This window comes from Impatiens glandulifera, chromosome 7 (assembly GCF_907164915.1).
Source record: "Impatiens glandulifera chromosome 7, dImpGla2.1, whole genome shotgun sequence".
Lineage (NCBI taxonomy): Eukaryota > Viridiplantae > Streptophyta > Magnoliopsida > Ericales > Balsaminaceae > Impatiens > Impatiens glandulifera.
Genome location: NC_061868.1, coordinates 1,613,242 through 1,677,619, shown reverse-complemented (window position 1 = coordinate 1,677,619; position 64,378 = coordinate 1,613,242). Strand labels below are relative to the sequence as shown.

Genomic DNA, 64,378 nt, shown 5'->3' with positions numbered 1-64,378 from the left:
TTGATGTTATTCTTGTTATTTTGAGAATTTTGCTTTATTATTATGTTTGTTTCATCGATGATTATGCTTCGTTTGCTGTTCAGGATGTGAAAATTATATGCTGATATATGTAGGTAGATCTGAATGAATAATGTTGGATTTATTAGAAGTTTCAGATAGATGAACATAGTTTTTCTGCTGCGTTTTTAGATGATGATGTATGTTGTTTGGATCGACCGACGGTTACCTTACTTGGCTGACATAGTTTTAGATAGATGAATAATTTAGTTAATACATGCTTTTCTCTATATATACAGATCTACCGGAAAAGAGATTGTAATCCGATCGTTTTCTGTAGATCTGAACTTTGTTTACGATCTGATCTTTCTTCTACTGGTAGAATTAGGTCTGAATCTGAATCTCCTTCATCTGCACGTTGTATCTCTAGCTGGTAGTGTTAGGTTGGATTATAGCCTCAGTCAGTTTAGTCTGGATTAGAATTAGAACTAGGATGAAGGTGATCACGATCTCAGCTCGCCTGGAGAATTCCTTCAATCCGGCTTTACTCGAAATTCCGCCTGTGTCACTTCTTGATCCAGTCTTGATCTGATCTCCCATCTTTCTCTTTGGATATTCTTGTTTCATTATCTTCCATCAAGAACCATAATAGGCTCATACTTGTTCTCAAAGGATAAAGAATCAGAAAGGAAAGCTTGTTTGTTTGCAAGCGCACTCTTGAAGAGCATGGTCTTCTTCTGAAGATGAAAACTGCTAATGAAACTGACACTTTCTGCTGCTGAAAGAAAGAGTGAGAAAGAAAGTTCATTTCTGTTTTCTGGTTTAATAAGTTCCCGCCTAAGCCTTTTATATTTTTATAATTTCGAATTAATTATATCCATATTTTTATTTTATTTAAGTTTGATCTCAAATTTAAAAAATCCGGTTTGTTTTCAGATTTTATCAAACGATACTTAGGATGATTCAAGCGTCGCTTAAACTCAAAGCGATTTTAGATGAAATAGAACTCGTGACCATTTGGTCTCTTAAGCCGACTCTTACCACTCGACTACATTGGTGGGATAAATATGATTCCACAGTGAAACAAATAGATTATTCCCCCAATCTCCCTCAGGTAAAACTCATCATATTCCCCGGTTAAACTCTTTTTTGTGTAATTATTTTGTAATATTGTTGTTAAGTTTATTTTGTAAGTTGATATGTTTATCTTTATTTTGGTTTTTAGATGAATAATTATCAGAATTCGAGAAGGCCTATGACAAATAATCAGAACCGGAGACATATGACTAACAAAAACCAATTTTCTAAGTCTCTACAAACTCTTTGGCGACCATCACCGTCCCCACCACCGCTGCCTTACAATTGGGTTCCTCCTCATAATTATATTTATAATTGAAATTCATGGTGTTATCCCCCTCGAGGAAACATGAATATTCCTTTTGTACCAAATCAGACACCACGATCACCACCATTTAGTAAGGCTTTATTATAAATTAATGAAAGACCATTTATAAACCCTGAATATGAGTTGCATAGTGAAACAAATAAATTATTATTTCAGATATTATATATATTTCTTAATCATATCTGTTTTTTATAACTAAATGATATTGTGTTGATTTTTTATTATTCTACAGGACAATTTGTCAAAAGACATGCACATGATAAGCAAAATGGATAATGAAGGTTGGGTACGGGTGTATGTAATAGCTGATTTTCCTTTAGTAAGTTATATATATTTTTTAAAGCATTTAAATGCATGTATTTCTATTTTGATAATAATAATATTGTTCTTTGTGACTTGTAGATTAAGGGAAATGAACATACAAAATTATATCGACGGCTTTAATACATTCAAGTGATGTTGAAATAAAGGTAGTAAATATAATGTTTTTAATATAAATTAAATTATTTTAATGTGTTATAGTAAATATTATGTTTTTGATATATATTAAATTATTTTAACCGAATATTTTAAATATTGTGTTAATTATTGAATCAATTGTAGGAGAGTAAAATCCGAAGAAGAGACGAGTAAGAAAAATATGTACGCGAGAATCTATTAATGGTTAGATAAGAAGAAAAAATGTATAAAAACTATGTTGAATATGGTTTAGATTTTAACATTAAGCATTGTCTTAGTATGTCATGTTTAGTATTGTGTTGTTTTGCTGTGTGATGCCATTTTACTGTTTATTAATGATTTTTTCTCTCAACATTTGTTTTTATGCTTTTTGGTTAATGAAATTCATATCCATTTGCAAAATAATTAAAGAAAAATATTTAATTATTTAATATTTTTTTTTTATATTCATATCCATTTTCTCTCAACTAATCTATTTCTTAGTTCTATTTATATAGTTATTTTGTTTTATAGTTTTTTTTAGTATTTAACTTGGAATTAGAATTTACTTTTCAATCAAACCCTTAAAATCTTATGTAATTTAATATTTATATATTTTATAGGTGGATAAAATCTATTTTGGTTTATAGTATGGTATTTTTATCTATATTGAATATGTGATATATATATATATATATATATATATATATGAATATAAAATTAATTTAAAAAATATATAAAACAAATAGAAACTATTTTTTTAGAAGTTACTAAACAAATTAATGTTTTTTATTATTTAGAATCTCTCCTAATATACTGTAGCCGAAAATATAATTTAAATTAATATATATTATTATTTAACTATTTTTCATAAATAAAATTTTACCTATTCAAATCTGTTTAAATTTAAATTCATTTTATTCATTTTTAATTAATTTATTATTCTTTCATTAATTAGATTTACCTTATATAAATGATTTAAAAGTATATATATTATATTTATTAATATACATATATATATATATATATAATTTAAAAAGTTAATTAAATAACAATTCATAAATTATTTATATATATTTAGAACTATTTATTAACGGTACTATGTAGAGTTGTAAATGAATCAAATATTTTTGATTCGATTCGGTATTCGTATTCGAATTTTGATATTCATATTTATAATTTTGTGATTCGAATTCGAATAAAAATATTCGATTCGATTCGACTAATAAACGAATACGAATACAAAATCAAGATATTCGATTCGGTATTCGCTAATATTCGATTAAATATTCGATTATATATATATATATATTATATATATACCATTTTATTAATTTTAATTTTATAAATATTATTTATTCAAAAACCCTAGTACATATATATTTCTTCGGTTGAAAACTTGAAACCACATCTAGTCATTCTGCTGCTAATCACTCAAAACCTACCACCACCTCCATCTCATCTCTTCTCTTCTCCGGTCGACATTACTTCGGTCGTCGCCGCCGCCTCCATGTAGTTCTCTTCTCCGCTCGTCGTCTTCTCCACTCGACACTACTCCAGTGATTTCTCCGGTGAGTCATTTTCTTCTCCGGCCATGTATTTCTTGACCAGCTGTAACCCATATTTAATATGACTATTAAATATTGTATATAATTTAGAATATAGATATATTTTTTTAACATTTTAAGCTCTAATTACATATTTGTTATGAAAGGGGGAGAAAACTATGATCGAGATAAATGATGATGAATGTGATGGTGCCTTGCGAATTGAGAATGTGAATGTTGATGGAGAGAAAGATAAGAAAGAAGGTAAAGATGATGAAGTTGAGGAAGAAGGTAAAAATGTGGAAGATGGTAAAGATGATAAAGTTGAGGAAGATAAGGGGCATTTTGAAAGGAAAAAGAGAAAGAAAGTTTTCAAAGCTCATACCGAATTCATTGAAGTGATCGGAAATGATGGAAATTTTAAGTACCAATGTATATATTGCAAAAGTCTTCTTTCTAGGCTAATGAAAGAAAGTTCATGATCCTCTGAAGTCGGATTTTGGATATTTACTTGGAGGAAGGGTTTTTTAGAACTCAAGACGAGGATACAAGTGTACAGTTTGATGCCTTGGCTGGGTGGAAATCTCAAGAATTAAAGTTTAAAATTCTATCCAAGTTAGCTCGTGATGTTCTAGCTATCCCTATTAGTACAGTGGCATCAGAGGCTACATTTAGTGCAGGAACGCGAGTGTTGGATCCTTATCGATCAAGGTTAACATCTGATATGGTACAAGTGTTGATTTGTGGAGCAGATTGGCTTTGTCAGATTAATGGGATCAAGAAACCCCTTATGACATATGTGAGTTCTCTATTTATTTTATAATTTATTTGAGTTATATGCATGTTTTCATAAATAAATAAATTTTTAATTGATTTTTATTTTTGTTTAGGAGCAAGAACAACCGATCAATATCATGTTGCAAACCACTTGATTTGCAAGCCATTAAGGATTCGAATATTGATTTACAAACCACTTTAATGAAATGTTCTTTTGATAACTATTGTTTATGTTATGTTATGCAGAAGTTTTTATTAATGGTTTGCATTGCATTGAATTGGGAGTTGAATATTGAAATTGTAATTTGAATATTATTATTTAATTTTTATTAGGTAATTTTATTGAATATTGTTATATATTATGTAAAAATATTAATTTTCAAATTTTCAAATAAATTGTATAAAATATGTTTTAAAAAAAATCGAATCGAATACTCGAATCAAATCGAATAATAAGAATATCAATTTCAAATCGAATACGAATCACATTAATTATTCGAAAAAATTTCGAATACGAATACGAATATTCGAATAGTTTCACGAATACGAATCGAATACGAATACGAATCGAATACAGTAATATTCGCTTCGATTCGATTCGTTTACAACCCTAGTACATAAACACGTTTTGGAATTGAATTTTGTCATTAAATTTGTTAATATATATATATATATATATATATATATATATATATATATATATATATATATATATATATATATATATATATATAATTGATCAGTTGGTTAAACCACCCATTTTTTAAGTTAAAAATATCCAATCAAAACCGGTGGTCAGATTGGCAATAAATGACAACCAACAAAAACTCAATTAAGAAGATTTTTATGTTTCTCCATTTTTCGATTTTGTTTATCTAGAAGGTTTGTTTAAGTCTCCATTCTCACCTGATTAGATATGATGAAGTATAAAAAATTAAGGATCAAGGTTGTTTGAACATTATCTAAGTTTCTTTAACAAGGTCATTCTTTTGAAATGGTGGAAAATGTTCTCTTTTAGAACATAATAACATTTGGGAGTCGTTAATTATATACAAATGTATGTCAGATTAGTTGTGTGGTTCACTATTTAAGAAGTCTAATCGTCTCGTCTGTTGTAGCATATAAGACAGATTTTTGTTTAGTGGAAAATCGAGTCTATGTTTGTTATGGCTGATGGACCTTCGATCAAATTATAGAGGACACTTAGAAAAAGTCTTATTTGACAAGTTTATTCTCGAGTTGATCACATACATTGCTATATGTAAGGAGACCCCTATATGTGAGATATTTTACATTCGATTCAATAATTTTACTAACTGAATAAGATGTGTTACAAAGTTTACCTTGATGGTGAGCAGTGGAAGATTAGAGTTGAGGTGGACTCAAACTCACCCCGAAAAATATAAAAATATTTACACTAAAAAATGTGACGATTCCTCATTTTTTAAAATTTAATTCAATATTTATTTTTTTAATTCTAAAAATATACCAAAACTAATCTATCCGTTTCATTCATAATTTTGCGAACATAATATCAAGCCCATCCCAATTTCATTTCCTAGAACCGTTCATGATGATGGGTCACTCGACGTTGAGATTGTTGAATTTGTGGAGTAATAATGTGTCCATGGCTCTCGTAGATGAAAGGATATAAATTAGTCTTAGTTAAATTGGGTGAACTTGTAGTATTTTAAAGTTTCGATCAAGATATCCTCTTTGGCCAAAGTACTACCCATCCCTTTTCATCATGGTCTCACACCCTTCTACTAAGTTTCACCTCACCCTAATAAATTCATTTGATCATTTGACGGTTATTGGTAAGCATGTCTTGGGACGGCTAGGGTAGTGTGTTTAAGGAAACATTGAGCTATTACTCTTGTAATCTAATGGTAAATTAATTGGCTGAAAATGAACCGAGAACATTTAACGACAAAATCATCATTTGTGACATATTTGTAGGTCATTATTATGACTTTGGCCGAGGTTAGTATTATGATTCATGTGAACTCGGATGAAAACCTATATTTTTGTTGGAAAATCTCCGAACTTGATGACTTTTAAGTTTGCGTGTTTAGTCTTGACTTTTGCTCCCTTTGTTCAACATATACCACTTTTGTAAGTTTATTGGTCATGTTTATCTCATAAAAGTGAGGTTTTATAATGACTATATTCAACCTAATATCTCATTTTCACGTGCTCATATTCATGAAATATGTATGAATGATTTAAGAAAAAAGTTAATAACATTTATGATGTGTGTAAAATTAAAAATAGAAAGAAAAACAATACATATGCAAATAAAGAAACCTAAAAAATGTATTTTTCTAAAAAAAAACTATTACAAAATAGGGGTAACAGAAAAGCTAATTTAGTTTATATTAAAAAATGTCATTACTTGTGGACGATTTAGTCCATATAAACTCTATTGATTTTACATATTTGCTTTAGAAATTCACATTTCAAACTTTAAAGTATAAAAATGTACACATTTACATAAAGACATCAATGAAAAAAATGTTATTTACATCAATTTGATGTAAATGTCATTATTTGCGGCGGTGAAAATTAGTAAAAATCTAACATTGACATTCTATGTCAACTAGAGCAAAACTTTGATGAAAATCTATCCATCAATTTGATTTACCTCTTCTCCACTAAACATGTTTTACACTTGTTTATACTAACATTTGTATGAACTTTTATTTTTTTTATAAAGATAAACTTTTCATTACATAGAAAAATGTTGTGAATGCGAGAAACATAAAAAGAAAACAATAACTAAAGAAGAAAAGGGAACGAAATTAAGGAAAATTAGATTACAATAAGTTCAAAGAAGTCTCCATCTTTTATTGTTGCGAGGGTAAGGAGAATGAAGTTTTTGATCTTAAAATTAAAGATGGAGAGACTGAATCATACATTTATGAAATTGAGACTATTGGTCAAGCATTTGAAGATATACAGACCAAATGAAAGATTGTTTCATGGAAACAATAAAATCTATTGAAGAAGATAGGCACCTTTCTGTTGGCGTGGAGTCTAACAAATTGGAATTGGCTGATGCAGAGAAGGAACTCAAGTTGTTGAAGTTTTCTTATACATCTTCTGAGAAATAGAGTGAGTTAATAAAAGAAAGACAAATGAAATCCAAATTATGTTGGAGATGGAAAATATGAGATTTGAATAAGAAGATGAAGATATCGACTCTACTCTTGACTTCTTAAGGCCATGAATTCGGAAGAGTTTTGTAACAGCGAAAGAAGAGGACGGCGAGGACGAATGTCGAAAGTTCTTTTATGTTTCCTCTATTTTTTCCGGTTAGTTCAAAAAGGCCCTCGGGCCTTTTATATTTTAAAATTTTTTTGGAATTTTAATTTCGAATTTATTTATTAATTCGAAATTAAAGTGACACAAAAACATTGTTTCTAAAAACAGTGTACGGGTCGAACCTATCATAAAAAATTCTCGTCTCTTACCACGGGAACATGTGAGGAAATAAGACATATATATGGTTGATAATTTAGGATTGCACAAATCGCCCTCAATGACGGGTGATTTTTTAACAAAAAAACACGTGTACAATAGTAAAATAGATAGATTATTATTTCAGGTATTATATATTTCTTAATCTTATGTATTCATTATAACTTGTTGATTTTTTTAGGAATTAAAGGAGAACTAGCATGACACCACACAGTCATGATCTCCCGTTTAAATTCAAAGCATTTCCAGATGGAATCAAACCCGTGACCTTTTAGTCTATTAAGTCAACTCTTAACGAAGACTTAAATAATCAAAATTAGAGAATTTTTGTCGCAAATAACAAGAACCAGTTTTCACATCGGTATCCACAAACTCTTTGGCAACCATTACCAACACCACCGCCTTATAATTGAGTTCCACCTAATAATACCAATTATTATGGTGGACAAATACCATTAGAGAATAATAATAATAATAATAATAATAAATATTATTGGAATTCATGGTGTTACCCTTCAACGAAACATGAACATTCCTTTTGTACCAAATCAATCGACACCAAGATCATACCAAGATCACATGATAGTAAGACTTTATTATAAATTAATTTTTTATCGTAATTTAAATTTGTTATTATCTAATCTTATTTTTCTTTCTAGATGGAAGGCAATTTATAAACCCTAAATATGATTTCATAGTAAAACAGATAGATTATTATTTCAGGTATTATATATATTTCTTAATCTTATATTTTCATTATAACTAGATGTTATTGTTGATTTTTTGTTATTCTGGCAAAAGAGATGTATATGATAAGCACAATGGATAATGAAAGGTTGGGTACCTGTTTCTGTAATTGCTGTTTTTCCTCTAGTAAGTTATATATTTCTTTAAAAACATTTAAAAACATATATTGCTAATTTGAAAATAAGTGAATAATACTATTCTTTGTGATATGTAGTTAAGGGAATGAACTTACAAAATATGGAAATAATATTGTTACTTTAATGCATGTGAAAATAAAGGTAATAAATGTTATGTTTTTGATATAAATTAGATTATTTTAACTTAATATTTGGTGTTAATTATCTATATATATATATATAATAATGATACTTAATTTTGAAAATGTCCGGATTGCCGGGTCGAAAGTTATGATTAATTTGGATATATATGTGAGAGTAAATGGATACTTGAGTCGGATTCTGGGTTAACCTGCCCATAAACTTAAAAGGGTTAAAAATATAAAAAAAAGTGCTATAGGTATGTTTCGAACTTGCAACCTAACAAAACAAGTACAACTCTTTACCAACTAAGCTAATAACACTTTATATTTTAAATTTAATACCAAATTTGATAAAGGCGGGATATTTTTAACTAATTAATATATATATATATATATATATATATATAAATATAATGATGCTTAATTTTGAAAGTGTCCGGATTGCCGGGTCGAGAGTTGTGGTTAATTTGGATATATATGGATACTTGGGTTGAATTCTGAGTTGACCCGCCCATAAACTTAAAACGGTTAAAAATAAAATTAAAAATTCTATAGATATGTTTCGAATTACAACATAACAAAACAAGTACAACTCTCTAATCAACTAGGCTAATAACACATTATATTTTAAATTCAACACCAAATTTGATGAACGTGGGACATTTTTAACTAACTAATATATATATATATATATATACATATATATAATGATGCTTAATTTTGAAAGTGTTCGGATTGCCGGGTCGAGAGTTGTACTTAATTTGGATATATATGTGAGAGTAAATGGATATTTGAGTCGGATTCTGGGTTGACCCGCCCATAAACTTAAAACGGTTAAAAATAAAATAAAAAATGCTATAGGTATGTTTAGAACTCGCAACCTAACAAAACAAATACAACTCTTTAATCAACTAGGCTAATAATATTTTATATTTTAAATTCAACACTAAATTTGATGAACGCGGGACGTTGTAACAATATGTTTTTATCCGTGAATCGTACAAGTGGTGAGTGGGAAAAATATATACGAGCCGAATTCTATTTATTGTTAGATAAAATCTTTCTCGATTAATTCAAGAGAATGGAGGTCAAATTTTGGTCATACTACCATAGCTCCGCTCCAGCCTTTTAATAATTGAATAATAATAAAATTGTATAAACACTAGGTTGAATGCATGTGGTTGGATTTTTGATTTTAACCTTAATTGTTGGATTGTTTTAGTGTGTCATGTAATGGTTTTTTTCTGTCAAAAACATTTTTTGTTATACTTTATTTGTTATGAATAATACTCTCATTCATATCATTTTCTTGAAATTATTAATGAAATATTTTTAAACTAATTTATTTCTTAATTATATTTTAATATAATTATTTTGTTTTATAGTTTCTTTTGAGTATTTAACTTGGAATTAAGATTTACTTTTCACCCAAACACTTCAAATCTTAAGTACTTTAATATGTGATATTTGTATATTTTACTAAACAAATTATAATTTTTTTATTATTTTTAAAACTATCTCTTAACAGATTTTTAACTCTTTGATAGCCGAAAATTGATTAATTAATTAATTTAAATTAATATATATTATTATTTAACTATTTTTATAAATAAAGTTTTATCTATTCAAAACTATTTAAATTTAAATCCATTTTATTAATCTTTAATTATTTTTACTATTAATTATTTTTTCATTAATTTTTTATTAATTAAATTTCCTTTATATAAATGATTTCCCTTTTAATCATGGTCTCACACTCTTCTACTAAGTTTCGACTTTATTTATCTAAGTTATTATTGCATATATTGCATGAACGTGAAATCAGTTAAGCCTAATAGAGCTTTTTGTAGAGTCCAATTGATATTTAATGGGTTATGTTGGGATCGTTTGATGGTTGTAAGCATGTATTGGGACAGCTTGGGTAGTGTATTTAAGAAAATATTGAACTATTATTCTTATAATCTAATATTAAATTAATTGGCTAAAAATGAACTATAGAACGTTTAACAACAAAAGTCATCTTTTTTGACATATTTTTAGCGTCATTATTATGACTTTGGCCGAAGGTTAATATTATGATTCATGTGAACTCGGATGTAAACCTATATTTTTGTTGGAGGACCTCCGAGCTTGATGACTTTTAAGTTTGTGTGTTTAGTCTTTACTTTTGCTACCTTTGTTCAATATACACCATTTTTTGTAAGTTTATTTGTCATGTTTATCTCATAAAAGTCAGGTTTTATAATATGATCATATCCAACCTAATATGTCATTTTCACGTGCTCATTAGGTATGAAACGCATTAAGAAAAAAAGTTAATAATATTTATGATGTGTGTAAAATAAAAAATAGAAAAAAAAACAATACATATGCAAATAACTAGACCTAAAAAAAATCTAAAATAAAACTATTACAAAATAGAGGTAAAAGAAAAGCTAATTTAGTCCATATTACAAAATGCCATTACTTCATGACGATTCAGTCCATATAAACTCTATTGATTTTACATACTTTAGAAATTCACATTTCAAGCTTCTAAGTATAAAAATGTACCCATTTTCATTATGACATCAATTAAAAAAACATATTTTCATCAATTTGATATAAATATCATTATTTGTAGCTGTCAATGTTAGTAAAAATCTAACATTGAAAATCTTTGTCAATTAAAACAAAACTTATGAAAATTTATACCATCAATTTAATTGTACTCTTTTCCACTAAACACGTTTTACACTTGTTTATACTAACATATGTATGGTTTTTTTTTATAAAGGGTAAACTTTTTATTAAAGTGAAAAATGAGATGAATGCGTGAAACAATAAAAAAAGAAATAACCAGAATTGTAAAAGAAAATAGAACAAAATTAAAGAAAATTATTTTCTATAAGTTCAAAGAACTCTCATTGTAAATTCATTTCTTCTTGATTGCTAAGGAGAATGAAATATTTGATCTTAGTAATGTCATACTTTTTCCTTTGAAAGATTCTACGATTCTTTTATTTCAAATATATCACCACATAAATTGGGACGATTGACTTCCAACTTGTACCAATATTGTTTGAAGTAATCTGATCGTGCCATTTTTCCCAACATTCTCCCACAGTTAATGACATTTCCCATTGGAGATTAAAGAGATTTTGGATAAGAGACAGGAGAGATAAGATTGTAATAAAAATATTGTATATTATCATTGAAAGACAATATGCCTATATATACCTAAAATGAAATAATGAAAAGTCTTGTAATAGGAAAAGTCTATAAATATTAAAAGTCTTTAAAATATAAAATGAAAATTTAACCACATATATATTTAATTGTTTTTGTTTAATAACCTCTCACAAATGAAATGGAGTGGTATACACCTTGAGTTTGTTACGTAGTAGAGAAATATGGTTTGACGCAAGTCCTTTAATGAGTATGTCGACAATTTGATCCTTAATAGGTATGTATTGGATGATGAGAAATTTTTGAGCAACACGTTCACAAACTGAACGGACGAAGTAAAAATCAATCTATATATGTTTTGTACGAGCATGGAAGACATGATTGGCGGTGGGGAAGACAACACCAATGTTGTCATACCTGAGAGTGAGAGGTTGAGGAAGGAGACACAAAGTTAATATAATAGAGATTGAAGTCGGATGATTTCAGTAGTGGAATGGGCTAAAGCACAGTATTCATATTTTGTGTTATACCATGCAACATGTTATTTCATGGAATTCCACGCGATAAAGTTATCTTAAAAAATATGCAGTAGTCTATGGTAGAACGACAGTTGGGACAACCAACACAATCAGAACAACCGTTTGGTGTAGCAGGTGACTTAGAGGGATGACTACAATATTAAGTTGGTTTCTGAGAATGAAAAAACAAAACAAGCATAAAATTTACTACTCTGTGAAAAACAAGTATTACCAAGCACTTTCATATTACACTCTGAAACCCTGAAGATGATGATTTCTGACTATGAGGAACAAATGAAAGATTATTTCATGGAAGCAATAAAATCTATTGAAGAAGATAAACATATTGTAGAGAAGGAACTTAAAGTTGTTGAAGTCTGCTTATACATCTTCTGAGAAAGAGAGTGAGTTAATACAACAATAGAGATGAAATCCAAATGATGTTGGAGATGGAAAATATGACATTTGAATTAGAAGGTGAAGATATCAAATCTACCCTTGATTTCTTAAGGAAAAGATTCACCATGAATTCAGAGGAGTTTAGTAACAACGAAGAAGAAGATGGCGAGGAGGACGAATGACGAAAGTTCTTTTTTGTTTTCTCCGGTTGGGTTGGTTATATTGATTGTGAACTTAAATTTCGAATTAATTTATTAATGCAAAATTAAAGTGACCCTGAACTCTTTCCAATTTTTAATTGGATCCCCAAATTTTCATTTTATTTAATTTTGACCCCAAACTTTAAATTTTGAAAATTAAATAATTTTTAAAGTCTTGTTTGTTTTCATATTTTAACAAACGACACTTAAATGATGCTTCAAGCGTCAAACAACTTTTAAATTTCTTCAAATTTTCCCAAAAATTCAAAAAATTTATTTTCTTCAAAATTATTTTTTTTTTGGAATTTTTAGAGCCTATTTGGAAAATATTGAAACTTCAAGTGGCTATAAACTTGAGTTTCATGAGTCCAAAAATCATGAAATTGAAAATATAACTTCTTAAAAGTAATTTAAATGGCGACAAAAATTTTCAAAATTTTTGGATCTGTTTGAAAATACATCAATCTTCGCAGTGTTATACCTGAAGTTCAATAACTCTGAAAATTCCAAACTCGATTCTTATGAGCTTATAAAATATTTTTGAACATTTTGTGATGTTTTGGAAATTTTGGAAAATATTTTTTAAAATGACTCGTTTTAATGTGTTGTAATCAGAGTTTTCTAAACTCCGAAAATTTCAAAAGGGAAACATTCAAGACTTTTGGTGAATTTATTCTTCTTCATTTTTTTTTGGGAAAAACTACTTAGCGTCATTTCATTAAAAATTCCCAAAAATTAAAAAAAAACCACGAGTTTAAGAGATCATTCTAGACAGGTCTAGAATGATTTTAAAGTCGTAACATTCTGAGTAAAAGCTAAAAACGTTAATGAATTATCTGATTACAATGCTTTCAATTCTAGTGAGTTTAAAAACGGTAAATTCTAGTTCCTACAGATATTCCAGTTCTGCTCCGTGCTTGAAATTCTTGTCCACGTTCCCGCGAGGGCGCTGCAATCCGATACAATATCTTTACATAACTCTTCAACGCTCCTGCGGGTTCTGTCATATATCATTGCATTCCGTTCTTGCCAAATGTTATACACCACTGCTCCAAAGCCGCACTTGAACACGCTTGTTGCAAATCTATTTCCCTTGGCTTTGAGTAGTGCTGCATCTTTGATTTCATTCCATTCGCTCGGGAAACCGATCAGCTCCAGGCTTTTATAGAATCTGTCCCAAAGCTCTGAAACAATACAATAACTCCCGAATAGGTGATCTATGGTTTCTTCATTTCCTTTACATAAAAGACAGTTCGTGTCCGAGATGCTCATAAACTTGCTGATACAATCACGAGTGTTGAGTCTTTCCCATAAGGCGAGCCATAGGATGAACTGGTGTCTAGGGATAATCTTCGTTGACCATACAAGAGGAGCCCATTCTACTTTCTGTGCTTTTTCTCGGGTTACCTCCCATATTTTCTTCGATACCAGCTTCCCATTGTCCTCAGCTTTCCATTTATGAATATTCGGTCTGTCGTGTAGTTGTATGTTACTTATATGATCAAGTATCCTCTGTCCTTCTGGATTTCTTCTTAGGAGTGAGTCCCAATTTCTGTCTTTAATGTCTCTGATTTTTGCTTCTGTGTAGTCCCTTCTGATGCGGGTATTTTGAAACTCCTCCTTGTGGATGATAGACTGGTTTTCGAACTAGGGGTCGTGCCAGAATAGAGTGTCTTTTCCGTCCCCTAGCCGAATGTCATAAAGATCTGCAATATCGCTTCTTAGTTTAAGAATCTTTTTTAGAGACCAGCTCATATCTTCATGAATTTTGCAGGTCCAGATGCTGGTTTCGTATTTCATAAACCTCGTATGCACCCATTTGATCCATAGTGACTCCTAATTGCGCTCTAAAGCCCACAAATGCTTGAAGGTGAGATCCTTATTCCACTCGATACAGTTCTTCAAGCCGATGCCTCCCTCGTCCTTCGATTTGCAGAGAGCGGTCCATTTGACTTTTTTTCCTCCTTTTCCGCTACTGCCCCAGATAAAGTTTCTCATCAGTGTATTGAGCTCCTTCATTACCTTCTTCGGAATGACCATTTGCTGTGCCTAGTAGCCAACTATGCCCATGACTACTATTTTGATAAGTTCGATCCTCCATGCATAAGAAAGTTTTTTGCTGCCCAACCAGATATCGTGTTTTTTACCTTTTCAATCAGCGGCTTGTAGTGTGAGATCTCGATCTACTTTGCGGTTAACGGAATTCCTAAACACCTTACGGGAAAACTCCCTTCCTTGATGCACATGATGTTAAAGATGTCCTGCTTCCTTTTGTCATTTATGCCTCCATAAAATGCCACACTTTTGCTTTCATTAATAGTTAAACCTGTAACCTCAGAAAAGAACGTTAGTGCAACCCTAATAGTTTTAATGGAATCAATGTCTGCGTGCGCTAGAATGAACAAATCGTCAGCAAAGCATAAATGGGTTACCTCCTCTACCTCACAGAATGGGTGAAAGATGTATGGACGATTTATTCGGAACATCGTAAAGATGCTCTCAAAGATCGCCATGATAACTACGAAAAGGTAAGAAGAGAGGGGGGGGTCCCCTTGCCTTACCCCGTTTTCACCCTTGAAATAGCCTCCGTGGACTCCATTGACACTAACAACAAAGCAGGATGATGAAACACACTGCATAATCCAATCAATAAAAATCATAGGAAAAACAGAAACAACCAGAAAGTCTCGAATGGCTTCCCATCTAACAGAGTCGAAAACTTTCTTGATATCTATTTTGAAAGCCACTCTCGGGGATATTTTCTTATTCTCATAGCCTTTTAAAAGGGTCTACATGAGAAGAATATTATGAGAGATTGTCCTACCGGGGATGAATGCAGATTGGTTAAGATTTATAATTTTTCCTATGACATTTTTAAATCGTTTAGAAATGATTTTTGAAATTATTTTATAAATCACATTGCAGCAGGAAATTGGTCTAAAATCTTGTACTTTCTTGGGTACCGCAGTTTTGGGGATCAAGGTTAAGACCGCTGTATTCCATTTCTTTAACATCTTTGTGTTTTTGAAAAACTCAAGAACCCCATCAGTAATGTCTTTACCCACAACCGATCAATTGTCTTTGAAGAACTGTGCATTAAACCCATCAGGACCCGGGTTTTTATTCTCATCAATACTAAACAGAGCTTCTTTAACCTCAACCCTCGTGACCACCCTTATCAACTCGCGACTATCTTCTGCAGAAATTTTCCTATCAATAATCTGATACAAGGTATTCAGGTGACTTTGATGCTGCTTTCTTGTACCCATAAACTGCTTATAGAAATCGATAGCCAAATCTTGTACACCCTTTTGAACATGAACATATTCACCATCATCATTCTTCAGCCTGTATACATTGTTTCTCATGTTTCTAGCCTTGCATTTTCTGTAGAAGAAAGTTGTGTTTTTGTCACCCAACGAGAGCCAACTCTATCTTGATTTCTGTCTAATAAAATTCTCTTCAAGAAGACTCAGCTTCCTGAAATTTTCAAGCGCATCCCTTTCTGTTTCATTGAGTTGTTCATCATTTCATCCCTTAATAACATTTTCTGAACTTTTTCCAATTCTTCTCTAGCAGCCAGAACTCTATTGGAGATATTGCTAAAATTCTTCTTGTCAAAGCTTTGGAGATGATTCTTCAAGAGTTTAAGCTTCTTAGAAACCCTGAACATGTTGGATCCCCTGACATCTGTAGACCATACGCTTTCGAGAACCCTTGAATTTGTCGTTTTCCATCCAGAAATTGAAAATTTTAAAGGATCTTTTGAATATTTCTTCCTTTTCTCAGAAAAATTTAATTGGGCAGTGATCAGATATACCCGGATTCAGAACATGAATTTGACTTCTCGGAAATTGGTTAATCCAGTTCTCATTTACCAGACATCTGTCAATTCTACTCCTTTTTAATTTGCTCATTCCCTCTCGTAGAAGACCAAGTGAAGAAATTCCCTCAATTAGTAGGCTCGATGTAACCCATATCTCTGATACAGTCATTAAAGTCAATCATATCCCGAGTTATTTCAGATTCTGGGCTACGATCAGATTCGTTTCTGGTTACGTTGTAATCACCAAGGACAACGCAAGATTTATCACTACCGATCCAGTTTCTAAGACAATTCCAGACACTAACAACAAAGCAGGATGATGAAACACACTGCATAATCCAATCAATAAAAATCATAGGAAAAACAGAAACAACCAGAAAGTCTCGAATGGCTTCCCATCTAACAGAGTCGAAAACTTTCTTGATATCTATTTTGAAAGCCACTCTCGGGGATATTTTCTTATTCTCATAGCATTTTAAAAGGGTCTACATGAGAAGAATATTATGAGAGATTGTCCTACCGGGGATGAATGCAGATTGGTTAAGATTTATAATTTTTCCTATGACATTTTTAAATCGTTTAGAAATGATTTTTGAAATTATTTTATAAATCACATTGCAGCAGGAAATTGGTCTAAAATCTTGTACTTTCTTGGGTACCGCAGTTTTGGGGATCAAGGTTAAGACCGCTGTATTCCATTTCTTTAACATCTTTGTGTTTTTGAAAAACTCAAGAACCCCATCAGTAATGTCTTTACCCACAACCGATCAATTGTCTTTGAAGAACTGTGCATTAAACCCATCAGGACCCGGGTTTTTATTCTCATCAATACTAAACAGAGCTTCTTTAACCTCAACCCTCGTGACCACCCTTATCAACTCGCGACTATCTTCTGCAGAAATTTTCCTATCAATAATCTGATACAAGGTATTCAGGTGACTTTGATGCTGCTTTCTTGTACCCATAAACTGCTTATAGAAATCGATAGCCAAATCTTGTACACCCTTTTGAACATGAACATATTCACCATCATCATTCTTCAGCCTGTATACATTGTTTCTCATGTTTCTAGCCTTGCATTTTCTGTAGAAGAAAGTTGTGTTTTTGTCACCCAACGAGAGCCAACTCTATCTTGATTTCTGTCTAATAAAATTCTCTTCAAGAAGACTCAGCTTCCTGAAATTTTCAAGCGCATCCCTTTCTGTTTCATTGAGTTGTTCATCATTTCATCCCTTAATAACATTTTCTGAACTTTTTCCAATTCTTCTCTAGCAGCCAGAACTCTATTGGAGATATTGCTAAAATTCTTCTTGTCAAAGCTTTGGAGATGATTCTTCAAGAGTTTAAGCTTCTTAGAAACCCTGAACATGTTGGATCCCCTGACATCTGTAGACCATACGCTTTCGAGAACCCTTGAATTTGTCGTTTTCCATCCAGAAATTGAAAATTTTAAAGGATCTTTTGAATATTTCTTCCTTTTCCCAGAAAAATTTAATTGGGCAGTGATCAGATATACCCGGATTCAGAACATGAATTTGACTTCTCGGAAATTGGTTAATCCAGTTCTCATTTACCAGACATCTGTCAATTCTACTCCTTTTTAATTTGCTCATTCCCTCTCGTAGAAGACCAAGTGAAGAAATTCCCTCAATTAGTAGGCTCGATGTAACCCATATCTCTGATACAGTCATTAAAGTCAATCATATCCCGAGTTATTTCAGATTCTGGGCTACGATCAGATTCGTTTCTGGTTACGTTGTAATCACCAAGGACAACGCAAGATTTATCACTACCGATCCAGTTTCTAAGACAATTCCAGACACTAACAACAAAGCAGGATGATGAAACACACTGCATAATCCAATCAATAAAAATCATAGGAAAAACAGAAACAACCAGAAAGTCTCGAATGGCTTCCCATCTAACAGAGTCGAAAACTTTCTTGATATCTATTTTGAAAGCCACTCTCGGGGATATTTTCTTATTCTCATAGCATTTTAAAAGGGTCTACATGAGAAGAATATTATGAGAGATTGTCCTACCGGGGATGAATGCAGATTGGTTAAGATTTATAATTTTTCCTATGACATTTTTAAATCGTTTAGAAATGATTTTTGAAATTATTTTATAAATCACATTGCAGCAGGAAATTGGTCTAAAATCTTGTACTTTCTTGGGTACCGCAGTTTTGGGGATCAAGGTTAAGACCGCTGTATTCCATTTCTTTAACATCTTTGTGTTTTTGAAAAACTCAAGAACCCCATCAGTAATGTCTTTACCCACAACCGATCAATTGTCTTTGAAGAACTGTGCATTAAACCCATCAGGACCCGGGTTTTTATTCTCATCAATACTAAACAGAGCTTCTTTAACCTCAACCCTCGTGACCACCCTTATCAACTCGCGACTATCTTCTGCAGAAATTTTCCTATCAATAATCTGATACAAGGTATTCAGGTGACTTTGATGCTGCTTTCTTGTACCCATAAACTGCTTATAGAAATCGATAGCCAAATCTTGTACACCCTTTTGAACATGAACATATTCACCATCATCATTCTTCAGCCTGTATACATTGTTTCTCATGTTTCTAGCCTTGCATTTTCTGTAGAAGAAAGTTGTGTTTTTGTCACCCAACGAGAGCCAACTCTATCTTGATTTCTGTCTAATAAAATTCTCTTCAAGAAGACTCAGCTTCCTGAAATTTTCAAGCGCATCCCTTTCTGTTTCATTGAGTTGTTCATCATTTCATCCCTTAATAACATTTTCTGAACTTTTTCCAATTCTTCTCTAGCAGCCAGAACTCTATTGGAGATATTGCTAAAATTCTTCTTGTCAAAGCTTTGGAGATGATTCTTCAAGAGTTTAAGCTTCTTAGAAACCCTGAACATGTTGGATCCCCTGACATCTGTAGACCATACGCTTTCGAGAACCCTTGAATTTGTCGTTTTCCATCCAGAAATTGAAAATTTTAAAGGATCTTTTGAATATTTCTTCCTTTTCCCAGAAAAATTTAATTGGGCAGTGATCAGATATACCCGGATTCAGAACATGAATTTGACTTCTCGGAAATTGGTTAATCCAGTTCTCATTTACCAGACATCTGTCAATTCTACTCCTTTTTAATTTGCTCATTCCCTCTCGTAGAAGACCAAGTGAAGAAATTCCCTCAATTAGTAGGCTCGATGTAACCCATATCTCTGATACAGTCATTAAAGTCAATCATATCCCGAGTTATTTCAGATTCTGGGCTACGATCAGATTCGTTTCTGGTTACGTTGTAATCACCAAGGACAACGCAAGATTTATCACTACCGATCCAGTTTCTAAGACAATTCCAGACACTAACAACAAAGCAGGATGATGAAACACACTGCATAATCCAATCAATAAAAATCATAGGAAAAACAGAAACAACCAGAAAGTCTCGAATGGCTTCCCATCTAACAGAGTCGAAAACTTTCTTGATATCTATTTTGAAAGCCACTCTCGGGGATATTTTCTTATTCTCATAGCCTTTTAAAAGGGTCTACATGAGAAGAATATTATGAGAGATTGTCCTACCGGGGATGAATGCAGATTGGTTAAGATTTATAAATTTTCCTATGACATTTTTAAATCGTTTAGAAATGATTTTTGAAATTATTTTATAAATCACATTGCAGCAGGAAATTGGTCTAAAATCTTGTACTTTCTTGGGTACCGCAGTTTTGGGGATCAAGGTTAAGACCGCTGTATTCCATTTCTTTAACATCTTTGTGTTTTTGAAAAACTCAAGAACCCCATCAGTAATGTCTTTACCCACAACCGATCAATTGTCTTTGAAGAACTGTGCATTAAACCCATCAGGACCCGGGTTTTTATTCTCATCAATACTAAACAGAGCTTCTTTAACCTCAACCCTCGTGACCACCCTTATCAACTCGCGACTATCTTCTGCAGAAATTTTCCTATCAATAATCTGATACAAGGTATTCAGGTGACTTTGATGCTGTTTTCTTGTACCCATAAACTGCTTATAGAAATCGATAGCCAAATCTTGTACACCCTTTTGAACATGAACATATTCACCATCATCATTCTTCAGCCTGTATACATTGTTTCTCATGTTTCTAGCCTTGCATTTTCTGTAGAAGAAAGTTGTGTTTTTGTCACCCAACGAGAGCCAACTCTATCTTGATTTATGTCTAATAAAATTCTCTTCAAGAAGACTCAGCTTCCTGAAATTTTCAAGCGCATCCCTTTCTGTTTCATTGAGTTGTTCATCATTTCATCCCTTAATAACCTTTTCTGAACTTTTTCCAATTTTTCTCTAGCAGCCAGAACTCTATTGGAGATATTGCTAAAATTCTTCTTGTCAAAGCTTTGGAGATGATTCTTCAAGAGTTTAAGCTTCTCAGAAACCCTGAACATGTTGGATCCCCTGACATCTGTAGACCATACGCTTTCGAGAACCCTTGAATTTGTCGTTTTCCATCCAGAAATTGAAAATTTTAAAGGATCTTTTGAATATTTCTTCCTTTTCCCAGAAAAATTTAATTGGGCAGTGATCAGATATACCCGGATTCAGAACATGAATTTGACTTCTCGGAAATTGGTTAATCCAGTTCTCATTTACCAGACATCTGTCAATTCTACTCCTTTTTAATTTGCTCATTCCCTCTCGTAGAAGACCAAGTGAAGAAATTCCCTCAATTAGTAGGCTCGATGTAACCCATATCTCTGATACAGTCATTAAAGTCAATCATATCCCGAGTTATTTCAGACTTGGGCTACGATCAGATTCGTTTCTGGTTACGTTGTAATCACCAAGGACAACGCAAGATTTATCACTACCGATCCAGTTTCTAAGACAATTCCAGAGGAGTCTTCTGTCAGTGCTTGAGTTGCTAGCATAAACAATAGCAAGATTAAACAAGATTCATGTGATTCTGTCTTTAACCTCCACCAGGATTGCTTGATCATTCAAAAAGAGAGCCCTGACCTCAACAACTTTGTTATCCCAGATAACCCAAATTTTGCCTGTTTTGTCATTTGAGTTGTGAATGATTTCCCAGCTGCTATCAATACACAGTTTGCCAACCTTCTCAACGTTCCGGCTTTTGACTTTTGTCTCAAGAATACCCATAATAGTGATCTTCTAGTTCTCAATGATCCTCCTGATTTCTTTGCATTTTAGAGGGTCATTGAGTCACCTTATGTTCCATGTCACTATATTAATGAATTGATATAAGTGTTGGGTTCCTGACTTTCTAGACTTTCCTGGACCTCTTCATCAGAGAAATTGTAAACATCACTTGTCTCTCTATCCTCAATGGATACAGCTTGATTACATGAAATACTATTCACATTGAGTGGGGGTTGTCTCACATAGATCTCATCTTCTCCCGTTATAGAGTCGGTGGCTTCTGGATCCACGATCTTTCTACTCTGTCTTCGCTTTACAGTTTGTTCTTCTTTAGTAGGTCTTTTCTGACTTTGAAGCTCTTCACTTTAAAGGAATAAATTTTTAATCTATGATCCTCATCCTTATATTCATCAATCCTAATTATTTTTTCTTATTTTTTCTTGGGAATCGTACTCCATGCTCTTCTTTGGTTTAACCTTGTATATGCCTCATGAATAGGATTAGCCAATTTGGTAAATGATTAAGATTTTCTCACACAAGTAAAAGAGTTCTAAACTCAGAACGAATACGTAACAATCCTTCAAACATCAATTGGTCGATTACTTAGGAGTAGAGACTGCTTGTGAAGACAAGTGTATATGACATAGCGCCGTAGGCCCTTTCTTAATACGTAACCAAACACCGGACTCTTAAAACGAATCTTTGATTTTATTTTCTTTAGTTTTTGTGAGAAAAAACTAAAATGACGACTCTAAAGTCAATTAAATTGATACATCCACGAGTGGATCAGTTTAAAACATGTATGGGCCAATTCAAACCTGTCGGCGCAAATAACATTTTGCATCTACGCAATTGCATTTTACGTCGGCGCAATTCCAATTTGCGTAGACGCAAAATGCAATTTGCGCCGATGAAAAATGCAATTGCGCCGACCCAAAATGCAATTGTTTCAATGCAAAATACAATTGCGCTGATCCAAAATGCAATTGCGCAAACGTAATATACAGATTCACATCATTTCAAACCATTCAACATTCACACAAAACAATTCTTCCCCTAAAACCCTAAACCTAAACCCTAAAACCATTTCATACTCACTCAGCATGCATGTAAGAGGAAGGCGTTCCTGATCATTTAAATGACGAAAAAAAACTCACTTGATCATTGAAGACGTCGGCTGAAATGATGAAGACGTCATCGGGGGAAGCGTTATGGCGTCGCTGGGAGTTGCTGCCTGCATTGCTTAGGGAGTCGGGGGGAGTTGTTGGGGCTGGTCAGGATCACAATAGGGTCAGGAGAGGAAGAAGAGGGTAGCCCAACGATAGGGAGGGAAATTGAAATAAAGAATGTAAGGGGAAATAAAATAGGGGAAGTTTGGTATTTTGTTTGGGAAAAAATGTTATTTTTATAAATAACATTGAAATCTTAGAGATTTTTTTAAACCTTTTATCTTCCTAAACTCTTAATGGTGCAAGTTCTTAATAGAAGAGATATGCTTAAAGGACCTCTAAATTATAGATAATAAGTTCTATTTATAGAGTTATTACCATCAAATACCTATAATGACTCATTTGTATAAATATAAACTACATTAAACATATTTTATTTAATTCCATTAAAATAACATTACAAAGATTATTGTAACAATAAATTCTAATTTTAGTTACAATAAATTAAAATACATTAAATATCATAATGAGAATAATCTCTTAGAAATCAATGTGTAATTCCAAAGGTTTCAATGAATTAATTTATACACGTTATTAAATAAAATAATTTGCACCTTAGTTACATTTTATTTGTTACGGGGAATTTATATTTACAATAATTGATTTCAATGTAATCAAACATAAATTTGAAACCAGATCCAAAATGTATTTCATTTTATTCACATATATATTAGACTCATTATGTATGTTTTTTAATCCTGTAAAAATATAGAATTTATCAAAATTCTTAATAGAATATTTAGAATTAAAATATTTTTAATGTCTTCAATATTTTGCAAAGAATTATCTCCCAACAAAATATCATAAGCATATACTAATAAACAACTGATATATTATTCTCTTAATGAATAGGCATCTCATTATGTGATAGTAAGAAACCAATGTTTGAAATTATTTTAGAAATTTCAAAATGTTGTTACCTTGAGGACAGATTCAGGACATATAAACTCTTATTGATTTTACATAATTTTATAAATTAACATTTCAAACCTTTAAGTATAGAAATGTGCACATTTTCATCAAGACATGCAAAAAAAACAGTATTTACCTCACTTACGTCAATTTGATGTAAATTTCATTATTTACTACTGTCAAGGTTAGTAAAAATCTAACATTGACCTTCTTTTTCAACTAGAGTAAAACTTTGTGTAAAATTTACACCATCAATTTGATTGTACCCCTTTGTCACTAAATGTGTTTACTTTGTTTATACTAATATCAATTATAAATTTTTGTTTTATAATTCATTTACAACCTATAATTTATTTTACCTTTTTGAGAATTGAATAAAAGTGTCTATTATTTTTGTTGAAGTTTTAAATTTATTGATTCAATCCAATTTTAATTCATTTGTATAATGGGATTGATCAATATTTCCTACGAATTCGGTATAGTTTAACTTGCTACATACAAATATAAAAGGAAAAGTTATTAAAAAACTCAAGTAGGGAGGAAAGATTAGAGCAAAACCCTAATTCTCTTTGAAACTTGTTAGAGAAATCATCGGAACTCGCCGCTCATCGTCGTGCAATCGTGTGCCGTGCAATCATCGTGCCGTGCATTCGTTGTGCCATGGCGTGCTGTGTCGTGTCGTATAATCGCTAACGTCGCATCGTGCAATCTCCGTGTTATTTCTTCGTGTCGTGCAATCGTCGTGTCGTGTAATCGTCATGCCGTGCATTCGTTGTGTTGTGTCATGTCGTGTCGTGCCGTGCATCATAAACGTCGTTCCATGCAATTGATCTTTCTGTGTAGCATCGATCCTGATCTCTTGAAATATTGAATAATACACCCTCATTTGTGGTTTTTACTGTCATCATCTTTTAGGGTTTCTATGCTCACATCATCAAAAGGCATTCATCTTGAAACCCTAGTATTATTCATCTTGTGCATAATATATAATTAGAGATTCTTCTCCAATAACAATAACAAGATCTACACATTCTTTTGATTGTATTTGCTATGTTTTCTGTTATTAAATGAGGAAAAATAACAAAAAATTCATAGAAGGGAGTTCAAACTATAAGAAATTAAAAATGTTGCAGGAAAAAAGATTGAAATGATAGTTGATGAAGTTATCCAAGAAAAACATTGTTAAATCAACAGAGCCCGTAAAAATTACTGTAAAAAATATTGCAGGAAAACAAGGCAACAAAGAGGAAGTATGAAAGGTTGATTATAACGAAAGAGCCAATATGATTAGTTTTAAAACCAGATTACCAAACTCTTGATCCATGCTAAGAAGGAAGAAATCACAATCAGTAAAGAGAAAACTCTTGTAATCAGATAATTCATTTATGTTTTTAGTTTTTTAGCTTTTATTCAGAATGTTACGACTTCAAAATCATTCTAGGCCTGTCTAGAATGATCTTTTAAACTCGTGGTTTTTTTCCCATTTTTGGGAATTTTTAATAAAATGACGCTAAGTCGTTTTTCCCCAAAAAAAGAGAAAGCTCAACAAATAATAGTCCAATTAAATATTCATTACCTCTAAAACTGAAATTAATTGAAAAAAACAGAATATGAGGAGATAGTTAAATGGTTAGTATGCAATGAAGGAGCTGATGAAGGCTCTCAAATCCAAAATCTACACTATCAGAAGTAATTTAACATGGAAAGTCAACGAGGTATGAAATAATAAAGCATAAAAAAAATTCTAAAGACCATGTCTACAAAGAAAAGTGTATTTGGGGATATCCAAACAAATGTAGAGGTTCTCAACTCTCTTTTTGAATTTAAATTGACTTCTAAAGTAAAGGAGAAATGTATTAAAGACTAGGAGTTTGTAGTGGTTGAAAACTTCATTGTAAAAATAGAGTATCATTCTCAACTATCAAAGATGATCTAATTAAATAATAGGGAGAAAAAGGGCTTGAAAAAGTTTTACAAGAATGACTAAAATTTGAAAAAAATCCTGGAGAAATGACATTTTTACATGTAATTAAATTGTATAAAACTGAAAAAGTGGTCAGAAAAGATGAATCTACATAGCAGATCAAATGAATGGCCCAGATTTAGTTCAAGCTCTGGAACATTCCAGTCCACATGTACAATGTTGAAGCAATAAGTCATTTTGCAGGTACAATTGAAAAACCATTATATATGGAACAAATAATTGAAGGAGGATAACACTTGTCTTTTGCTAGAATTAGCATTCAAGTACACTCTAGGAGTGTCCTGCCAATGAAAATGACAGTTATTGACAGGAAAGGAAAACACAATGTCATGAAGATCTCTTATGAATCGATACCAATGATGTGTTCTTTCTGTAACACTTTCTTGCATAATAAATGTGATAAAGCTAAAAAGAAGAGCAGAAAAACCAGAAAAATCATGAAGCAGAAAAAAACAGAAAAAGAATAAAATAGAGGAGGTTAAACTCAAAGATCAAACAGTTGTAGAAGAAAGTAAGAAGGATTCTGGAAAAAGAGAAAGTAGTGAAGGATCTAAGCTATACACATTGAAAGACTTTGAAGAAAATTTTGAGATATGTTCGTAGAACCCTTTCACTTGGTATTTTCTATTTAAATCAGATGACTACCAATTATTGAGTTACTAAAATTGTGATTGGTGTGGTGATATTGATGACTAGAAAAGTATTCCAGGTTATGTAATCCTACTCAGGAATATGACTTTTACTTGGCTAACAAAAAAAACAATCTATTGTAACTTTGTCGACCTACGAGGCCAAGTATGTGACGGCCTCTTGGAGCGTGTGTCATTCAATATGACTTTCAAATTTACTAAGGCATTTGAGAGTGATCCGAGACGAAAGGAATGTGATCCGAGTTGATAACAAGTCGACGAACGAGTTGGCAAAGAACTCGGTTAATCACGGAAGGAGCAAACACATCGACATCCGATTTCATTCATCCGAGAACAAGTCATAGAAAGAAAGGTTGGGCTGAAGCATGTTGAAAATCGAGCTCAAACCGCTGACGTATTCACCAAGCCACTGCCGACCACATTGTTAGAGAGTTGTAATAAACTGATTGGAATGAGAGATGGAAAACATATTTAAGTTTAAGTGAAAATTTATTGAATAAACTTAAATTAAGAAGTTTTTTTATTTTATTTTATGTTTAGTAATCCTATAATAATAATAATAGTTTTAAGGGTGAGTGATTATCAAGAGATTTGTGACTTATTTTTTGGGGGGAAAAACGACTTAGCGTCATTTCATTAAAATTCCCAAAAATAGGAAAAAAAACCACGAGTTTAAGAGATAATTTTAGACAGGCCTAGAATAATTTTGAAGTCGTAACATTCTGAGTAAAAGCTAAAAAGCTAAAAAGCTAAAAACGTAAATGAATTATCTGATTACAATGTTTTCAATTCTATTGAGTTTAAAAGACGGTAAATTCCAGTTCTACAGATATTACAGTTCTGCTCCGTGCTTGGAATTCTTGTCCACATTCCCGCGAGGGTGCTGCAATCCGATACAATATCTTTCCATAACTGTTCAACGCTCCTGCAGGTTCTGTCATATACCCTTGCATTCCGTTCTTGTCAAATGTTATACACCATTGCTCCAAAGCCGCACTTGAAAACACGCTTGTTGCAAATCTATTTCCCTTTGGCTTTGAGTAGTGTTGCATCTTTGATTTCATTTCATTCGCTCGGAAAACTGATTAGCTTCAGACTTTTATAGAATCTGTCCCAAAGCTCTAAAGTAATACAACAGCTCCCGAATAGGTGATTTATGGTTTCTTCATTTCCTCTACATAGAAGACAGTTCGTAATTTATTTTGACATTTAATATTCATCATAATTTATTTTGACATTTGAAGAGGGCAAATATTTGAAAAGTTAAATACTCTGCCTATAAAAATTTGTAACAATTCATTTGAGATGAATAAGAACAAAATATCCCCTATTACTGTTAAGAGTTATCACTTGTATTCAATGAGTGAAAATTGATGGAATGCCAATGTAACTATATTCCGAAAAAAGACAGGCTTCAAGGATACAAGGATAAATGATGAAAGTGGATAAAGAAATGTGTTAATGAAAGTGGATCAAGAAATGTGTTAGGAAAACAACATTTTCCAAAAACTTAAAGCTGAATTGCAAATGACATTGTAATTAGAGTGGGTAATTCCAACCATAATGATTGTTGAAGGACTTAAATTAAGGAATTAATTTAGAAATTGAATTCTTATTAAATTGAAACTAAAAAGAAAATCAAATAAATATATTAAGTTTGATCATTATTCAATTTGTTTTAAAGTGAAATAAAAAATTACTTACCCAAAGAAGAAGATAAGGACGTCCATGAAAATGATTATCTTTATTATAAAAGATAATATAATTAATGATAAAGATTATGAATAATAAATTACTGTTAAAACTCCAAAACTCAATTTATTTTATGCATTTTTATTTGATTTTTTTATCAATTCATAAACAAACCAGTGTTTTGAGCTTATTTTCTAATATGGCGTTAGAAAATGATAAATCGCCGCCAAATGATGTACATTCAACCAATCAAGGAGTTGAGCCACAAACAGAGATCGAAAGCATTGCAGAAGTTACTCAAATGCTACGATATCGCAGATGGAGCCGAAGAGAGATTCTTGTGCTCATCCAAGGTAAAAACATGGCAGAAAGTCTGAGAAGGGAAAAACGTAGATCTACTTCATCAAATCAGGCGAAATCAAAATGGGAGGTCGTTTCGTCATTCTGTAAGAAAAATGGCATGAAAAAAAGAGCGGTTCAATGTCAGAAAAGGTGGAGTAAACTCATGGTAATTTTTAGAGAGATAAAAAAGAGGGAATCGGTAATAAAAGAGGTAGCTAAATCATTCTGGAACATGACATCAACTGAAAGAAGAGGGTTGAAACTACCCGGATTTTTTGATAAGGATGTTTATGATGCATTGGATGGAAAGCTCACTTCAATTACACTAAATCAAGTTATTTTGGAGGCAACAAATGATCAATGGCAAGAAGATGATGATACAAATGATGAGAATACATCAAAAGAGATACAAGTTGCAACACATGATCCAACAAAGAAAATATCAAGTATGTGTTTCCCTTTCCTAGAAATAAGTTTCTCCTTATGTGACATCTACTTTGATTTGATTGTGATATAAAAAAAACTGATTAAGTCATAACTTTTCTAAACTAATTATTAACTAAATAAGTAAATAATAAATCAACAATCCCTGCCAAAAACTAGAACATCAATGACTCTCATAGACTTTCTGAGTTCTTCAAATGTATCAAGTTTCAAAGTTTTTATCATAACATCTACAACCTGCTCACTTGACCTGCAATGTACGAGTTCCACAATACGTTTACTAGACAACTCTCTAATAAAATGATAATGTATAGGAATATGTTTGCTTCTCCCATGTAGCACTGTATTATTAGACAAACTAATAGTGGACTTTACTCTTCTTTTGAAAGTGATGAAGTGTTTCTAAAATTCCTCTCATCCAAATAGCTTGACAAACACAGGAAGTTGTAGCAACCAATTCGGTTTCAGTGGTGGATAGAGTTAAAATAGGTTGCTTGCTCATACTTGTTGTCCCTTTGGTGTATCTGATTATTCTCTTAACCAAATTCAGATGTAGTTCAGTAGATAATTTCATATACCGACTCACCAAACCAACTTGAACATTTGAAATATCTCAAGCTTCCAATCAACTTCTTGTAGCTATTAGAATCCACTTTAACTTTATCTTCATTCTTTTTAACCTTAGGCCCGAGAACAATGGGATTTCTACCAGAATTGCAATCCATCATTCCAAATCTTGCTAAAATTTCTCTTGCATACTTCTGTTGATTAATAGATATACCTTCATCACTTTAAACTATCACAACATCAAGAAAGAATTTCATTTTCCCAAATCTATCATTTCAAACTCTTTCTTCATAAATTCCTTAAAAACTGTAATCAACTCTTCATCATTCTCAGTAATTATCAAATCGTCAACCTAAAGACTTACCATCACCAATCTTTCTTTTGATTCATTTTTAACAAACAGGGGTAGGCTCCAAGGGACACATTTTAAAGCCTTGTTGAGTAAATTAGATTATACCATGCCCTTGATGTTTGTTTAAGGTCATACAATGCTTTCATTAACTTGTACACTTTATGTTCTTCACCTATTTTTGTAATGTCGGGTGGTTGATCAACAAAAATTTCTTCAATTAATTTTCTGTGAAGAAAAGCGCTCTTCACATCCTGATACATGTTCCATTTTTGTTAGGCTGACTTTGCAATCAACGGTCTCATAGTGTCCCATCTTGTCACAAGTGTGAAAACTTCATTATAATCAATTCAATGTTTCTTAGAGTATCCTTTGACCACTAGCCTTGCTTTGTATTTATCAATCTCATCGAGCTCATTTAGCTTGGTTTTAAAAACCCATTTAACACCAATGCTTTAGCATTCTTTGGTAGCTCCATAAGTTCTCATGTCTAATTCTTTTCTATTGATTGAATTTCTTCCTTCATAGTCATAGGGCACTTCAAGCTTTTGGTAGCTTCTTCATATGTTAAAGGGTCCAACTTTATATACATGGTTACATCATCCCCACTAACATAGTCTTGAAGTCATGTGGAGTACTTCTCTTTTCTCTTCTATTTCTTTCAGGTGGAGTAAGACTTTAGTCAGTTGAGTCATTTGAATCTTTATTAAAACTTGACTCTTGACTGGAGCTATAAGAAGTGATAACAATAGGAACATTAGCAAATATAATTTCATTTCTAGTTTGAATAACTTTTTCCAATTCCTCATTTTCAGAGTCATATTTAGGAACATAATCTTTCCATTCATGTTCTGCTCCATCTTTATATTCATCTTCATCCCCCTTTCATCCTTTTTTCCCTCAAAAACTACATATTAAGTGACTATCACCCTTTTTGACTTAGGATCATATAATTGATAAGCCTTTGATTCTTTGCTAAAACAAATCAAGACACATTTCAGACTCTTATAATCCAAATTCACTCTTCTTTGATCTGGTATGTGTATGTAGGTTACACAACCAAATACCCTAAAGTGCCTAACAGGTGGTATATTATTATTTCTACTCCTTTAGGGGTTTTATTCTCAAGAGCTGTAGTGTAGCTTCTAATTAACACATGTACACAACAATTGACAGCCACTAGTCAAAAACCTTTTGACATCATTCTTTCTGACATAACACATCTAACTGAGTTCATAATTGTCCAATTTGTTTTCTCGGCAATCCCATTTTATTGGGGGAGTGTAAACATCTGTCAATTGTATTTTGATACCTTTCATTTCACAAAAAATGTTAAATTCTTTTAAGATGAACTCACTACCTCTATCCATACGAAGACTTGACACCACTTCATCATTATCTCTTTCATTTAGAGCTATAAATACTTTAAATTTATCTAGAGCTTCTGATTTTTCCACTAAAAAATATACCTCAATTTTCTACAAAAATCGCCAATAAAAGTAATAATATACCTTTTGCGGCTGGTTGAAGTTGGTGATATTAGTCCACAAATATCAGAGTGAGCAAGTTTCAATCTTCTGGATGTTCTCCAAGTACTCTTCCTCGGTATTTTGTTTCTGGGTTGTTTTCTCACACAACAGTGAAAACACTTCTTCTCTGGAATCTTCATAGTAGTCACACCCTCAATCATACCCTATGTTTGCATGATTTGGAGGTTTTAGAGTTGGTGTGTCCAAATCTGCAATGCCATAAATGGATAGTTTCTTCAATCACAGTTTGATGGTAGGTCTCCAATGAATGTTCATTCTTTTCTTCTCCAAAAATTGGCTTAGCTGTAAGCTTAATGATTATGTTTTTGACCATTTTGCAACAAAAAAACAAACCATTTTTGGGATGGTAGTCTGCATTCCCCATTTTCAACCAATATAGTTATTTCATTCTATTGGAGTTGTCCCATACTAAGTAGGTTACACTATAGTTCAGGAATATAATACACATTAGAAATGGTTTGTTTATCTCTTCCCATAGTCAACCTTGTATTTCCTTTCCCAACTATAGCCAAACTTACTCAATTTCCCAAATGAACACAACTTAACCGTGTGTATAAAACTTTGATCAAGTTGATAGAACAAAGTTTTATTGTCACTCATATGTTTGAGCATCCAGATTCAATTATCCATTCCATATTCCCTTTAGAGCTTTCTGATTCAGTAATTGTCATTAACAACATTTCTTCTTCCTTTTCTACCTTTGTATAGTTTTCATTGTCCCAACTTGGACATTCGAAATGAAAGTGCCCCAATTTGTGACATTTATAGCATTCAATAGTGACTTTATCCAAGCTTCTGCCTCAACCCCTTTCTCTTGACCCCATATGGCCTATTCCTCTACCATATTTAGTCTCTTCGACCTTCAAAGCATGATCTTCTTCCACATTCATTTTCTTGAATTTTTGTTCATGTACAGCCAATGAGCTCTACAGCTCATCAATACTCATTGTAGTTGTGTCTCAGACCTCCTCGATCGATATTACCACATACGTAAACCTTTCGATAAGAGTTCTCAAGATTTTTTCAACAACCTTGGAGTTTAGAGTAACCTCCCCATTGCTTCTTATTTGTTTGCCACGACCATCACCCTAGAAAAGTATTCTTTAATCGACTCAGTGTTCTTCATTTCTAGAAGCTTAAAGTCCCTCCGCAGGGTATTCAACATCGATTTCTTGACCTTCTCATTACCCCATACTTTGTCTTCAAGGATTCCCAAATAATTCTGGATGTTTTTCTGTCCAAAATCTGCTCTTTTATTTATCAAGAAATGTCTAAGAACAAGATATGTTTAAGAACAAGATATGTTTTACCCTACAATCCTTCATTCTTAGTTCGTCCAGTTGTGTCTGTTTTGTCTGGTTGAACGTTGTCCCTTTTTTCCGGCTCCTCGAACCCTCATTCAATTAACCCCCACAATCCCTTCGCCTTCAGCAAATCAGCTCATTCCAATGGTCATAGTGTGGCCCGTCGAATGCGAGTAACCTCGTTAAACTTGACTCGCCATTTTCGTCTCCCATTTCTCAAGATCACGACTTGTTTCTCAACGTAGACACAAGTTCGTATAATCTCTTCTTCAATTGAACCGCAGCTCGAAATTCTTCTCCTCTCTCGGTGATGGTCAAAAATAAGCTCTGATATCAAATGATATAAAAGACTATGTCCTCTTATGAGATTCAATACAACAATCAAAAGTAAAAAAATGAAAGATATTCAATACATTGAGTAAGAAAATTTGAAAACAATAAATCTTACGATTTGAAAAAGAAAGAAAAACAAGTTCGGTAGGTAATTTTAGTCTTTAGTTAACTTGATTATATTTATATATATGTTTACTTTTAATATTAAACACTTCACAATCAATCTTGAAATCACATTGTCATTTTTATTGTTCATGTTCTACCAAACAATCATATTTCTTTCAGTTAAAATATAAACTCTGTACATTGCATTATTATGCAGAATTGCTATTTTGGCAATTTAGATGGATATGAATTATGAAGTAATTTATAATTAAAGAAAAACTGAAGTATTCTAATAAGTGAAATAAAATTTATTATTTACATTTCAAATTTCAGGTGTGGATAAGAAGGAACAAGTAATAAACTGCCAAGAAGAAGCATCATCGGAGGAGTCATACAAAAGAAGAAGGTTTTCCCAGAATGAGAATGAAGATTTCAACATGGAGTCTCAGTTGATCGAATCTATTGGTCAGATATACAACATACTGAAAACATATTTTGAAGCAAACAATGTGACAGAGAAAAGCAAGGAGCATAAAAGTGCATTGGTTAATGCTTTAAACAAGATAGGAGATGCACTTGAAATGATTGCAGACAAACTCTAGACTAAAATTGGTTTTATAAGAATGTTGTCCTCTTCTAATTGTTTTCATTTTCAATTTCAGATTTGACTTGAACCTTAATTTAAAATGTTTCTGAACTATTAGTTATTTGGATTGAACATGGGAGTTAAGTCATAAACTAATTTTACAAAATATTTAAGTTTACCTTTAGAAGATATTGCTCTCTCTCACCCCCTGCTTTAGCATTCATACTTGTGACAATTTTCCTTGTTACTCCATCTCATATTGTATTATATTGGTCCTAGCCTGCTTATTTCTCAATTTAAATGAATAAACATCATTAAAAATGACTTCAAATAAATGCTTTGATCAATTTTAGAAATAATATGACTAAATACAAAGCAAAGTTCATACATTGTACTATAAGAAATGAAAAAAAGGGGGAAAAAAGAAAAAAAAAATCATTCAAACTACCCTTACCTTCTGTGGCCAAGTTTTTTTTAGCGATGTATATGAGTACTGTTTTACGAGTAATAATCAGTATAGTGTGTGCAAAATCATAAGTAGAATGGAAAAAAATGCCAGTAATTAAACTTACTTTAAACAAGCTAAATATTTATATTTTCTTTACTATTGTAAACATAACAATATAGGTAAAAGAAAGACCTAACTCCAAATAGGCCCAAAAAATCACTATATTGAAAAAGAAATATGTTTTCACTTGAACTTAATAATAAACAACATGGTTTGAAAAAGTAACCATGGAAAATGCTCTAAACATTGTGATATGAGATAATTCATATCCTTCAAACACATTCCAAACAACTTACCAAGTAATTAAGAAGGCAAAGTGGAATTTATTTTTTAAAAGAAAAAAAATGTATTTGTCTAGAAGTGAATTGTGAATGAATCTGAAATTGGATGAGGGTATTCCAGCTATATTGTTTATTGAAGGGCTTAAACCAAGAAAATGAATCAAGAACTTCTAACTCTTATAAAATTGAGATAAGTATATATTTTTTATATTAAATTCCTACTAACATTAAATAAAAAGAAAAAAATAGTCAAACAAATCTATAAAGTTTTAAAAGTTAATGATTTTCCAAACATCAAATTATAATTAAATGTATACAAGTAATTTCTTAACCAAAAAAGATAAGGAGGACCATGACAGCAATTATAAAATATTATAAAAGATAATGATATAAAAGAATAAAGATTCTAAATAATAAATGGCCATTAAAAAAAACTCAATATCTTTTATGCAAATTTTGTAAAACTTGTTGAGATTCCATAAAAAAAAAATCAGGGTTTTGAACTCATCCTTCTATAGCGTCAAAAAATGATGAATCGACAAATGATCTTCATTCAACAGACAACAGTGTTGAACTACAAGACGAGATTCAAGGGATTGCGGAAGTTTCTAAAAGGCCACAACATCCCAAATGGAGCATAAGAGAGACCCTAGTGCTCATAGAGGGTAAAATCGCGGAAGAAAGTCATAGGAGAAACGTTGAACAAAAATCTAATTTAAATATTTCAGAAAATCAAACTGCATCAAAATGGGAAGTCATCTCATCCTTCTGCACAAAAAATGGTATGAAAAGAGGGGCGATTCAATGCCAGAATAGGTGGAGTAAGGTAATGAAAACTTTTAGGAAGGTAAAAGTAAGGGAATCAGTGAAGAAAGAGGAAGATAAATCATTCTGGAATATGACACCTAAAGAAAGAAAAGTGATTAAGCTTCCGGGATTTTTTGATAAGGAAGTTTATGATGTATTGGATGGAAATCCATGGCGTGCCTCTGCAATTCCATTAAATCAAGTTGCAACAAATGACTCATCAAAGAAACTACCAAGTACGTGTTTTCCTACAAATAAGTTTTTCATTTTCTAATATACTTTTTGTGGCATAAATAAATAGATTCATAATAAATTCAACGAAAAAAATTAAGAAAAAAACTAAAATTTTAATGGTACAATCAACTAATGAAATAGGACGTAATTAGTAAATTGATAAAATTCATCTAGTCGAATTATTTAAGAATTTGAATAGGAGTCTAAAGATTTATTTATTGAATTGACAGAACTACTTCAAGATCTAATGATTTATGTTAAAGAACTTTATCTTGTTATACTAAATAAGTTGTGGATCTATCATTATGGCATTTGTTTTTCACAAACAAAGCAAAGGAAAAGAGTGAAAAATATTCATAATGGATGAGGATTAGAGAGTCCATAACTATTTTAGTTTTGGAAAAAACAGAGCATTACTTTGACAAAATGAAAAGAGCAGTGAAAAATGCAACAATAACAACCAAGGTAGAAAGATAAATGGAAAACAAGAAATCTTAACCTTTTTGAAAAAGAAAACAAACAAGTTAAGGTAACCAAAACAAAGATAGACAAGTTATTCTCAAAAATTGAGATTAAATATGGGACATTTAGCCTAGAGTTAACTTGATTATTTGTCTATATATACCAACTTTTAATCTGATTATACAGCACTTCTGATACACACCACTTCACAATCAAACTTTGATTCACACTGTCTCTTCCATTTTTCATGCTCTATCAAACACACTTATATTTCTTTCGGTCCAAATCTAATAATCAATTGCAATAAAAGAGTATATCAGGATGTTTTATAAGAGAATCATTCATTTAGCTTCCAAAATGTTTCTAAACTTTATACATTGCATTATGTTGCAGAATTGTTATTTTGATAATTCAGATGCATATATCAACTCAAGTAATTCAACATTCAAAAAAAGAGAAGCATTTTAAGAATTCTGATTATTATTTTGCCTTTTAAGTTTCAGGTATGGAAAAGAATGAACCAGTAAACTGTCATGAAGAAGCAGCATCTAAGGAAGTGTGTAAAAGAATAAGATTATCTGAGAATGGGAATTCCGAGTTGATCAATGTTCTTCGTCAAAGCCAAGACACACTGAAATCATTTGTTGAAGCAAACAATGTCGAGAAAAACAATGAACAGGATAATGACTTGGTTACAACTTTAAAGAAGATAAGAGATGCCCTTGGAAGGATTGCACACAAACTTTAGGCCAAAGTTGGTTTCATGATGTTGTTCAAGCTCTTTGTTATTCTAAATGTTTTCCTTTTTCTTTCTGATTAGAACCTGAATTTATTATGTTCTGGAAGACTAGTTAGGTCAATGTACATGGGAGTTAAGTCATAAACTAGTTTTAAAGAACATTTTAGTTGGCCTATATCATAACTTAGATGCCTCGTTTTTTTTTTCTCTAAATATTAAAACTTCATTAATAAATAAGATTGTCCAACAAACTTGAAAAAGAAAGACGAATCTCTATCTTAACCATGGATCACCAATTAACACAAGACTTGATCGACATATCGTTGTCTAGTTTATTAATAAGCTAAATATTATGTTTATTTACATGCAAGAGGGGTTATTTCTATAGATCGGTATGTGATGAGCATTTATTAGGAATTTTATTCATCAATTTTATCATTTTCCTAAATTTGGGAAATGCAATCTGAAATTCTGTTTTCAAAATATTGCTCCAATTCAATTCAAATCATCATGATATACATCCATTCAATCAATCAATTTTGGACAAAGCAAAGCAGTTAATCAACACATTCAAACTCAAGAATAGCAGCAATTCATGAATAAAAAAATTAGAAATTGATTGCATTGAACTAAAACTAGATTTTCATCTAAATTCATACAAATCAACTGATTAATTCTAGCTGAAATTGAATCAACATCTTACAGAGTTTGTAGGGGCAGAGGCGTGGCTGTTGAAGCTCACGAAGATATCGTCTTCCACTTGATGGATATTGTTCTTCGGTTTTCTTTCCATACATCTCATTTCCTCCAGATTATGATTCTCGATCTTTCTTGTATTGGCTCTCAAAGCTTCGAACCAACATATATAACCAAGAATCTTACATTATCATTCATTCAGATCATTTCAATGTGGTCTTCTTCGTGATAAATTCATCATTTCCTGGTTGCAAAAATACACAACAATTAGGCATCTAGGCTACTTCCAAACTAAGAAAGTTTTGTATCCCAATGTTATTCAGGAACATCTAAATAAGGGAAAAATAGATTATTAAAATAATGTGAAAGAGAAAAAGAAACAAATAAAGTCTAAAAAGAATAAAACCGATACAGAATAAATCAAGAGATGTTATTTCTGTTAGACTTTAATTTAAATATATTTCTTCCATATTTATAAATGGAATGAATTTTATACATGTAGTATGTAGAATGCACATTGTAATCTACCTTTTTATATTATTGTTTCCCTATTTATTTATTTATTTTTTTTGCATTCCCCATCCTTTTATGTAATAATCTTACGTTTATTGTGTTCCTTCCTTTTCTAATAAAAAGTTAACCTTCTAAATATAAAGAATGTACATTGTAATTTACAACATTATTCAATAGAAATAAAATATTATCTCATCTTTCTTCCTTAATTCAATTGAGGCAAATTTAATAGTATCAAAGCTCTCGACACCCTCATAAAATTAACCTAGCCTATCGAATGCAAGACTAATGGGGACTTGTCCAAAAGGCCCAAGTCCCATTTCCCCAAAATGGGGAGATTGAAAGACAAAATGGATATGTTTACGTGGATTTGCTCGAATCGATGTCGATGTGGTCCCAGCATTAAACACGAAGGGAATAATAGCTTACATATTCTCATTCCATTTGAAGTAAACAATCTCTATAGAGAAATTAATGAACATGATAAGAACTTAGTTGCTGCTTTAAACAAAATAGGAGATGCCCTTGGAAGGATTGTAAACAAACTCTGGGCTAAAGTTGGTTTTATCATTTATGATACTGTTCAAGCTCTTTGCTCTTCTAAATGTTTTTCATTTTCTTTTTTGACTAATAAGATGAATTTAAGATTTTTCTGGAAGATTGGTTAGGTAAAATGAACATGGAGTCAAATCATAAACTAGTTTTAAAGAACTTTTAAGATGACTTATATCATAACATAGACACCTGATTATCTTTTTTTTCTTTCTAAATAATAAACAATATTGTCTCACAAATTTGAAAAAAAAAAAGACAAAACCCTATAAAAGCATATGTTATAATTGAACATTGATGTCACAAGACCTATACACGAGATGCAGGAAACCAAGTATGAGAAAATTCATCGACTTAATCCCAAAATTGATCAATGTCTCCGTCTTAACCATGGATTGCCAATTAACAAAACTCTTCCCCAAGAAAAAACTAGTTAATCATTCAAGGTTTAAAGATATCGTTGTCTAGTTTTTTAATAAGATAAATAGCATGTTTATTGACATGCAAGAGAAGTTATTTCTATACGCGATAAGCATTAATAGGAATCTAGAACATTAAGTTTAATATGAAAAAACGCAAGTTCAAATTCTGTTTTCAAAATATGTTCCAATTCAATTCAAATCTTCGTCAAATACATTACATTCAATCAATCTATTTTGGAAGAAACCTACAGGTAATCAACACATTCTAACTCAAGAATAAGAGCAATTCATCAAAAGAATTAGAAACCGAGAACATTGAACTAAAACTAGAATTTCATAAAAATTAGCTAATCAATAGCATCTGAAATTGAATCAACATCTTACCTAGGTTTGTAGGGACGTTTGGTGCCGAGGCATAGCTGTTGAAGCTCACGAAGATCACCTGTCTTCTGTCTTTCGGCAACAATAGCAGTAGAATGCCAAGGAATCTCCGGAGAGTTTAAGTCTCTCTCTCACTATGCACCTCAAGAACTGTTCAACGGAGATGCCTTGGAGGAATTTTATCCAAATTTCCTGGTCCTTCAATCGGTAGCAAAGGCCTCTAGGCTCGGATGGAAAACCCTCGCGTCTCACATCGGATCGAACTCAGGGTTTTTCTTCGCAAGAAACCATCTTTGCAACCCTCCAGATCAACCTTCAACCGTCATTCGACGTAAACACAATCGGATGACTAAGCATGACAAATTTCCGGGTTTTGGGATCGGACCTAATTTTGCCCCTGGAAAAAATGGGTATTTAAATTATCCGAAATATTGATAGGTACCGAACCAAGTTTTTTTAAAACCATTTATTTTTTTACTTATTTAACACATTTCAACAGGTTAATATATTTTTAGTTTTTAAATATAATTGGAATGAAATTGAAATTTTTTTAATATTTTAAATTATTAGATGATACATTCAAAAAAAATTAATATGTTTTAAAATTTAAGAAATTATTTAATAAAAATAATTATAAATATTATATAAAATAAAATAAAACAAACAAACCGTCCTATAAATAATATTTTAAAAAGTACATATATATTAAGAAATCCTCATTTTTCCTAAATCATCCATAGTCTTCCTTCTCACTTATTCTCATCTCTTATTCTCTCTTATTTTTAGTTTTTTTTTTCTGCCATTTCACTCTAAGTTAAGTATAGTTCATTATGTAATAATGGAATTGTATGTAAAAGAGAAGAGCTTCTGATGCTAGGTCTGAGAATCAGAAAAAATATTTTTTTAATTATCGAAATTTCTTTCAAATACTCGGAACAGAACCAGACCCGATTCAGACCCAAACCGGAATCGACCGGTTCCGACCCGAAATTATCCAGAACCGAAAAGTAAAAAAATTACCCAAACTGATCGGTTTGGTTCCTTTGGGTACCCGACCCATCGGGGGCAAAAATGTCATGCCTACGGATGACCTTCTTCAGAGTCAGCCGCGATATAACATAGTTTTCAAATAAATAATATATTATTTACAATATTTAATTTTGTATCTTCATTTTATTAATTAGTGAATCAAAAATATCAAGAAAGATACCCATAAAAGAATAGAGATGTGGCATAAGTACTATTATCGAAGTAATTTCATAAAGTCATTTGGTTTACAATATCTGTAAATACTCTGTTGGTATGAAAAATCTTAATTTTAATCGACTCTCGAGTTTTCCAATAAATTGACCATCCAATAATATCTGTAGCCTCTTCTAATTCGATCAGGTTACCATAAGTAGGACTATATCATAAATTTATGCAATCTTATTCAATTATTCATACTTGACAATATCCATTACTTAAATAATATCCCTCAAACCATGGTTTGGTTATTTGGACAACTCTTACCAATAATATCCACCAGATCGTTATGAATGTAAATTCACTATTCGAATTGTTGAACGATGATACATATGTTACATATGATAACTTTACGTCAATTCAAAGTCATAATCTGCAAGAGAGTTTCTCTCCAACTTGTACAAATTAAGAATAAAAATATTTTAATAGATGATTAGGTGGGATATGTTTGATCCAATCTAATAAGGGATGTAAATGGTTTAGAAAAACTAGTTTGATGCAAAATCTATAAGTTACAAATGATCAAAAATTAAATTTTTGATAAGGGCAAGAAAGAAATGATAGTGGATGACAATGTTATTTGTGAGACTCTGGTGAAAATTGATATGATCATGATAAAACCGAAAAATTAATTGATTTGGGGGCACATATACCAAATCAGGTGCAACCACTCAAATGTTGTTTAGAATAATCTATGTTTAGCCGGACCCCTAGTTGAAAAAAACAAATATTTTATTTTTTAATTTAACTTGTATGTTTTATTGAAAACATAATATATAGTATGTTTTAATTCCAATTCTTAATATTAAAGGGTCAACTAAATTTAAGAATTAGAATTGACCCTCCATGAAAGAATAGGGAGAATCTTGTTTCATCTTTTTCATCTTTACATCAGGGAAATATCTAATATATATACATTATAAAAGATTAATAAGGAAACTAATAATATAATAACGATATTATTTTATATTCCTAATATAAAGATTATTTCCATAATCTATGATATTATTTTATATGCCTAATATAAAGATTATTTCCATAATCTATCTTACCTCCGCAGTCGAAACGGGAGCTTTGCAAACGCTGAGACTGGCCCAAAAATCATCAAATAAAATCTTAGGCAGACATTTAATAAAAATATCTGCAATTTGGTATCGGGATGACACATGCAAGACACGAACTTCACCCCGTTGGACTTTCTCACGAACGAAGTGAATGTCCATTTCAATATGTTTAGTGCGCTGATGTTGTACCGGATTACTAGAGAGGTAAATAGCACTAACATTATCGCAATAAACTAAGGTTTCCTGTGTAACCGAACATCTGAGTTCTAATAATAAGTTTCGGACCCAACATGATTTCGAGACGACATTTGCAACCCCTCTATACTCTACTTCAGCACTAGACTTTGACAAAGTATGTTGCCTTTTAGAAGACCAAGAAATCAAATTATCTCCAAGAAAGACACAATAACCTGATATAGATCGACCAGTATCAGGACACCCGTCCCAATCAGCATCCGTATAAGAAATAAGGGAAGTAATAGATGATTTGTATAACTGCAAACCATAATCAGCAGTGCCTTGAATATAACAGATGATTCGTTTTAAGGCATTCATGTGAGCAACTTGAGGAGCATGCATAAACAAGCAAACTTGTTGTACAACATAAGAAATGTTCGGACGAGTGAATGTCAAGTACTTTAACGCCCCACATAAAGAACGATAAGAGATAGGATCTCCATAAAAAATGCCGGATTGAGTGCTCATCTTTCCTTTAGAATCAACAGGAGTGGAAGCTGGATTACAATCTGTCATACCTGCTTTCTTAATAATGTCATGAGCATATTTCGTTTGAGACAAGAACAAACAATTCTTGTGTCGGGTAACAGCAATGCCTAAGAAATAACTCAAAGGACCCAAATCTTTCATTGCAAATTCAGTGCTAAGTTGAGAAATGACATATTTCCGAAGGGACTCTAAAGAAGCAGTGAGCACAAAATATCATCAACATAAAGAAGAATGTAAGCAGTGTCATGATCATGGCGATAAATGAATAAAGAAGTATCCAATTTGCTGTGATTAAAGCCAATTGATGCAGCAAAATCAGTAAAACGTTGATACCAAGCGCGGGGTGCCTGTTTCAAACCATAGAGAGACTTTCTCAAAAGACATACATGATCAGGACGAGCCGAATCTTTAAACCCCAAAGGTTGATACATGTATACTGTTTCATTCAAGTTGCCATGTAAGAAGGCATTCTTCACATCCAATTGATGAATAGACCAAGACTTGGATAAAGCAATGCTAAGAACCATCCGTATAGTTGCCGGTTTCACAACCAGACTGAAAGTTTCATCACAGTCAATCCCTTTTCTTTGAGTTTTCCCATCACCAACAAGACGAGCCTTATGTCTCTCAAAAGAACCATCAGATCTTGTTTTATGCCGAAAAATCCAAAGCGAACGAATAATATTTACATTAGACGGACGTGGAACTAAGGCCCAAGTACCATTGTCAATAAGCGCATCATATTCTTCCTGCATAGCAATTTTCCAATTATGGTCACATAGAGCATGTACGGGATTTTTTGGAATGGGTGATACAAAGGTAGAAGTGTGAAGAGAGTGGTCTTGGTATTTTTTATTGGGTTTGACAATTCCATGACGACTACGAGTGGCCATAGGGTGAGGGTGGGATGCTACGGGAGAAGGAGGAGTAGGAGAGTTTGAAGACTCGTTCGCAGGGTGAGTGTGGGATGTTATGGGAGAAGGAGAATAGTGGGGGGTGGTTGTGAGTTGGTGTTGGTGCTCGGGTGTGGTGAGAATTTGATGCAAGAGATGGGTGTTAAGGGCACCTGAATCATGACTCAAAAAATCGTATGTGTGAGATTTCGGAGTATGAATTTTGGAAAAAGGAAATGCTGACTCATCGAACCATACATGTTTGGCTATTATAATTTTTCGAGATGACATATCAAAACATTTATATCCCCTATGATTGGGCGGATAGCCAAGAAAAACACAAGGAGAAGACCGAGGTTCAAGCTTGTGTATTTTGAATGGTGGAAAAAGAGGATAACATAAACACCCAAAAACTCGAAGATGAGAGTAGTTAGGATGCTTTTGATACAAAATATGAGTTGGAGAATTATAACCAAGAAGCTTTGTAGGTAAGATGTTGTGAAGGTAGGTAGCCATTTCGAGAGCATGATGCCAAAACGATGGTGGCATGGATGCATGACAGAGAATAGTGCGAACAATATTATTAATTGTTTTTATTTTTCTTTCGGCCTTGCCATTTTGAGGAGAGGTATAAGGACAAGAAAGACGAAAAGTCATACCATGTTGGTGACCGAATTTTTCAAAACGAACATTTTTAAATTCAGTACCATTGTCACATTGGAATGCCTTAATTTCTCTCTCAAATTGAGTACGAATATATGTTCGAACACGAATAAATAACTTATAGACTTGAGACTTAGAAGAGATCGGAAAAGTCCATAAAAAATTCGTGTAATTATCAAGAAAGAGAACATAATACTTATGGCCGAGAGAACTAGGAATAGGGGATGTCCACAAATCACTGTGTATAATGTTAAATGGCATAGTAGTATGAGACATAGAATCGGGAAAAGGCGATTTTATTAATTTACCCAAAGGACAAGAATGACAAACATGTTTAGCCTTAGGACATTGAATGAAATTACTACTACGCAATGAATTTAAAATTGCATTTCCCAGATGACCGAGACGGGAATGCCATATATTTGGATAAATAACTGGAAAAGCTGACGGTGTGAAAGAAGAGAAGACTTGACGATCTGTGAGAAAAGGGTAGAGATTGCCACTACTATTACATCTCACTCGTTTGCTCCCCGTCTGCAAGTCCTTCACAGTAAACCCAAAAGGATCAAACTCAATGGAAACATTATTATTAATAGAGAATTTCCTAACGGAGATGAGATTTTTGACTAGTTTTGGACATGAAGGACATTTTTTAGTTGAAGTGTGTTTTGGTGTAGAGATTTGTGACCATAATCATGAATTGGAATTTTGCTACCATCACCAACAATAATTAAATTATTATAACTATTGATCAAGGAAGGACCACGCTGCGGGTTTTGCTGCTGCTGCGAGGCACCACCATTACGCTGTTGATTTCCAGAGGCACCCTTACCCTTGCCGGAGCTGCCCTTTCCCTTGGTGGTTTTTCGGCCATTGCCACCATTACGTTGATTATTACCCCGAGAAGAATAATGAGAATTATCAGCATTATTTTGGGACGATAAATGAGATTGGGTGATGTGAGCCTCTACATGAGACTCAATAGAGAGATCAACAGCATTCTCATGTTCTTCTAATTCAAGCATTGAACGAAGAGTATCAAAAGAGGGCAACGGGTTAAGATGACGAACGGACGTTCGAAAGAGCTTATATTCCTCCGAGAGGCCTTTCAAAAGTTGTAGAGCCATTCGATTGTCAGAGACTTTATCTCCAACATTCCTCAAATTATCAGCTAGAGTTTTTAGCTGAGCGCAATAAGACTTAACACCATCAAAATGAGCAAGCTTAGTGTTTGTAAATTGCGCATCAAATTGCAAAGCTCTTGCAGATTTGTTGTTAAGAAAAAATTGCTGCAATCTGTTCCAAGCATCAACTGCCGAGTCATCAGGATCGAGGATGGAATTTAGGAGATCATTAGAAATGGTCCCGTAAATCATTGACGAACAATGTCATCAAGTCTCTGTGTTAAAGCCTTTTCGGCTTCCGTCGAAGCGGGAACCGCGACCGAAGGATTAACTGTTAGAGGTTGAATATGGTTGATCACCATATTAGCACGACAATGAAGTTGAAAAGGGTGGACCAGCTGTTGTATTGTTTTCCTTCATAATCAAGGGTGATAGGGATGCACGCCTTGATGTTGGAAACAATGGTGGCTGGATGAACCTTGTTTTCGACCATAGATGAAGAAGAGAGAAAGAAAAGAAACAAAAGTTAGGTTTAGAGAAAAGAAGCGGAAGATGGGTTTAGAAAAAAAGAAAAGAGAACCTAGGGCTCTGATACCATGAAAGAATAGGGAGAATCTTGTTTCATCTTTACATCAGGGAAATATCCAATATATATACATTATAAAAGATTAATAAGGAAACTAATAATATAATAACGATATTATTTTATATTCCTAATATAAAGATTATTTTCATAATCTATGATATTATTTTATATGCCTAATATAAAGATTATTTCCATAATCTATCACTCCAATTCCAATTTCAATTCCATTAATTGCAGGTTTACCAAACACAACTTGATTTTACATACATGGTTTAGAAATCAACATTTCAAACCTTCAAAGTATATAAATGTATACATCTTTATCCAGACAAGAATGAAAAAAATATTATTTACATTAAGATGTAAATATCATTACTTGTGACGGTCAAAGTTTGTAAAAATCATAAAAGCCAAGGATAGTATTTGGACACGGTAGAATCTTTAAGAAAGTCATTAAGCTAAGGCAGAGTGCTGGTAGAATGTTCCAGATTTCTTTTGGAGACGGTAGAGGTACTTGTTTTGGCATGATCCATGGTTTGAAGAGTAGACAATCATTGATAATCCGGAGTTTGGCGGTGTTCGTATTAGAAGGGAATGTATTATGGCTAAGGTGCGTAATATCAAGAATGGAATTTGAAATACTCTTCTGAGGAGAATCCCAGAAGAGGAGAGAATTCTGAATGCAATGAATAGTCTGATGTTTCATGATCGTGTTGATATACATAGTTGGAAGGTGGAGGACAATGGCAGATTCAGCTCTAATATATCTTGTGTGGCAGAATATTCGAGTAAGGGGACATGATACTGACTGGTCTTATTTGATATGGTCTCCCAAAGTTATACCCGGCATCAAGTTGTGTTGTGGCTGACATTTCGGGATAGACTCACAACAAGGGACAGAATCAAGAAATATATGACAATCCCGAGTACAGGCTGCGTTGTATATTCTAAATTGCCCACATCCTTGGTGAATGCTCTTACACGGCTACAATCTGGAGGAGTTGTGCTGAGGCCATGGGGTTGAGAAATTTTCCCAAGGAATGGACTCATATCAAAGAATGGGTGTTTGGTAAGGCTAAGGGTCATTCGTTTTTCAGTAATGTCATTAAATGCTATTTTGTTGCTATTGTTTATCATATGGAAATAAATTCAAGGTTTTTTCTTAGGACAAAGCGTGATGAAGAGCATACATGACAAAATATTGTGGTGGATGGCCATGCTCTTATTTACACGTGGAGATGAATTCCCACAACTATGGATAATTGAGAGCTTTGTAAAAAAATGGTGCATCAAGAATGATGAAGTCATGAATACCTCTTATTATAAGGCCTCTTATTACAAGGCAAGATGATATAATTTATATGTGAATTGTTGAGATGCTTGTTTCTTTTGGTTTGATATTTTATTAAATTAAGGTAAATGCTTGTTTTTCCTAATTCCAAACTCGTGTAGGTTTTCACGTTTGAGATTTTTTAATAAAATGACAAAAAGTTATTTTCGAATATTTTTTTTTGTAAAAATCTAACGGGTGAGCAAAACTTTGGTGAAAATCTATAACATCAATTTGATTGTACCAATTTGCCAACTAAATGTACACTTGGTTATACTAACATCGATATGAAATTTTGTTTTTGTTTTATAAATCCATATACAACCTGTATTTTTTTTTTTTTTTATCTTTGTATGTGTTATTTTTGTTTAAAATATAAGACCTACAATAAACCTGAATAAATTCAAATATTTTGTTAGTCTTGGTAACACGACGAAGAAAAGGCAATCTAATTTACTTATATAATGAATATGAAGAGATATGTATATTTCTATTAAAGAATTTTACCTTCAGGTAAATGAATTTAATAACTCCATTGGAAGGATGACCAAATGTTTTGTGAAAATTTTCCGAATTAAATACTGAAATATTAGTTGTTTGTTTGAAACACGTACTAATCCGAAATATCAGAAAAATATTATTTGTAATCGTGTCGTTAAAAACAAAATACAGATTCACTATTCTATCTTCAATCTCAACATTTGGTGCAAACATATGGTCTTAGAAGATACAATGATAAATGCAAGATGCCCAATTATAAATAAGTTTAGAAGTTTCTATTAAACTATATATTTAAAGTATGGAGCAAATAGAATTTCACTACGTTGCGTCAACTCATTAGAAACTATAATTGTTTCTTGATTGTGAAATTATTTACAATATTCATCAATTAAATACATCCCGAGTGTATCAAACCATTCACTGTTATCCTTAACTAAATTGTTGATGGTCATGCTAAATTCAAAAAATGTAGGTAAATGAGATATAAATCCAGAACACTTACATGCTCCTTTGACAATCAACGAATATAATTGATTTGTGGTATTTCGATAACAAATCATATTCTTAATTTAACCATAAACTTTCTTCTAAAAAAATTGAACAACTTAATTATCTTTCTTTTGGTAAATGTTATATTCCTGAATCATTCAGCTTCCTTTTTTATCACCGATTTTTTCATTTTTATTTTCATGAAACATGCAACAAACTTACTCCATATTTTCTGGCACTTAACGATTTGTTTTTCAGGTTATTCTTTATGTAGAACGATGAGATAACTTCTCATTTTGCTTTAGTCTGATTTGATACAAAAAATGCATCAAATATTTGTTATCCTTTTTTAGACTCCTTCTATGTTTTTACCCTTTACAATCAACAAACTCACTCCATTGGGAATGTTTTAGCATTTTAGTGTCTTCAATCTTTTTATGTAATTTAACTCCTTAATTGGTTGAATCAATGATGTGCATTCAACAAATCAAGGAGTAGAGCTACAAGAAGAGAATGAAGAGTGCGAGAATTACTAAAATGCACGACATCTCAAATGGAGTATAAAAGAGATCCTTATGTTCATACAGGGTAAAAAAACATGACAGAAAGTCTAAGAAAAAGAAATAACATAGTTTTAAAACATTTTCTGCATCAAATCAGACTAAACCAAAATGGGGAGTCGTTTCATCCTTCTGCAAAAAGAATGACATGAAAATGAAAGCAGTTCAATGCTAGAAAAGATGGAGTAAGCTAATTGTAGGTTTTAAGAAAATAAAAACAAAAAAATTGGTATTGAATGAATAAGCTAAATCATTCTGGAATATGACAACAACCAATAGAAAGTGATGAAATTGCCAAATTTTTTGATAAGAAAGTTTATGATGCATTGAATGGAAAGTCATTTTGTGGCACCTCAATTACATTGAATCAAGTTTGGAGGCAACATATGATCATTAGGAATACGAAAATGATACAAATGGTGAGAATCCATCAAAATAAATACAAGTTACAACCGATGATCCAACAATTTTTTTCTTTTTAAATGAATAAGAGTGTAAAATACAATAATTAAAAAAAGAAAAATATTCAATAGATTGACTAACAAAAACTAGGAAATCTTTACTTATTTGAAAACAAACAAGTTAAGAAAACCAAAACAGATGAGCAGTTCATTCTCAAGTATTTTTACAGTCAACATTTGATAGACTTGATTAATTGTATATATACCAGTGTTTATTCTACATATTACTTCCCCTAACAATCAAATACTTATATTTCTTTCAGTTCAAATATAAACTTTGGATGCTATTTTGGAAATTTAGATGGATATGAGTATGAAATAATTAAAAGATAAAGAAAAACTGAAGCATTCTAACCAGTCTAAAATAAAATATATCATTTTTCATTTCAAATTTCAGGTTTTGTAAAAGGCAATTAATAACTGCAACATCTAAGGAGTCGTACCAAAAAAATAAAGTTTTCCAATAATGGGAATGAAGAATTCAACGCGGAGTCCTCCTAGCTAATTGGGGCTATTGATTAGAGGCACGACACTAAAAACACATTCTAAAACAAACAATGTCTAATACACAAAAGTGAGAGGTAAAATAGTCCAATGGTTGATGCTTAAACAAGATAGGAAATGCCTTAAAAGGATTGCAGACAAACTTTAGGCTAAAAATAGTTTTATAAAATTAGTTGCATGTCTTTTCTTAAAATGTTTTTCATTTTCACTTTCATGTATATGACATAAACCTTAATTTAAAATGTTTCTTAAATATTAGTTATGTTACATGAACATGGGAATTAAGTCATAAATTAATTATAAAAAATATTTAAGTTTACCTTTAGAAGATATTGCTCACTCCCAGTTCTGTTTTAGCATTCGTAATTGTCACTATTTTCCTTGTTACACCACTTCATATTGGTCTCCTTAGCACTGTTTGTTTCTCAATTTAAAAGAAAAAAACATCATTAAAATGACTTCAAATGCTTTGATCAATTTTATAAATAGTATGACTAAATACAAAGCAAAGTTTACACATGTTAATGATGTATTAGATGGAAATCCATGGTGTTCTTCTGCAAATTCCAGGCTAAAAGTGTCATATTTAATCTCTCAAGTACTAATTGAGAAATTTTTTAAGAATGACTTGCCTATCTTTGTTTGGGTTTCATAACTTGTTTTTTTTCAAATAAGTTAAGAATCAAGTGAACTCTAAGCTAAAAGTCTTATCTATATGCCTTCCATTTTATCTAACTTGGAACCAGAATTTATTATGTTCTGGAAGATTAATTAAATCAATGTACATTGGAGTTAAGTCATAAACTAGTTTTAAAGAACATGTAAGTTGACATATATCATCACCTAGACTCTTCATTGTCCTTTTTTCTTTAAATATTAAAACTTCATTAATAAATAAGATTGTCCAACAAACTTAAAGAAGAAAGACTAAACCATATTTATAATTCAAAATTGACGTCAAAAGACCAATTTACTTAGTTGGTCCTATACATGTGACCCGCGATCAGGAAAAGGATTGCAATAGCTAAATGATGGTGTGTTATTTGGTTAACCATAGACCACCAGTTACTGGATCTAATCCTCCGCGAAAAGTAAGAAATTCTGCATATTTTGACCAATTCAAGGTGAAAAATGGAGTTTCTCCCTCGGCAAAACTGGGATAAAGTTGAGCCGAAAGATCCCGATTCAAAATAAATTCATGAGGAAGCGGTATCTCTTTAGGATCTACTCCAGCGTTTGGAAGAAGCATAAAATAAGAATGAGAAAATTGATCAATTTAACCTCTAAATTGATGAATGTCTCTATCTTAACCATGGTTTACCAATTAACACAAGTCTTTTTTAAGAAAAATAATGGTTTAATCTTCAAGGTTTAGACATATCGTTGTTTAATTTGTTAATGAGTTAAATATTGGGTTTATTTACATAGATTGGTATGTGATAAGCATTTACTAGGAATTTTATTCGTCAATTTTATCCTTTTCCTAACTTCAGAAAATGCATTATGAAAATATGTTTTCAAAATATTGCTCCAATGCAATTCAAATCAATATTATATGCATTCATGTAATCAATCAATCAATTTGGGTCAAATCAACCTAGTTAATCAACACATTTAAACTCAAGAATAGAAAAATTCATCAATCAAAGATTTAGAAATCAATTACACTGAGCTAAAACATGATTTTCATTTAAATTCTTACAAATTAGCTGATTAATTAAATTGAATCAACATCTTACATAGGGTTTGTAGGGGCCATTGGGGTTGAGGCGTGGTGGTTGAAGCTCACGAAGCTCACGAATCTCAAGAATCTGACATATCTTTCCTTCATCATTTCAATGTGATCTTCTTCATCATTTCCTGGTTGCAAAAATATATAACAATTAGGCATTTAGGCTGCTTCTAAACTAGGAAAGTATTGTATCCTAATGTTAGTCAGGAACATCTAAATAAGGAAAAAAAATGTATTATTAAAATAATGTGAAACAAATAAAGAGATAAAGTAACAAATAAAGTCTAAAATGAATACATCAGATAAAGAATCAATCAGGGATGTTATTTATGTACTTTAATGTAAATATATTTATTCCGTATTTTTAAATAAAATGAATTTTGTACATGTAGTATGCGGAATGCACATTGTAATTTACAGTTTTATGTTCCTTTCTCCCTATTTTTTTTTTGTTTTTTTTTTCTCCCCCATCATTTTATGTAATAATTGAACGCTTATTGTGTTCCTTTTTGTTCTAATAAAAAGTTGACCTTCTAAAGAATTAAAAGAATGTACATTAACATGAAAGAAACCTAGTATGAGAAATCCATCAACTTAATCCAAAACTGATCAATGTCACCATCTTAACCATGGGTCACCAATTAACAAAACTCTTCCTCAAACAAATAATTACTTAATCATTCAAGGTTTTTTAGAGATATCGTTGTCTAGTTTCCTAATAAGATAAATATCATATTCATTGACATGCAAGAGAAATTATTTCTATAGATTAGTACGTGATAAACATTAATATGAATCTAGAACATCAAGTTTAACATTTCCTAATTCTGGAAAATACAATTTGAAATTCTGTTTTCAAATTATGTCCAATTCAATTCAAATCATCATCAAATACATTTCATTCAATCAATCTATTTGGACGAAGCTAACAGTTAATAAACACATTCTAACTCAATAATAAAAGCAATTCATCAAACAATTAGTTTTTCATCAAAATAATAAAAAAACTGATAACATTGAACTATAACTAGAATTTCATCCCAATTCATACAAATTAGCAAATCAATAGCATTTGAAATTTTATCAACATCTTACCTAGGTTTGTAGGTAAGCTCAAGAAGATTATCTGTCTTCTAGCTTTTGACAACAATAGCAGTAGAATGCAATTTGCCACTATTTTGTCAAACAATTGAGCAAATACAAATGCTTGATTTTAGATCTTTTTTACAAACAAAGAATGTCTCATAAAATATGCACGATTATCGAGAAATCCTTCATTTGTTAAAAAGATCTGAAAATCAAACATTTTCATTTGCTCAATTATTTGTCAGAAAAGTGGAAAATTTATATGATTGACATATCTGTTTCGTCATGACGAACACTTGGAGGAATTTTATCCAAATTTCCTGGTCCTTCAATCGATAGCAAAGGCCTCTAGGCTCGGATGGAGAACTCTCGCGTCTCACATCGGATCGAACTCAGGGTTTTTCTTCACAAGAAACCATCCTTGCGACGCTCCAGATCAACCCTCAGCCGTCATCCGAGCATCAAACACCACCCGATGACCTTCTTCATAAACAGAGTCCTCCCGCGGCTGCGTAGTTTTCTCTCACTAAATTAGATATAATCTAATTTCTAAATAAGTTATCTTTAATTCACAATAACCCTATACCCATTCTATACCCATTGGATATTTGGATAAAAAAATGTTATTTGAAAACTAAAGTTATAATAACCATCATTCTCTTAAATTGAAAAGTTTAAAATGTGATAAATAAAAATTTAAGAATAGTTAGATGGATTTTTGTCAAATTTAGGTCTCCCTAAATCTCAAATGAATTTTCACTGAAATTGAAACAAAATGCGGGATTGTTATATAAAGTCAAATTCGGTGATGGAATAGACACTCTATTCTGGTATGATCCGTGGATCAAAGGAGTTCCTTCTTATGAGTTATCAAGCCAAAAACATTAAAATAAGAAGAGAACAACAACTAACTACTGTGTGTGTGATGTTATGGAAAGTCAATGCAATTATATTATAAGGTTAAATTCGGATGGGACAAGAATCATTCAGACGGTCAGCCGTATAAACTTTCAAATAAGGCCAATGTGCATTAATGGAGGCTGAAATCAACAACAAATTTAATTCCAGTTCGGTATGGCAGTGTATTCGCTCTCAAGAGCAAATTGTTGAGTGGTATCACAATGTATGGTCTTCTAAGATCATACGTCGATATTAGATTACTTTGGTTGGTTTATAGAGGTAGGCTGATGACTAGAGATCGATTGAGCAGGTTCATGATCATTTCTAACACTAGTTGTGTCCTATGCATCAATTGTGATGAGTCGATTTTTCATTTTTTTTTGTGAACGTAAGTTCACTAAAGTTCTTTGGGGTAAGTTAGTCGACAATTTGAGCTTATAAACTTTCTTAGTTGATTGGAGTGGTATTATTAATTTAGTGTTTTCAAAGACTAAAGGAAACTCATTTAAGTCCAATTTATTCAAATACTTTTAAGGATGTCTTGTGTATCATTTTGGATGGAGAGAAATGCTAGAGTTTTCTCTAAAATAGGAGAATGAAGACCAAGTATGAATGATATTGTTGTTGATGGTCTATCTCTTATAAACACATGGAGAAGAATGCCAATCACTATTGAGAATTGGGAGCTTTGTCAAAAATGGGGATTATGTTTGATAAAGTCACAAAGGAAGCCATGTTTAAGGTGAGATAAAAATGGATGCTTGCTTGATGGTTGTTCTTGATGGTTGTTTGCTGTATTTTTCTAATTTTTGAATTTGTTATTTCCTTCGAATTCTTAAATTTGTTTGTTTTCAAAATTAGGACAAAGGGATGTTTTGTCTTAATTTCAAAACTCTTGCATCTCTTCTCTTTTAGAATTTTAATTAAATAGCAATAAGTCAGTTCCAAAAAAGAAGGATGTCTCGAATGAAAAGCACCACATCGAGGTTCAAACCAAATCAAAGAAAATACAGAGCAAAGGTAAAACGTGTTACAATAAGAATTGAAGAAATGAATTCCCGGAGAGTTTAAATCTTCTATCACTATGTACCTCAAGATCTATTCAATGGAGAGAGTGAAATTTTGTATCGTTTTTTGCGGTCGAGTTATTAACTATTTTATGTAACCTAGTTTTCAAATATATAATTTAATATCCACCATAATAGTTGCCGCTTTAAAGGTTATATCATCATAAAATTCTGTTCTACTATAATAACAAGTATTTAATTGCGTATCTTTATTTTATTTGTTCATTAATAAAAAAATATCACGTCTTCATAAATTTTTACAATCTCGATCAACGATTCCTACTTGACAACAATCATTACTTACAAAAATATCGAATATGATGGATGATGATACAGATAATAAATTTACATCAATTCAAAGTCATAATCGGCAATAGTGAGAGTTTCAATTAGGCTTACACAAATTAATAATGGTAATCAAGTTGAGACAAAATGTCATTGTTAGATTTTTACTAATTTTCACCGCCGCAATTAATTACATTTACATCAAATTGATGTAAATAATAATTTTTTTTCATTCATGTCTTTATGTGAATGTGTACATTTTTGTACTTAAAAGTTTAAAATTTGAAGTTTTAAAGTATGTAAAATTAATAGAGTTTATATGGACTGAATCGTCCTCAAAATGACGTTTTGTAATATAAACTAAATTAGCTTTTCTTTTACCTCTATTTTGTATTAGTTTTTTTAGAAAAAAATAGATTTTAGGTTTAGTTATTTACAAATGTATTGTTTTTCTTTCTATTTTTGATTTTACACACATCATAAATATTATTAACTTTCTTTCTTAAAACATTCATACATATTTAATGAATATGAGCACGTGAAAATGACATATTAGGTTGAATATGGTCATTATAAAACCTGACTTTTATGAGATAAACGTAACCAATAAACTTACAAAAGTGGTGTATATTGAACAAATGGACCACAAGTCAAAGACTAAACATGCAAACTTAAAAGTCATCAAGCTTGGAGGTCTTCCAACAAAAATATAGGTTTTCATCCGAGTTCACATGAATCATAATACTAACCTCTTCCAAAGTCATAATAATGACGCTACAAATATGTCACAAATGATGACTTTTGACGTTAAATGTTTCTCTGGTTCATTTTCAGCCAATTAGTTTACTATTAAATTACAAGAATAATAGCTCAATATTTCCTTAAACACACTACCCTAACTGTCCCAAGACATGCTTACCAACAACCGTCAAATGATCAAATTAATTTATTATGGTAAGGTGAAACTTAGTAGGAGTTAAAAATTAGAGAAATAAGGTGAAACTTAGTAGAAGGGTGTGAGACCATGATGAAAAGGATTGGTAGTACTTTGGCCAAAGAAGGATATCTTGATCAAACTTTTAAAATACTACAAGTTCACTCAATTTAACTAAGACATTACAACATTTTCAAAAAGAATGTAACAATGACCCACCTAAACAAATTTATATCCTTTCATCTACGAGAGCCATAGACACCTTATCACTCCACAAATTCAACAATCTCAATGTCGAGTGACCCATCATCATGGATGGTTCCATGAATTGAAATTGTGATAGGCTTGAAATTTTGTTGGAAAAATTATTAATGAAACGGATAGATTAGCGTACTATTTGGTATATTTTTAGAATTAGAAAAATAAATAGTGAATTAAATTTTAAAAAATGAGGGATTGTCACACAAGCCTAGTTATTATTCACTTGAAGGATTGGGTCTTGTAGGGGAGCAATATGATGGGATGAGTGTGGAAGGAAGGACCAAGACCGATGGGCTTAACTTGTCTTTTTGTTTATTCACTTTGCTTATATTTTGTGATCTTTACTTGGATGTCTAAATAGACTTGTATAGAATCATGATAGTTGTGATGGAGTTTAGCTTACTTTGTTGTAGCTTCTTTTGGCTGTATTGAGAAGCATGTATATATGAATTATATGCTAAACATGACCAGTACTTTATGGCTTCTACTAAAGATATGTATAGATATATGTGTTTGAGTAGTAGTTATACTATATGAGTATGGATGTTTCAGTTGGTATCAGCATTTGTAGTGTAAATATTTTTATTTTTTTCGGGGTGAGCTTGAGTCCACCTCAATTCTAACGTTGATCTTCCACTTCTCACCATCAACGTAAACTTTCTAACACATCTTATTCAGTTAGTAAAATTATTGAATCGAATATAAATATCTCACATATGGTGGTCTCCTTACATATAGCAATGTATGTGATCAACTCGATAATAAGACTTTTTCACACTAAGTGTCCTCCTATAAGCCATACCAAACATGGACTCGATCTTCCACTAAACAAAATTCCGTTTTATATGTTACAATAGACGAGACGATTAGACTTCTTAAATAGTGAACCACCCGACAAATCTGACATATATTTGCATCTAATTAACGACTCCCAAATGTTATTATGTTCCAAGGAGAACTTTTTGCACCATTTCAAAAGAATGACCTTGTTAAAGAAGCTTAGATAATGTTCAAACAACCTTGATCCTTAACATTTTATACTTCATCATATCTAATCAGGTGAGAATGAAGACTCAAACAAACCTTAGAGGATAAACAAAATCAAAAAATGGACAAACAAAAAAAATAGAGTTTTTGTTAGTTGTCATTTATTGCCAACCTGACCACCGGGTTTTGATTGGATAGTGGATAGTTTTAACTTTAAAATGGGTGGTTTAACCAAATGATCATTTATATATATATTTTTATGTTTAATAAATTAAAAGTTACCCGATTTTGGTAAAATCTATTTATGTTTGAGTTTGATTTTTGAAAGCTTTATATATATATATTAATAAATATAATATATATATATATTTAAATCATTTATATAAGGTAAATCTAATTAATGAAAAAAAATAATAGTACATTAATTAAATTTTAATAAAATGAATTTAAATTTAAATAGTTTTGAATAGGTAAAATTTTATTCATAAAAAAGAGTTAAATAATAATATATATTAATTTAAATTATATTTCGGCTACAGTATATTAGGAGATAGTTTCAAAATAATAAAAAACATTAATTTGTTTAGTAACTTCTAAAAAAATAGCTCCTATCTGTTTTATATATTTTTTAAATTAGTTTTATATTCAATCATATGTATCACATATATAAAAATGCCTAGGATAAACAGAAATTGATTTTATCCACTTATAAAACATACAAATATCAAATATTAAAGTACCTAAGATTTTGAAGTGTTTGGTTGAAAAATAAATCTTAATTCCAAGTTAAATACTAAAAAAACTATAAAACAAAATAACTATATAAATAAAACTAAGAAATAGATTAGTTGAGAGAAAAATGGATATGATTATAAAACAAATATCAAATAATTAAATATTTTTTATTATTATTTCACAAATGGATATGAATGAAAGATTTATTCATTAACCAAGAAAGCATAACAAAAATGTTGAGAGAAAAAATCATTAAAAAAAATGGCACAATGGCATCACACACCAAAACAAAACAAAATAATAAGTGACACTAAAACAACATGACATGACACACTAAAACAAACATTAATGTCAAAATCTAAACCACATTCAACATCGTGTTTATACATTTTTTTTCTTTATCTAACCATTAATGGAATCTCGCATACATATTTTTCCCACTTGTCTCTTCTTCGGATTTCACTCTCCTATAATTGATTCAATAATTAACATAAAATATTCAGTTAAAATAATTTAATCTATATCAAATATATAATATATAATTAATCTATATCAAAAATATAATATATAATTAATCTATATCAAAAACATAATATTTACTATAACACATTAAAATAAGTTTTTGGTTTGAATGCTAATTTGTAATTCATATTTTTACCATTTAAGTATGATTATCTAAGAGGGTCATGATCCATCATGATAGAAGAATAACTAAATGATAATTTACAGGTTGTTAATGGTGATTTATTTGTTAAATTGTAGTTACAACCATTTTTGAATGTTTTGAAATTATTAACAAGTATAGATATAATTGGTACTAGACATAATTTAAGATACTTTATAATAGATATGATATTTTTTTATACCTATATTAATAAAAAAAAAATACACAAATCCCTTATTTAGGTTTCTCTCAATTTTGTGTATATCGCATCTTCTCTCTAACGTTCTACCTAACCGTTTTCAATCAATCTCATAGTGAACTTTACTCTAGCGTCCTACCTAACCGTCTCCAATCAATATCATGATCACCATTTCTTACTACTGATTTTATTTTTGTTGAGTTCTACATTTATCATAGCTAGAGTGTTCTAACACTGAGTGTTTTTTTAAAGTAGACCAATATAGTGAATATCACCGAACATCAAACAACTACAACCTTATTATCGCTCAAAATATTACTCAATCAATCTAACACTTATCCGACCTGTTTCAACCGACTCATTCAGCAAAAGAGGAAATACAACAGCGAAGAGGAAATACAAAAACGATCCTTTGTAATTCATCAGGACTAACTCTAATTATTGTCTTTCTTACTAGATATACCTATTATGGATGATGTTTTAGCATCCAACTTGCCTCATCAACTAAGATAAAGATCGGAGAATTGTCAACTCTATGATTCGTGCATGGATGATGAATACGATCGTTGTCAGAATTCAAATAAGATTCTAGTCGACTAAAACTAGTAACGATCTCTGGTTTGAAATTAAATCGAGGTATGAATAAATAATGGTATGAGAATTTATTATCTCCAAAAGATAATACTGCATCAAAGATCAGACTTAGAGGAATATTAATTTAAGATTAGACTCCTATAGTATGAAATGCTTAGTTTTAAACTACTTTATAAAGTGTAGGTATATAGGAACTAAGATAGACTGCGATAAATGTTTTCTAGAACTTGGAATGACTGAAGATGATGAAGAAAACAAGTTAATGCATTTTTTTATTAGAAATAATAATGAGTATGAAAATGTTAATGATCAAATACTAATACAAGAATATTGGCCTACTATTTACATGTACCTTTTACTTAGAGTGTTAGCAAGACTAATAAAATATTTCAATTCATTTTTTTGGAAAAAAATATTTCAATTCATGCCAGTCTATAGAGTAAAACTTTGATGAAAATCTACCCATCAATTTAAATTACCTCTTTTCCACTAAACATGTTTTACATTTGTTTAAACTAACATTTAAACTTTTATTTTTTTATACAAAGGATAAATTTCATTAAAGAGAAAAATTTTGTGAATGTGAGAAACATAAAAAAATAATAAATGAAAAAGAAAGGGGAACAAAATTTAAAAAAAAAAGAAAATATTCTAATAAGCTCAAAAAAGTTTAATCTTTGAGTCTTTGATCTTAGTAATGTATGATTTTTCCCTTGAAAGATTATATAATTTTTTTTCGTTCCAAATAGACAACCACATAATTGGACGATTGACTTACAACTTGTACCAATATTCTTGTACCAATATTGTTTGGAGTCTAGTCGTTCCATTTTTTCCAACATTCCTCCACAATTAATGACATCTCCAAGTTTGAAATAAAAGTATTGTGTATTACGTTAATAACAATAGGCCTATATATACATAAATTGAGTTAACGAAAAGTTTAGGAATATGAAAAGTCTAGAAATATTAAAAGTCTATAAAATGAAAAGTTATCCATATTTACATTTAATTATTTTGTTTAATATCTTTCCGCAAAAGAAACGGACATAATATTTGCATTATTAAAGTTTATTTTGTAAGTTCATATATATTAATCATTATTTTGGTTCTTAGATGAATAATAATAAGAATCTGACAAGGGCCGTCGCCAATAATCAGAACTTGCCTATTGTATATAACCAGAATCGGAGGATTCATGTCGCAAATAACAAGAACCAATTTTCTCGTGTCTCCAAAAATTCTTTGGCAACAATCACCACCACCTAATAATTGGGTTCCTCATTATAATACCAATTATTAGTGGACAAATATCATTGGAGAATAGTAATTATAATTGGAATTCATGGTGTTATCCCCTCCAAGAAACATGAATATTCCTTTTTTTACAAAATCAGTCACACTAGAACCGCAAGTTAGTAAAGTCTTATTATAAATTAATTTTTATGATGACTAGAACCGCAAGTTAGTAAAGTCTTATTATAAATTAATTTTTCATCATAATTTAAAATTTGTTATTGTTTGATCTGATTTGATTATGACATCCTTAAACCGATTCTTACCACTAGGCTACCTTGATGAAGTTATTATTTAAGGTATTATTTATATATATTTTGTTATTCTAGTAAGGACAATTTGGCAAAAGAGATGTATATAATGAATGTTGGGTATCTATTTTTGTAATTGCTGATTTTCCTCTGGTAAGTTATATATTTCTTTAAAACATGTATTGCTAATTTGATAATAAGGAGACAATATTGTTCTTTGTGATTTGTAGAATAAGGGAATGAACAGTACAAAATTTGGAGACATTGATGCTTTAATACATTCAAGATAAAAGTAGTAAATATTATGTTTTTAATCATTATTTTAATTGAATATTTGGTGTTAATTATTGAATCAATTGTAGGACAATAAAATCAAAAGAAGAGCCTAGTATTCCATTAATTGTTAGATAAATGATCTATTTCCATTGATTCAAGATAATGGGGTAAAAAATTGTCATATATTATCATATCTCACGCTTTTAATAATTGTAGAAGAAAAATGTATACACTAGGTTGAATGTGTTGTTTGGATTTTAGATTTTAACATTAAAGTTGTGTTGTTTTAGTGTGTCATGCCATTTTTTAAGAAATAAAACTCTCATTTATATCATTTTGTATAAATAATTAATTAAAATTTTATATCATTTCTATTCAAAACTATTTAAATTTAAACAAATTTGTATTTAAAATATTATTTATTCAATATTATTAAATATTTGAATAAATAAACTAGTTCACATTTAAATAAATAAAAATAAAAAAGGACACATTAAATATTAATTTTAATTCCATTTATTATTTTTTAATTATTTTATTATGAATTATTTTTTTTTATTAATTTTATTATTAAATAGATTTACCTTATATGAATGATTTATAACAATTTCACAAATTATTTAAATGTTTATCATATATATATATATATATATATATATATATATATATATATATATATATATATATATATATATATATATATATATATATATATATATATATATTTAAAACTATCAATTAGCGGAAACACTTGAGTTTTATTTATTTAATTAATTTATTAATATATACCAACCATATTTTTAGAACATTATTTAATCTAAATTAATATTATACAAAATATTTTAAAAAATAATTTTTAAATAATTTTATTTTTTCCAAACCTAAATCCAGCCTTATTTTATTTTTTCTTAAATTAATTTAGTTAAATTCTAAATAAAAAAGTTATCTAATTTCTTAAATAATATATGTATAAAGTTTTCAAAATTAAAACTCAAACATAAATAGATTTTACCAAAATCTGTAACTTTTAATTTATTAAACATAAAAATTTATATAAATGATGGTTAGTTAAACCATCCATTTTTAAGCTAAAATATCCAACCAAACCGATCCGGGTTGGCAATAAATGGCAACCAACTAAAACTCAGTTTAGTCAATTTCTTTTGTTTATCCGTTTTTCTATTTTGTTTATTCTCTTAGGAGTGCTTTTATAACTTTCTCTAAGGTTTGTTTGAGTCTCCATTCTCACCTTATTAGATAGGATAATGTATAAAATATTAAAGTTCAAGGTTGTTTGAATATTATCTTGATCTTTAACAAGGTACTTCTTTTGAAATGGTGCAAAAGGTTCTCCTTGGATCATAATATCATTTGAGAATAGTTAATTAGATGCAAATATATGTCAAATAAGAAGTCTAATAGTCTAGACTGTTTCTATTCCTATTAGGTTAAACTCTTTTTTTTTAATTATTTTACTTTATTATTGTTAAGTTGATTTTGTAAGTTCATATATTAATCTTTATTTAGGTTTTTAGACGAATAATAATGAGAATCCCACAAGGCTTTTTGTCAATAATCAGAACCGAGTAAATAACCAACGCCGGAAGATTCCTTTCGCAGATAACAAGAACTAATTTTCTCGTCGGTCTTCACAAACTCCTTGGCGACCAACATCGTCACCATCACCACCTTATAATTGAGTCTCCTTATAATACCAATTATTATGTGGACAAATATCATTAGAGAATAATTATTATTATTATTATAATTGGAATTTATGGCGTTATCCTCTCGAGGAAATATGAATATTCCTTTTGCACCAAATTAGTCTACACCAAGACCACTAGCTAGTAAGACTTTATTATAAATTAATTTCTCAACGTAATTTAATATTTGTTATTGTTTGATCTGATTTTTCTCATTAGAAGAAACTCATTTTAGTGGAAAAAAAAATATAAAAATGTCTTTTAAAAACCGACTTAGAAAAATCTGAAAACAATAGTTTAAACGTCGAATTTCAAAAATACTTAAGTCACGAGTGTCCTGGTACCTTCAAAATGACCGGAACGAAAAATCGTGAAGTTTGAGTATAATATTTTTGTTAGAGAAAATGTACCGAAGGGTCATTTCGGAGCTTGTATATGGGTCAAAACATCGTTTTTCAGAACGACTCGGTTTCTAGAACTCGCAACTCATTCATATCCTTCATTTTGAAAAATTATTAATTTTGAATATAATATTTCTGTTTGCAATTATCTGCCGAGGATATTCAAAATGGCGAAAAACTGGAAAATGAGTCAAACCGGCGAGTCGATTCATAACCAGCGAAGTTAAGGAGATTTTTTTTTATGAATAAAGGAAGACGGATTTTTTTATTTCCAATTTTTTCCTTCAAACTAAAAGGCGGGACGGTTATTTCAAAGAGGGGTTAGTTCATTTTGAAAAAACTAAAAGAAAAGAAACAAAACAGTAGATTTGGTTAGAACAGTGGGGGAGATCGGTTAGAACTGATTTGGTTATTTTGGGAAAAAAAGAAAGAGAGAGAGAGAATCACAATAGGCAGGTGATTCTTGATCAGTTTTTTTTTTTTTCCAGAAAAATAAAGCCTTATTTTAATAAATGAATAAGGCGGTGTGAAATACAACAATTTTAAATAGAAAGATATTCAAAAATTTGAGTAACAAAAATTGAGAAGTAAGAAATCTTTACATAATTGAAAAAAAAAAGTTATAAAAACCAAAACAGATAAACATTTGTCACCATTTTTCTTGTCACACCACTTTATATTTATATTGGTCTCCTTAGCAATGTTTATTTCTCTATAAAAGAAGAAACATCTTCAAATGCTTTGATCAATTTTAGAAATAATATAACCAAATACTGAATAAAGTTCACATATTACAATAAGAAATGAAATAAAGAGGAAAAAAGAAGGAAAAAAATATCATTTAAACAATCCTTACCTTGTATGCAAGACTATTAAAATCTCGAGTTGACTCTTAAAATCTTACGATTTTACAATTTCACGTTAGGTTAACGAGTCTGATTTTACGTAAACTCTTAAATTGGTAAACTCTTACGATTTTAAATTTAAGATAATAAGATTTTACGATTTTACGAATTTAGTAATACTTTCGATTTTATAATTTTACTATTAAAAAAAACAAATTTATATTTTAAATTTAAAAATAAAGTTATTATTTATTTAAATAAATTGATTAATATAATTAATTTTTTAAATATAATTTTGTTTAATATTATTTACTTATTATTATTTTTAATTAATTTTATATTAAAATATATAATATTTTAAAATTAGCTAAATATAACACACTTAATTATATATATAAATAATAATAATAATAATAATAATATATAGCTAATATTTTTTCAAATTAAACTCTACGACTTCATGTAAACTCTGAGTTTACAAC

General features: G+C 31.0%; 3 protein-coding genes across 3 annotated transcripts; 2 read left to right on the top strand and 1 right to left on the bottom strand.

The window, feature by feature from the left end:
• Positions 1-28,555: 28,555 nt before the first annotated feature.
• Positions 28,556-33,952, top strand: LOC124944871 (trihelix transcription factor ASR3-like). Its single transcript, XM_047485218.1, has 2 exons — positions 28,556-29,144; positions 33,684-33,952. Exons 1-2 carry the CDS (start codon positions 28,556-28,558, stop codon positions 33,950-33,952), a joined length of 858 nt encoding a protein of 285 aa, XP_047341174.1.
• Positions 33,953-35,554: 1,602 nt separating this feature from the next.
• Positions 35,555-36,976, top strand: LOC124944870 (trihelix transcription factor ASR3-like). Its single transcript, XM_047485217.1, has 2 exons — positions 35,555-35,768; positions 36,732-36,976. Exons 1-2 carry the CDS (start codon positions 35,555-35,557, stop codon positions 36,974-36,976), a joined length of 459 nt encoding a protein of 152 aa, XP_047341173.1.
• Positions 36,977-41,606: 4,630 nt separating this feature from the next.
• On the bottom strand, positions 41,607-42,707 carry LOC124944869 (uncharacterized mitochondrial protein AtMg00810-like). Its single transcript, XM_047485215.1, has 3 exons — positions 41,958-42,707; positions 41,795-41,865; positions 41,607-41,679 (listed from the first exon to the last, which is right to left on the bottom strand). The coding sequence occupies exons 1-3, from the start codon at positions 42,705-42,707 to the stop codon at positions 41,607-41,609; spliced, it is 894 nt and encodes a 297-aa protein (XP_047341171.1).
• Between the last annotated feature and the right edge of the window lie 21,671 nt (positions 42,708-64,378).

Excerpts from the sequence above, each read along its gene's own strand:
- LOC124944871 (XM_047485218.1), top strand. The coding sequence starts at position 28,556 with ATGGCGTTAGAAAATGATAAATCGCCGCCAAATGATGTACATTCAACC. Across the intron at positions 29,145-33,683 it reads TCCAACAAAGAAAATATCAA|GTGTGGATAAGAAGGAACAA; the intron begins GTATGTGTTTCC and ends TTCAAATTTCAG.
- LOC124944870 (XM_047485217.1), top strand. The coding sequence starts at position 35,555 with ATGAAAACTTTTAGGAAGGTAAAAGTAAGGGAATCAGTGAAGAAAGAG. Across the intron at positions 35,769-36,731 it reads CTCATCAAAGAAACTACCAA|GTATGGAAAAGAATGAACCA; the intron begins GTACGTGTTTTC and ends TTTAAGTTTCAG.
- LOC124944869 (XM_047485215.1), bottom strand. The coding sequence starts at position 42,707 with ATGAAAGATTTGGGTCCTTTGAGTTATTTCTTAGGCATTGCTGTTACC. Across the intron at positions 41,866-41,957 it reads AGAAAGTCCAACGGGGTGAA|TCTCAGCGTTTGCAAAGCTC; the intron begins GTTCGTGTCTTG and ends TTTTTGGGCCAG. Across the intron at positions 41,680-41,794 it reads GGAAATAATCTTTATATTAG|ATATTTCCCTGATGTAAAGA; the intron begins GCATATAAAATA and ends TATATATATTAG.